The following is a 60,948-nucleotide window of genomic DNA, read 5'->3' as shown; positions in this document are numbered from 1 at the left end:
TGCTTCGCCAGCGTTTCATCACATCTTCCACTGCAATGTGACAGGAAATATTGTCAAATTCACATATTTGATAGGTCACATTTGCTACCAGTAGTCTAGGCATGGGGCCTTCTGGGGTGTGCTTTCTACCCATGGTGGCATATCTAATTGGGCAGATACAGTCATGGCCAAAAGTTTTGAGAATGACACAAATATTAATTTTTACAAAGTCTACTGCTTCATTTTTTCTAATGGCAATTTGCATATACTCCAGAATGTTATAAAGAGTGATCAGCTTAACAGCAATTACTTGCAAAGTCAATATTTGCCTAGAAAATGAACTTTAACCCCCAAAACACATTTCAACATCATTGCAGCCCTGCCTTAAAAGGACCAGCTAACATCGTTTCAGTGATTGCTCCATTAACACAGGTGTGGGTGTTGATGAGGACAGGGCTGGAGATCAATCTGTCAGGATTAAGTAAGAATGACACCACTGGACACTTTAAAAGGAGGCTGGTGCTTGGCATCATTGTTTCTCTTCTGTTAACCATGGTTATCTCTAAAGAAACACGTGCAGTCATCATTGCACTGCACAAAAATGGCCTAACAGGGAAGAGTATCGCAGCTAGAAAGATTGCACCTCAGTCAACAATCTATTGCATCATCAAGAACTTCAAGGAAAGAGGTTCCCTTGTTGCCAAAAAGGCTCCAGGGTGCCCAAGAAAGACCAGCAAGCGCCAGGACCGTCTCTTAAAAGTGTTTCAGCTGCGGGATCGGGCTACCAGCAATGCAGAGCTTGCTCAGGAATGGCAGCAGGCAGGTGTGAGTGCATCTGCACGCACTGTGAGGCGGAGACTCTTGGAGCAAGGCCTGGTCTCAAGGAGGGCAGCAAAGAAACCACTTCTCTCCAGGAAAAACATCATGGACAGACTGATATTCTGCAAGAGGTACAGGGAGTGGACTGCTGAGGACTGGGGTAAAGTCATTTTCTCTGATGAATCCCCTTTTCGATTGTTTGGGACATCTGGAAAACGGCTTATTCGGAGAAGACCAGGTGAGCGCTGCCACCAGTCTTGTCTCATGCCAACTGTCAAGCATCCTGAAACCATTCATGTGTGGGGTTGCTTCTCAGCCACGGGAATGGGCTCTCTCTCAGTCTTGCCTAAAAACACAGTCATGAATAAAGAATGGTACCAGAATGTCCTCCAAGAGCAACTTCTCCCAACCGTCCAAGAGCAGTTTGGCGATCAACAATGCCTTTTTCAACATGATGGAGCACCTTGCCATAAAGCAAAGGTGATAACTAAATGGCTCAGGGAACAAAACATAGAGATTTTGGGACCATGGCCTGGAAACTCCCCAGATCTTAATCCCATTGAGAACTTGTGGTCAATCATCAAGAGACGGGTGAACAAACAAAAACCTTCAAATTCAGACAAAATAAAAGCATTGATTTTGCAAGAATGGACTGCTATCAGTCAGGATTTGATCCAGAAGTTGATTGAGAGCATGCCAGGGAGAATTGCTGAGGTCCTTAAGAAGAAGGGTCAACACTGCAAATATTGACTTGCTGCATTAACTCATTCTAACTGTCAATATAACCTTTTGCTACTCATATAACTGCAATTATATTTCTGTATGTGATAAAAACATCTGACAAACACACATAAAAACCAGAGGCCAGCAGATCATGTGAAAATATAATCTTTGTGTCATTCTCAAAACTTTTGGCCATGACTGTACACAGGGTCTCTTTAGCTACACTTAATAATTGATTTGTCTATGAGGATGAGGAGCTTGTGGCCTAAACCCAAATTATGGCTGTGTGAATCCACGTGTCACATCCAAATCTAACGACCTCATGAGGCAAAAAGTACATGCACAGGAAGGGGGGGTGCTGATTCTATATTCCTTTTTTGTTGTGCGCTAAGGTTACTCATGTTTTGCCTTGTACTTACGAATTTTATGCTGCTCCTCACGTGGTCGGTCACCAAAGTCATGGTACATCTGGCGACAGATGCGCCTCCATGACGCCTCCTTTCTTGCCCGGTTTGAATAATTGGCATCGCGTTGGTCCCAGATTTCGGGACGCTCCTGCACCAGGACTAATAACATCTCCACATTTATGTAAGTGGACGCCATGCTGCTGCTGTACTCCGTGGAGGCGTACTTCCTGGATGTCTGGAGCGCTTTTTGAGCTCATTTGCATGTCTAGGCTTCCTGATGATGGATTGGCCCATTTCCTGTCACCAGCCAAAAGACCTGCGTATTGCTCGCAGGTCACACGTGTGGTCCGTGTGTAATCCGTATTTTTTGCGCACCCATAGACTTGCATTGGCGTACTACGGGTGTAGTACGCTGACAATCGCAGCATGCTGTGATTGGCACGGAGCATAGAATACGGATGAGAAATATACGGCTGATGCGAGGGACCCCATAGAGAATCATTTGTCCGTGTCTAATGCGTGCTTTTAGCGCCTCTCACTCGGCCGTATTCCTCGCCAGTGTGACCCCGGCCTGAGGCTATCTCTTGTTCCTCCTCCGAATCTGAGCTGAGGGTCACTTGTTTCTTGCTCCTACCCTCTGAGAGAGTACTAGCACGGGCAATAGCCTGTAGTTCCTCCCTAATGATGGTCCTTAGATGACACTGCGGCTCCCTGTCTGGTCTCCCTAATGCATTGTTTGCAGAGTTTTTTTGGGTGGGAGTCAGGGAGAGACTGAGCGCATAAAGCACATTCTTTGTGTTTTGATTTTTCTTTGCCTGGAAAGAGGGGGGAAACATGGCGAGAAAAGACGGGGGTGTCAACTTAATAGGTTGAGTATTTTTGCGCACTCACCCAGTGAAGCTTACGGTACCGGATCAGATGGCTGAGGTACATTCCTGGATCTTGCTTCTGCTGCATCACTCCTGCGAGCAGTATCCGTGGACCCCCTGCCGAAGCGGTCTTGGGAGGTGCCGGCCTGTCGAGTCCCGTTGGAGGATGCGCATCTCCTGAGGATGTCATCTTTCACCGCCTTTTTTTTCTTCCCTTCTTCACCCGACGCGGAAGCTCCTGTATTTCTGGGTCAGGCCTCGCGCCTGCGCAGTAGCGCATCGCCGCTGTACCTCTGCCGATCTGCCCTGGAAGTTCACCCATTACTTCTGGGGCCTGAGCGTCCACCCGTCGGCGCATGTGTGGGGTGTGAGCCCGGCTCTGAGTATCTGCCCGTGTCCCCAGGCGCCAGCAGCGCTATTCCCCGTGCGGCGGCTCCCCGATGCTCCTTGAACCGCTGCAGCTTGATGCTGCCATCCCGGAGCTCCATGCCTGCCGCCAGGGTGTTCCTGAGAGAGAGACCGGGCGGACCTTCCCGGACATCGCTCCAGCTCTTCTATCAGACGAGGGGGGAGCCGTCTAACAAACTCCCCCGATGCTGAATCTGGACCGCAGCCCCTGCCGTTCCTTCCGATACTGCACGGGTGGCGCGCGTTGGCCCCAGGTATGTGTTCCTGTAGGATTCTTCCTGAGGTTCCACTAGGAACAGGAAACCAAAACTGAGGAGAGGCAGACTGCCCCCTTTTATTTCTATGTAGGTTTCCTGTTACTATGGGGCAGATCCCGCTAACCTCCAGTGGGTGCTGTTGTGGCAAAGGGTAAAACATTACATTTTTTCCCACTAAAACTTAACTATACAATTTATATGGGGGGGTAATAGGAGAAAGTGGACCCATAAAAGTTATGCAGTTTTCCAAAGAATATAGCAGTACATGGCAGCTGCGAAGGAAGGCTACTTTTAGAATACAGATTGTTTGACTAGATTGTGTGCCCCATTAGACAAGCCCCTGTGGGTGCCAGAACCCCACCTCCCCCCAGTGGCCTCACTGTTTTAAGGATTTCATGGGGGTGGGGGGGGTCGTCGTATGGAGTCGAGTCCACAGGTGCATCACAGATTTTCATAACATTGGTATGTGGAAACATTAGTGGTAAAAATGTACTTGTTGGAAATTGATCAGGTACATAAGGGTTAATAGGCAAACCTGGACCCCACAATTTATTGCGGAGTTGCTCCTGAACGCAGTGATACCCCCACATGTTGCAAAAAACTGTTTGACCACACATCAGGTCTGCGAAGTCGCACTATTCAGATTTGGGAGCACAGATTTTAGTAGAATAGTTTGCAGGCCACATTTGCAGGGCTCCCAAGGTACCAGAACAGCAGGAAAACACCGTTATAGAAATTGCACCTCAGTGAATTCATCTACAGCTGCAGAGACTAGATTGTAACATCATGCTTTATTCTGAGAATGTCAAATCTGATAGTTTAGTGCCTATACAGTGGTGCCCAGCTTGTGCTTCTGGTGACATACACCCTGTAAATTGGTGTTACTGTAGTGGGAAGAGCCCAAGCATATGGCTGCTTACTGCAGTTTAGGTACAGTGGGGCATTTGGATTTGAGTGTGCAATTTCACTGGATTGCATTTCAGGGAGTGGGAGACATGGTGCTTTTCAAGTCTTTGCTCTACCAGTAACCCACCCCCCCCCCCCCCCCCCCCCCTGTATTTCCAGTGACAGGTGTTGGCCTGGAGTGGAAGCTGCTTGTGTAGGATAAGTTAGTTTTTATTGGTGACATATTTTTGTGATTGCTTCCAGTATAAAGCTGGGATCACTTCATGTTCTACACTGAGGCAGATCATAATGAGGCAGATGAAGGCATTTAGGCTGGAGTCACAGTAGCACATGGCATCCAATGGGATATGCTAGTGACACTTGGCTCCAGCTCTGCTTTAATCCCATCACATACAACAATTGGTGCACAGTAAACATAGTAATTTCTCCATCGGACTGCACTGGGACAGCCGAGTCCATTATGGTGTTTCACATTTGTCTGGGAGCTTCTGCAACAAAATGGTCATATTGCAAATCCACTAAGGTTGTTACCTGGTGAGTTTTTGGGAACTTTGATAGGTGTATTTTTTTTTGCCTTGTCAATAATTTGTATAAATAAATCCCATCCACTTTGCTTGAACCAGTACCAATTTTGCAACATAAAAACTGACATGTGGTATATATTTGAAATCTAGAATGTCAATTTCTCTTGCAGGTACACTGAGCTGCGATTGTGAGAAACACATTGTGTGTGGAGGGAGTTTTTAAAAACATGCAGCTTTTCCACACCTAAAGACTACGTTCCCATGACAAAAGGTGTGTAGACAGGGAGATCTCTGGTCTAGTGATGAGCAAGCGTGCCCACCACTCGAGCAAGCAGGGGTGCATGGGTATGCTTGCTACTCATGAGACCTGATACAATTCCAGTAGCCAACTTGGCTATGACATTACTGTGCATGGTGGGCAACCACCACATGTTTTGTGTATGTTAGACAGCCAAACATGTGGGGTGAGTATTCTAGCGTGTCCATGATCAATTGAGAACAGCGCATGCTTGCTCATCACTGCTCATGTCACCTATCCCACTCACCTTACTGAGCAGGACAAGCCCTTCACTGCAGCTTTTCCCTGGAACATGTGTAGTAAACAATAGGTTAAGAGCTCATTCATACTGCTGTAAGCTGCATATGGAGTCAGTTTTTCACCATGGACTGCTGTGCAGATGTTTGCTGCATATTACAGTGACTGATCAACATACTGCAGATTTTCCATGTGACACTGTAGTACAATCTGCAGCAGAAGTTTTGGTTAGAGGGCGACACCTCAATGATGAGTGTAAAGATTGCAGAAAGCTGACATTTCTGCATAAAGATCCCATTTTATAGAATCAGGACCTGAGCTATGCCATATTACAGATAAGTTGGACTGCTGTAGCACAATATAGGCAAGAAGGTAGTTTTATTAAAAAAGCAGGCAGGAAACATTAGAAAAATTTAGGATCTGGTGTTACACTTTAGTCATCTGTTTACAAACTAGTGTAGATATAAACTTCTGTAACAAAAAATTAAATATTTAAATACATTAAGAAAAAAGTCAATACAAAAAAAAAAAAATTGTAAGATATTCACATCTGTAACCATGTATGGTGCAAAGTTAAGACCTAATGAGGATGAGTGTGGTATAATTAGTGTTAAGGCATCCCAAAAATATAAAATACAAAATTTAGTCTTTTAGGGGGAGAAAAAAAAAAAAAAAAAAAAAAGTGAGGAAAGACATTATACCATATAAATAGGGAGTTCATTTAGTCCATCACTTCTGGTGAACACATCACATTAAGTACTCCTGCTTTTCTTCCTCTGGGTCATTGTTCATTTGTAAGGGCTTTTCTGCCTCCTCTTCCTCTGCTGGCTCATTGGTTTGATAGCTGCCCTTGTGTTTGTACAGGTAGAGTGCAGCCAGCGCCAGCACGATCAGCAGCGTCAGGACCACGGCACAAATTACTCCTAGAATGAAGACATATTGCAGCAGTGAGTTTAAAGAGCACTGCTTATTAAAAGCCAGGTGTCAGAACACAGTAGACGAGAAAAGGCAACTACCATAGTTCTTCTTTAAAGGGAATCTGTCACCCCATTTTTGGCCTATAAGATGCAGCCACCACCATCAGGGGCTTATCTACAGCATTCTGTAGATAAGCCCCCAATGTAATCTGAAAGAAAAAGTTAGATTATACTGTCTGGGGGGGGCGCGGTCCGGTGCCTCTAGAGATGACGTCCTCCTCCTTACTTCTGCCGCAGCTCCTGCGCAGGTGTACTTTATCTGCCCCGTTGAGCAGTAAAGTACTGAAGTGCGCAGGTGCTGGGAAAGGTCAGAGGTCTGGCACCTGCACACTGCAGTACTTTACTCTGCCCTCAACAGGGCAGAGCAGTGCACCTGCACAGGAGCCACGGCAGAAGGACGTCATCATCTCTAGAAGATGGGAGGGACCGGACTGCGACACCCATCGCACCACGACCTCCCAGTGAGTATAATATAACTTGTTTTTCTTCTTTCAGGTTACATCGGGGGCTTATCTACAGCATTACAGAATGCTGTAGATAAGCCAGATGGCAGTGGCTGCATCTTACAGGCTGAAAAATGGGGTGACAGAGTCCCTTTAATTTTTAGCTTGTCAGGCCACTTGGGACTTTGGTAAATCTAGTGCTTTAGAAATAGGACAGCGAGCTTCCAAGTGACACTTGTATTAGGTGAGGGCCATACTAACACATGCATGTTTTTGATCCAATTTACATTTTAAGGTTCCTTAAAGGGAATGTTAGATTTTAGTATGTTATCCAAGTGCAGCATGATAGTGACAGATGGCTGTAGTCAGGGTCTCCTACCATTTTGCATGCTGTAATTTTGATAATCACTTTTCTGCTGCAGATCTAGCAGTGTTGTGAATGCTGAGCACTAACCCCAACACTGATTAGCAGCCATTACACAGTAGGGGCACATTTATAAGGTTCTCAAGCAAAAGACTGTTTTTGGACACATTTAAATGTGGAACTTCCTTTTCTTTCAAGATCCATCATTTAAGATACATTTTGTTTGTGGGAAAATATGAATATAACTAGGTCCATCTCATTTAGTATTTGAAAACTAAGACCATTATATTACCTGCAATCACAGCTTTATCAGCCTTGTCAGTGTCAGCCGGAGAGCTTGTAGTATCATTTATAAATGGAAGAGTTTGTGCTAAAATAGAAAAGTTAGAAGACTAGGTTACCCAGAGGAAGCAGCAGTTACATTACAACTGAACAGTACACTGGGGAAGAAAGAGCAAGAATTATGTTTTCTGGAGTTATTACATACAGGAAAATGCAAGGGCAACTTTCAATCGGGTTTGTATTGTCAATACTCAAGCCAACCAAAAACAGAAGTCATATGTAATGACTAGTTTGAGGCTTCCAACATGTACAATAATTAGTATTGAGGTACAGATGGACCTGCCAATATCAACCACTTACAGGCAATCTGCATGTGTAAGAGGTCTCCAATTCTCCACGTTTGGCGACTTGCATAAATTCATGCAATTATGCCATTAACACCCCCCCCCCCCCCCCCAAGCAATCCCAGGGTTGCATCGCTTAGTCAGCATGGTGTCATTTTTGATAACTCAACAAGCAAATTAGTCCACTAGTGAAAAGCCGGATTACTTACCAGTAATGCTCTTTTAATGAGTCCACGACAGCACCCACTGGAGGTATCGGATCCGCCCCATTTGGAACAGGAAACCCTACAGGAAAGATAAAAGGGGGCGGTCCGCCTCTCCTCCTCAGTTTTGCATTTCAGAGTACCAGGAGGACCGCCAAGGATTAGGCAATGTCTTGTACTTATATCTTTACTTATCCAACTTTAGCAGATATACTTTTAACATTGATATTTGTAGCAGGGAGGGAAGTGAGCGGGTGCTGTCGTGGACTCATTAAAAGAGCATTACCGGTAAGTAATCCGGCTTTTTACCCTTCGCCACGACAGCACCCACTGGAGAGATTCCAGAGACCATCACCTGGGTGGGACCACCGTGCCAAGGACAGTCCTGCCAAAGCTTAGGTCAGAGGTAGACGAAAGATCAAGTCTATAGAAGGTAGACGGGGGATGACCAAATTGCCACCTTAAATATGGTTTCAATTGGAACGTCTCCCCTCTCCGCCCAGGAAGCCGCCATTGCTCTGGTGGAATGTGCTCTGATGTTTCCCAGAGGTTCTTCATTTTTTGCAGAGTAGGCTAAACGAATGGCATCCCTGATCCATCGGGAAATGGTGCTTTTTGTGACTCCATACCCTTTTTTACGGCCCTGAAAAGCAATGAAGAGAGCCCTACACTGCCTCCAGCTCTCGGGCCTTTCAATATACTTTAGGACAGTTCTTCTGACGTCCAAAGTGTGGAATTTCTGCTCTTCCGGAGTGGAGGGATCTTCAAAGAAGGTTGGGAGGAGTATCTCCTGAGACCTATGGTACCTTGTTGATACCTTAGGCAGGTATGAGGGGTCTGGCTTCAATATTAATCTATCCCGATATACCCGCAAAAAGGGTGGATCTATGGACAGGGCCTGGATATCACCCACTCTCCTAGCGGATGTCAGTGCTACCAAGAGGGCCGTCTTAAGTGATAAATATTTAAGGGCTATCGTATCTATCGGTTCAAAAGGTTGTTCTGTAAGGGCGTCTAACACCAAGTTTAGGTCCCATGTAGGGATTGTGGGTATGTGAACCGGAGTTATTCTTTCACATGCCGTAATGAATCGTGATATCCACTTATTCCCTGCTATATTATGGCCATACAGCGCCCCCAACGCAGACACCTGTACTTTCAGTGTGCTTACTGACAAGCCCAATTCCTTTCCCTTTTGTAGGAACTCTAAGATAGGGACTATCGGGACTTCTACTGTATGAAACTCTAGGAATTTCTTCCATATTCTTTTATAAATTTGGGTTGTGGACTGCTTCCTGCTCTGCAGGAGAGTAGTAATTAATGATTGCGAAAACCCTCTTGATCTTAATAGGTGCCTTTCAAGTTCCACGCCGTCAAGTGTAAGTTGTCCACTTGAGGGTGGAAGAAAGGGCCTTGGGAGAGTAGGTCGGGGTTTGGGGGGGAGAACCCAAGGGTCTGTCACTGACATAATTCGTAGCCACGAGAACCACGGTCTCTTGGGCCAGAATGGTGCTATCAGGATTACTCTCGCCTTTTCCTCTCTGATTTTCTGAATCACTTGTGGCAGGAGAATCAATGGAGGGAAGGCATATGCCAGCTTGAATCTCCATGGGGCCTGAAGGGCATCCAGTATGACTGGGTGATCTGCTGGAGACAGGGAAGCAAAGGTCTTTGTCTGTTCTCCCTTGTGTTGAAGAGGTCCACTTGAGGATGCCCCCATAGAGCCACTATGTTCTGGAAGATTTGGTGATTGAGGCACCACTCCCCTTGCCGAAGTGTGTGTCGGCTTAAGAAATCTGCTTCTTGATTGTCCTCTCCTCTGATATGAAGAGCTGAGAGGGACAACAAATTGCTTTCGGCTAAGTCTAAGATTTTTGCCGCAGAAGACAGAGTCTCTGATCGAGTACCTCCTTGTCTGTTTATGTAGGCCACTGTGGTGGTGTTGTCCGACAGGATCCTGACATGTTTGTTGGAGCTGTGGAAGGAAATAATGTAGAGCATAGTATACTGCTGTCAGTTCTTTTAAATTAGACGAGTATTCTCTTTCCTCTCTATTCCATCTTCCTTGACAAAAGCTATTCCCAATATGGGCTCCCCAGCCTTGGGGGCTAGCGTCGGTGGTCAGGATACTAGATAGTACTATGACCCATGGGACTCCTGAGGATAGATGGTCATCCTCTAACCACCATTCCAGAGAAGTCAAGACCTCCTGCGTTAGAGATCTTACTCTCGAGGTGACCACCATGTCGCCTCTCCTCCTGGAGGATCTGATGCTGGAGTGTGCGGACATGATAATGGGCCCACCGGAATCTAGCAACCCCAATAGCGACATTGCCCCTCTCAGAGACATGCGTGGTCTATCTATGGCTGCCTCTACTTTTTCTTTTGTTAGTGCAATCTTTACCTGCGGAAGTAGACATTTCTGGGTTATGGAGTTCAATTGGAACCCCAAAAACATCTGGAGGGATTGCAGAACGAGCCTGGACTTCTGTATATTGATGATCCAGCCTAGGTCCTGCAAAGACGAGATTGCATCAGCCACTCTTTCGGTACATTGGGTATCCGAGTTCCCGATTATTAGGAAGTAGTCTAAGTAAGGTACGATTACAGTATCTTTTTGACGAACATAGGCCATCCCCTCTGCCATCACCTTGGTGAAGATTCTTGGTGCTGTTGAGAGGCCGAAAGGCATGGCTGTGTATTGAAAATGACGGACCTTGCCATCGAATACCACTGCGACCCTTAGATATTTTTGGTATCTATTATGGATAGGAAGATGATAATAAGCATCCTTTAAGTCAATCCCCGCCATCACACAATTTGGAAAGAGAAGCTTTATGGTGGATCTGATTGATTCCATCTTAAACTTATAATTTTTAATAAACGTATTAAGCTTCCTTAAGTTAATAATTGTTCTAAATGTACCATCTGGTTTGGAAATTAAAAATAAGGGAGAGTAGAAGCCTCTACCTTCCTGTCCCTCTGGGACCTCTACTAAAACCCCTTTGCATAGTAGGCTCCGAATCTCTTCTTCGAGGGCCTTTTGTTGGGCCATAGAGTTAAGGCGGGTTAGGACAAAGAAATCATAAGGATTTTGAAGGAATTCTATTTTCATTCCTTCTTTAATACTCAAGATCCATGGGTTTGAGGATATTTGTTCCCATTTTGAATAAAAGAACTGTAATCTACCCCCTACAGGTGGGTCTGATTCTTTAATTTCTATTTTCCCTTCGGAACGTTGGACCCCTGAACATGGTACCCTTTTGTTTCTCTTCTTTTGTGGCCCATCTATTTGGTCTTTCCGTTTGCCTCCTTCTTCCAAACGGTCGCCTCTTAAAGGTTCTCCCTCACACGGGGTTGCACAGATCTTAGCCTTTGATTGCGCGTCCCCCTTCCAGCTCTTCATCCACAATGCCCTTCTGGCGTTGTTCACTAGAGCTGCTGATCTTGCTGCCAGCCATAGAGTCTGCCGACGCATCAGCCATAAAGGCAGCTGCCCCCCTTATCAATGGGATAGCGGCCCTTAATTTTTCTCTGGACACCTTTTGCTCGATTTGTTGATCCAGCTGGTCCAACCACACGAGCATGGATCTAGTGGTGCATGTGCTGGCTACCGCTGGCTTAAATATACCCGTGGTAGACTCCCAAGACCTCTTCAATGATGATTCCGCCTTGCGGTCTAACGGGTCTGCCAACAAGCCTGCGTCCTCTACTGGAATAGCCGATTGTCTCAAAGTAGACGATATAACGGCATCCACTTTTGGCACTTTGGTCCATTTTAATAGCTCCTCATCGCTGAAAGGATACTTTCTTTTTGAGGCTGATGGGAAAAAAGTGACCAAAGAAGTTTTCTCCCATTCCTCTTTATTAGGGCCTTAATTGCCGGTATTACCGGGAACGCTCTCCTTTTCTTTTCAGCCAATCCCGCAAACATTATGTCCTGTGCGGTTTGGGCACCCCTTGGTTCCTCACACCCCATAGTGCTTCTCACCGACTTGACTAGGTTGTCCACACTGTCTAGGGGGAAACATGACTGTCCCTCCATGTCTGATGATGAGGATGTTAGTGAGGAGTCAGAGATTAACCCCCCTCTTCTGACTCTGAGCTGAGGGTTAACTGCTTCTTGCTGCCAGTCTCTGAGGGAGTTTTGGCGCGGTTAATAGCCTGTATGTCCTCCCTGATTATGGCTCTAATGTCCTTTGTCGACAATGCGGTCCCTTGCTTGGTCTCTTTGGTGCACTGTTTACAGAGCTTCTTAGGGTAGGAGTCAGGGAGAGGTTCCGAGCATAGCGCACATTCTTTATGCTTGGATTTATCCTTTTTCTTGGTCTAGAAGGGGACACCAAGGCGGGGGGGGGGGGGGGGGTTAGTGGTAGGAGAGGTCAGCTTAGTAGGCAGAGTATATACTTTGCACACTCACCCAGTGAAGCCTTATATTACCGGATCAGATGGCCGAGACGTCCTAGGCCTTGATTCTCCTGCTTCATTCCTGCGGCCAGTGTTGCGGTCCCTGGTGGAGCTACCTCCTGCAGAATCCCCCGCTGGAGCGTGTGCTTCCGTTGGGGGGACGACATTGCTGCATCGCCGCTCAGCTGCGCCGCTGTTTAAATAACTTGCTCTTTTTTATCCTCTTCCTGCCGTCCCCCCGGAAGTTGCTCCTCCTCCCAGGGATCACCGCGCGCGTGCCCGACGCTCTCAGCCATCCTGCCCCGGAAGTTCAACCATTACTTCCGGGGGGGGGGGGGGGGGGGGGGTGTCCCTGCATCGCATAGTGGAGATGGGATTTCATAAAACCCCTCCACTATGCTGTAACATCTGGACGCTGTATTCAATCTGCAGCGTTTACTGACCGTGGAGACATAGCCTCAGGCTATGTGCACACGCTGCAGATTTGTATCTGCAGAACTACAGGTAAAATGACCTGCGGATTGGCCTGCGGTTTATCACCTCTATAATGGAGGAGATGGTAAACCGCAGCAGAATCCGCAGAAAAGTAGTGACATGTCATTTCTTTCTGCGGATTCAAAACCGCAGCTTTTCTGCAGATAAGATCCGCAGCATGTGCACAGCGGGTTGTAAATCACAGGAGACTGTGCGCCGGCCAGCTACCACACCGCTTCACCGCGTGGCCCCACTCTCCACGCGGTCCCCTCCTCCATGCACCGCCACCTCCATTCGAAAAGGAGACCTCCATACTCCCCTCTTTTTTTTTCTCTTCTGCGCCACTGGCGCTCTTACCGCTCCCGGCAGCGGTGCGTCCCGGCGCTCTCCTGGGTGAGACGGGGCGGCCCTCCCCGGACCCCGTCATCACCCTCCGCTCACCAGACGAGGGGGGAGCCGTCTAACGGAATCTCCCCCGACGCTGCCTCTGGACCGCAGCCCCTGCCGTTCCCAAGGAAACTGCACAGGCGGCATGCCTGGCCCAGGTATTCTTTCCTGAAGGATATCGTGGCTCCGTTTGGAACAGGAAACCAAAACTGAGGAAAGGCGGACCGCCCTTTTATCTTTCCTGTAGGGTTTCCTGTTCCAAATGGGGCGGATCCGATACCTCCAGTGGGTGCTGTCGTGGCGAAGGGTAAAATCACCTTTACATGCATGCATGTATGTACGTTCCCATGGGCAGAAACCAGCAGCACGTTGGATGCAGCACGTCGGCTTTTGAATGCCAGCGATTCCGCACGTGTTTGTTGAGCCATGCGGAATCACTGCGTCCTATAGATTGGACAGTGAGATTTATCTTAGAAACTGAGCATCCCCTTAAGATAGACATGCTGTGGTCTAGAAAGATGCACCACATGTCTGTTTACACAGGGAAGCCGGAGGCATCCCTGCATCGCATAGTGGAGATGGGATTTCATAAAACCCCTCTACTATGCTGTAACATCTGGACGCTGTATTCAATCTGCAGCGTTTACTGACCGTGGAGACATAGCCTCAGGCTATGTGCACACGCTGCAGATTTGTATCTGCAGAACTACAGGTAAAATGACCTGCGGATTGGCCTGCGGTTTATCACCTCTATAATGGAGGAGATGGTAAACCGCAGCAGAATCCGCAGAAAAGTAGTGACATGTCATTTCTTTCTGCGGATTCAAAACCGCAGCTTTTCTGCAGATAAGATCCGCAGCATGTGCACAGCGGGTTGTAAGTCACATAGGATAACATGCTACTGTACACAGTCTGCAGAACTGCTGCGTGTGCACATAGCCTCATAGCAAAAACCTGGTGACAGATTCCCTTTAAGTAGTGTTACCGGTTTCAGTCTTTGTTGACTTGTTAGCATTAATAATTCCAGTGCATAGAAAGTCACTATGTAGTACTGAGAAAAAAAAAAAAAAAAAAAAAAAAAAAAAAAAAATTACATTCAAGGACAATCTGGTCTGTAGCAATGGCTTCTCAAGTCAATAAATGTGCAGTTTTTATGAGCTTTGCATCGCTTTTATTTCTTTGAAACAAGTCTATTTACAGTAACTTACTTTCAGAAGTCACTGTGGATAGAAGCTCCATAATTAGCTGTACTAGTCTTCCTCCAACAGTTTTATGGAGTGATTAATCCTAAAAAGACAAAAACATTTAATATAAACCGCAAAATTCAAGATTGTTGTAAAAATCCAAACGTGAAACAAATAAAAGGGAGATTTGTGGATATATTCTGCACTTATGAATGAATAAAGAGGTCAGTCCAGAGATGGATGAAAGCATTTTTGATTTATTCTATGCGTTTTGAAGTTTGACACTTCTTCAGGAAACCACCATTAAAACCTCAGACTCCAGATATATCAGGTTCGCATCATCTGAATAGATGTTTAATTTTATCGGGCAAGACCCCATTTGCTTCACCAGTTTTCTATTAAAGTGAGAATGGGCAAATGCTGAAGTCACAGGTGGTGAATGGAGTTTATGGAGACTATTCAGGGACACATGCAGAGTTTACAGTGAGTGATTACAGATGTTCTGTCTCCTGGTATCCCTGCCTGGGGTCTAAAGGTCCATTTAGAAGACGCAATGCATACCAATCACCAACATGCAAGTTGATCAGAACCAATACTGGCATAATTACATATGTTGCCAAGTTTGTACTTCATTAAAAAGGTTAATGGGTGGGGGATCACAAAAAAAAAAAAAAAACAAACAAAAAAAAAAGAAACTGGGCCATATATTTGTTGATTTCCAGTTAGGAATTTGCTCAGATGTTATTAGCATAACTCACTAGTCATGACGACACGAGTGACTTGTAGATGACTAGAGTCAAATTTGTGCCCATGTAGTAGTGTTTGGCTGATGGTCAGGCGGACATCCATCACAATAAGCAGCCCTGCAGGTAGCCACTTGTATCAGTTATCTACGTAAACTTGTTTGTGAAGCCGATGAGACTGTAGCAATAATCAGTAGGGTGTACAACTGGTCATGAGGTGGTTACACATCAGTACTGGCCAGACCCATCAGTTTCCTAGGGCCTTTGTAAGGGTCCCGTCATACACAGCGATCTCGCTACCAAGATCGCTGATTTTGTGACACATCAGCGATCTCGCTGTGTGTGAAAGATCAGCGACCGACCCCCCCTGCCGGGTATCGCTGATCGTGCTCGATCGGCCTGGGTTGTTTTTTGATCGCTGGTCTGCCGCTGCCCAGCACGCATCGCTGTGTGTGGCTGCGAGAGACCATTGACGCTGGTTTCTAATGTAAACGTTGACTATCCAGGAGCAGAGCGGCTCCTAGATACCCGAAATTTACCTTGGAAACCAGCGTGTACGCCAGTTTCCAAGGTAAACAGCGGGTACCCAGGAGTCACGCGGATCCTGGATACCCGACGTTTACATTAGTAACCAGTGATCAGCATCGCTGGTCCTGACCACTGGGGCTGTCTATGACAGCTCACCAGCGATCAGCCTAACGATGTCCCAGCGATCCCATCATGTTGGATCGTTGGGACATCGTTTAGTGTAATGGGGGCCAAGCCTAGAGGCCCTTTTACATTTAGCTTTGCACCAGCAATCCAACCAGCGATCCGACCTGGTCAGGATCGCTGGTGCATCGCTAAATGATCGCTAGTGAGCTTTCATACAGAAAGATCTCACAGCGATGCAGCAGCGACGCAGCGCACGATACTTACCATTCACACACAGCGATCCTGCATCCTCCCGCCCGCCTCCACGCGTCGCAGGAAGTCTCAGCAGGAAGTCTCAGCAGGAAGTCTCAGCAGGAAGTCTCAGCAGGAAGTCTCAGCAGGAAGTCTCAGCAGGAAGTCTCAGCAGGAAGTCTCAGCAGGAAGTCTCAGCAGGAAGTCTCAGCAGGAAGTCTCAGCAGGAAGTCTCAGCAGGAAGTCTCAGCAGGAAGCGCCCGACGAGAAATGGAGCCGGACATTCTCGCGCGATCAGCGATGGACAGCGGGGGAGCCGGTCGTTGGCAAGTATCACACATAGCGATATCGCTAGCAATATCGCTATAACGTCACAAAACCAGTGACGTTTTAGCGATATTGCTAGCGATATCGCTTAGTGTAAAACCCCCTTAGGTCCATGAAGTTAAAGCTTTCCCAGCCAATTTGTTTCTTAAATCAGATCTGTCAGATTTCACAATACAAACTGCATACATTACAGAAGAAAATGACACCCCCGAAACTTAGTTTAAGCTTCTTGCACAATAAGACTTCTTGTTACAAAGAAGGGGAAAAAAAAAAAAAAAAAAAAAAACACCCTCATTTTCCTTTGACTGACATCTCACTTGCCCAGAGAAAGCACTGCCCAAATTGAACTGCTTACTCTACATGTGTGCTGACTGCAGGGGCACAGTCCTACCCGTCTATACAAGTGTAGCAAGCAGCTGTTCCAGAGGGACAAGACCATGTCCGTCCGCACTGACTCTGCATGACATGTTACTGTGAGAACTGCACCAAGCCATTTTCCAAGTGTGCACACAAGCCATAAACACTTCCCCCTGAAAAATTAAGCTAGTGATAACTTTACAGTTATCATTTTTAGATTGGCCAAGTTCCCTATATGACTTTGCAAGTAGTTTAACATCAGCTTTGAGGGAAGGGGTGGGGTGTTGTGACTAACTCCCCTAAATATATCCTGATATTTTACAAGTCCACAGACTTGTTTCTCATTTAAAAAAAAAAAAAAAAAAAAAAAAAAAAAGGTTGTAGCTAGGATCCAAGGGGGGGTGGCGTTGTTTGGGGTAAAGTTTTTCCTTGTGGAGAATGACAAGTCAAGCCTGACATGCCAGTGTGAGGAGACTTCTAGCTAGAACTCAATTCATAAGACCCTCTTTTAATATCAGGCTGGTAACCTTTCAAGACAGACAGGATTTGTCAAATTACACCAGGTTTAAGATCTATGAAACGCATCTCCTTTTCACAGTACAAGATGGCCAGATCAGACCATGCAGCTTAATACAAAAACCTTCATTTATAATTATGGCAGACCATACATAAGCACATTCTAGCTTTTGTGCCTCCAGCCACAACCCATTTCCTTTGAGAACACATGGAGATTTATCTGTGCGATTCCAACACAGTGCTTTGGATGCAGCGAAAACACAATGTCTAAAGCGCTGCCAATTCCTGATCATGGGAACGTAGCCTTACAGATTGTGAGAACGGCCATCAGTCCTCCTGTAACTAGGAATGGATCAGTTATCGCAGTCATCATGGCCTCAACAGGTAAGGGGCACAAGCTGGCAGACAGCCCCTTTAATCTATGCGTCCCATTTTACATGGAATATTGAAGTGCAGCTTGGCACTGAACTTCCAGTATAACTTGGATTGTATACCTATACAGTGGCATATAGTGGGGAAGTAGTGACGAGTTCTGTTCACCTTCATACAACCTAGTGGCTCATTGTAGGACAGTCAGGTGTAGTATTAAAACCATAGTAAGAAGCTTACACTTGTCCTCAGTGTCAGCAAAAGAATTCTAATATCTTAGTTAATTGAATGTTTATGTTAGGAAGATAGTACAAACCGTATAGCCATACTATCCAAAGCATTTCACCCCTATGTATATAGCACGTTCTTAGTCATGGCATGACCTTTAATATGAGAAATCCTTGAGGTGTTATCCAATTATGGGTGGATCATGAACAGCCTGATTTCACAAGGCAGCAAGAAAAAAACTCACATTCAATATCAGGAACACTTCCCTTGTCAAATGAAATATGGTTGTTTTGAAGCAGATACCAGTTTTACAGCATTGTTTGTATGGTATATTGCTTAGACAAAAGGAAAAATTATATTACCAAGTTATATAGACAGATTAATTTACAGCTCATGCTAAATCAAGTATCCAAAACCCCTCTAAAGTGGATACATGAAGCCCATCACCCCCAGAAATCAAACCACTTATAGGGGCATTAGCCCCTGTAGTCATACCAGCAGATTTCACCAGTTACTACATATGCAAGGCCATTTTAGATGGGGGTTCCAGGGAACTGTTTCAACCCCTCAATTACAATCCTCCATTTAAGTTAAGTGCTGTCAGACACTGCCCGAATTGAACCCTCTGCCCTGCACATGGACACTGCAGGATAAGCAGTGTCCATGGGCTCCCATCGTTTTCCTTCTACGGAAGCTTATATCACTGTAGCAGTCAGCAAATACCAACAAGAGGAAGAGAACGTGCCAGCTCTCACATTAACTTTTTAAAAGCACATTTTCCCACACAGGTGTATAAAGGTAGGCCAAAACTGATAGGTAGCCTGTGTCCAGCTGGATCTGATAAACACCAGCACTGGGTCTTGGCAGTAAAGGAGTGGCTGTGGACATCAGTTGGGGTCCAGTAGCTGATTGCAACAGTACAGAAGAGGATTAGATGCTCATGACAAAAGTCAATTAGTGTCAAGGGGTTAGTTGGATCAGACGAGATAAGAGGCTGGAGCCTTCTAAAGCTGGTTTCACATGCCCATGACACACTGACTGATCTAGAAGACCCAGCCCAACCAACAGGTCTCCTGACCCAAGATAACGGATTCAGTCATGTAGCTGCTCACACAGGTTGGGACACCAGGAGCTCCTCATTTTACAGATGTGTGAGACCACCATGACCAAGAACCTGCTATATAAATAGGTTCAAACTTCATGGGCTAGTATGGCTGCATGGGAACCAGCAATAAGGACTAAAAGTTACATTTAAAAGAGTCTAGGAGAGACCCAACAAGAAACATCAATACGTTCCACTCACAGGGTGAGATATATCCTGTTAACCGCAGACAGCAGCAGGACTCTCATCTGGCTATCTGTATATTACAAGTATTCTAGAGCCCTAATGGGTAGAAACGCATCAGGTGACTATTAAGCTTATGACTGAGCCTGCATGTATCACTCAAGGTAAAGGTACTGTCACACTTAGCGATCCCGACCAGCGATATGACGCGGTCAGGATCGCTGGTGCATCACTAAGTGGTCGCTAGTGAGCTGCCACACAGGCAGATCTCACCAGCGACATCGCTGGAGACGGGGGTCGCTACTTACCTGTCACACTAGGCGATCCTGCGTCTTCCCGCCCGGCTCAACAGGAAGCACCGCAGGAAGCTGACGACAAGAAGCGGTCCAGGACGTTCTCGCACGATCAGCGATAACCAGCGGTCGGAGGTAAGTATCAGACATCGCTAGCAATATCGCTATAACGTCACAAGTTATAGCGATATTGCTAGCGATATCGCTTAGTGTGACAGTACCTTAACCCTGATGTTTTGTCGCAGTGGTTGGCCATCTTCTATGGGAGAGATCAATCCTGTTTATTCCACATAATGGATTGACTTGATGATATTAATTGATACACTTCCTGTTTGTTGATTTAAAATGCCCCAGACTTCATTCTAATCAGCGTGCTTCTAATTGGGGTGTTTAGATAAAAGGGATAGCATCTGCTCCATTTTAGGTCATATATAATAGTGTTTACTTACCATCTGATGACAATTATACACACCCACTCCCTTGTTAATGAATATTACACATTTGACTAGCATCGAGATCTGAACATTTTATAAATATAATATATATAATATTTTTAGAAGATGGCCAACCACAACAAAAGACATCAGGGTTATCTTGAGTGATCCAAAAAGAATCTAAATTCCCATTTATGTGCAGGTGGTCCTGAAGTGCACACAGGGCCCTATACCAAATATAAGCCTTCTGCATTAACCTCTTAATGACCAGTTTAGTTGGTTTTTGCTCCCCTTCTTCCCAGAGCCATAACTTTAGTTTTTGAGCAATATGGCAATGTGAGGGCATGTTTTTAGCGGGACAAGTTGTACTTTTGAACACCACCATTGGTTTTATCAGATCATGTACTGGAAAAATGGGGAAAAAAATTCCAAGTGCTGTGAAATTGCAAAAAAGTGCAATCCCACACTTCATGGTCACTAAATGATAAGACTGACCTGCAACTATGATGCTCCAGGTCATTAAGAGGTCACAGACAAACATCCAAGCCAGAAGTGTTTCCAGCCAGCGTTGAACAGTAGTAGACTTTTAAGCAAAAAAAACCCTCAATATTTAATGAATCCAAAAGCATTACATGTATAGACAAAAGTTAAACCCTCATCCCCCCCCCAAAACCTACACATTTTGGCAGATGGCTTTTGTTTGTGAGGGGTTAACTTTGTCTGTACATGTAACATTTTTAGGATTCATTAAATATTGAGTTTTTTTTCCCCCTAAAAACCATCTACTACTGTTTCTTCAACATTTGCTGGAAACACTTCTTGCTTGGATACAGCTGTGCTTAGTCTGGACTACATCTGTGCTGAAGCGTCTTAAACGGCCATCACAATGGTGAGCTGAAATCAAACAAACATGTCTAGGTTTTTTCGGTAAAAAAAAAAAAAAGCTCAAAAATTTGTAAAAAAAATACCCATGCCATTTTCCTAGACCTGTAGCATCTCCATTTTTGTGGTCTGGGTATTGTGTGCAGAGCTGAAGTTTTTACTGATACTGTCTTTGATGTAGATTTGGTACATTCAATTGCAATGTAGAGGGGGGAAAAAAAAAAAAAAAAAAAAAAAAAAAAAAGATTCTGGGGTTTATCTTTCTCATTACTCCACTTAGTGATTTTTTTATATTCATAGATCAGGCGATTCTGAACACTGATACCAAGTGTGTATATTTGATTTATGGTTTTATTTTGAATGGGACTATTTGAACTTCTATTTTTTAAAAATATTTTTCTTTACTTTTTGCATACTTCAATAGTCTCCATGGGAGACTACAAGCTGCAGTACTCTGATCGCCACTGCTACACAGGCGATGATCTGAAATGTTCACTAGCTATAATTGCCAACCACAGGGAGGAACTCATAGCAATCTGGCAATGACAACCATAGAGGTCTGCTGCAGTCTTCTGGTTGTCATGCTGACCCATCAGTTACCTGCAATCATGTGATGAGGTCACTGACGGGCAGGATTAGTGATGTGCTTCCGGTAAGCACGAGTTAAATGCTGCTGTCAGATTGACGATAGCATTTAACTGGTTAACAGCCTTGGGTGTATCATGATTCCACCCAAGGCTGTTTCAGACACATGTCAGCTGTATAGATCAGCTGCCTTGTGCCCAGAAAGGTGTGGGCTCAACAGTGGAGCCAGCACCAAACAGGGAGAGTCCGACTTAGGTGTACTATTACACATAATGTCAGAAAGGGGTTACATTCTGACAACACAGAATGACTATTCAAACCAAGTGCAGGCTCTGTGCTTCATGTTTTGGCTGTCAAGGAGGGTGGGAACCTGCACATAGATGTTTAGCCACATCAGGGGTGCACTGAGTACCAGTATTTCTGTCTAAAACCCGAGTCACTACCATATAACACGGCCGAAAGCTATGCAATAAAAAAAAAATAAATAAATAAAAAAAAAAAAAAAAAAAAAGTCGGCCCAGTATTATTCTATGGGGCAGTTCAGATCTGTCATTATTCTCATGCAGATTCAGCATGAGAGAACAGTTGCAACATGCTGCGATTGGCAGCAAGACTCTGCTCACTTGCACCTAGATAAAAGTCTGGGTGCAAGTGAAACATTGCAATGCACTCAGATTTTACCCAAGTGCTGTGAGATTCCCACTCATGCCAGCAGAGGTGGAGAAATTACTTTCTTCGTCTTCACCTTAGCTTTGCTCCACTCCTGTCATGCGAGGGGATCAGATCACAGCATTATGGTTATGGTTCTGGCTGGCAGGAGTGGAGTGTCATTAGCATAATGCATGGGATGTTATGCGCTAGTGGGACCCCCGCCTAAGTCACTGTGCAGACAGTACCTTTACGAACAACTTCTATAGAGTGCAGCAGATGGCACATTTAGGCTAAGCTCACACGTAGCAGGGGGGGAGGAGGGAAAAAAAAAAAAAAAAAGTTAATGCCACTGCATTTTTGTACCAAGGGATTCAGAAATAGGCTGGTTTCACACTAGCGTTTGTGTACACAGCGTATGACTGCATACTTCTGTCCTTAAGATCCGCATGCGCACCTATATTTAACATTGGGGATGCAGGGACACGTTGTATGCGGATGCATCCCCAAACACAACATGTTGCATCCCCGTGCATTCGGTAGGCACGTCAAAACAACGCATGTCCCTGCGTACCCAGTGTTAAACATCAGTGCACATGCGTATCTTTAGGACAGAAGTATGCAGCCATATGCTGCATACACAAATGCTAGTGTGAAACCAGCCATAGTGCAGAAGTTTCTGCAAATACATTAAGTATCAGTTGTAAAAAAAACCCTGATGAAGAGCTGAAGTGGATGGGGGACACCAGGCTTTATTTGTAACTTATGGGGCTGAACACGATCGCTCTGTCTCTGAAGGATGCGCCATCACCACCCCCCTGTTGTGGAGCAGAGTACAAGACACAAAGCTGCACTACTGTACAGCAATACTATAAGGCGGCAGATTTCTATTTCCTAGAATGCAGGGTTCTAGGACTCTCCCCAGTGAATGGTGAGCACAGCGCTATGGCAATGGGCTCTGGGGAGCAGAGTAAGGATAACCACAGCTCATGGGACCCAGAGGCACACAGCCCACACAATACCTCACGTTACAGCAGCAGTGACTGAGCGACCAATCACATCACAGTTCTCACAAAAACAATAAGAAACCGACTTTGAAAGTAGCACTATGATTGGCTGCGCAGTCCCAGAGAGCCCCGTAGTATTTTGACCCACGCTGCCCTACGTAGAAATCTGAGGTTCTGCTGGGACTTGCAGTCGTCTTCATGTACATACACTGCCACAGTCACTCACGAGTCTATCACCTCCGAGCAGCCAGTCCCGCCGACCACCTAGTCAGGAGCAAGGGAAGGTGATGCGGAAGCTGCCCGCCACCACTCACCTGCAATGCCCGCGCACACAACTCCGGGCACCGAGCGGCTGCTTATAACAGGAGGTCGGAGGACAGGTGCAGAGCTGCGCTGTATCCCGCCACACCCAGCGCCGCCCAGTAACCCTTCATTGTCTGCACCTGTTCTCTGCCAGCCGGTACATGACATCACCCCTAGTGTCCCGCAGGCGAGTCGAGTCTGCACTTCGAAGGGGAGTGTGTAGTGGGCGTGTCAGAGGAGTGGCAGTCCCGGGAGCTGCAGCCGCTCATTGGCTGTGCAGCTCCGTGCTTTCATTGGCTGCCAGGTTGCACTTGGCCTGACGCTGATTGCTTCATCAGGGCAGCGGAGGCGCGCATTCAGGAGCGCGCTCAGTTCCTGAGGCAGGCTAGGTGGAAGGCGCGCATTCAGGACAGGAGCGCGCTATGGCTGTTCTGTGCGCACAGGACCTGTGATCTGATGAGGTCACAGGAGGGGAGGAGTCAGTGGTCACATGATCAGGGGCCTCAGCGTGTGCAGGACTCTGCTGTGCTGGTTGTCAGTGCTGGATGAGGGGAAGTTTATGTGTGGGGTCAGGAGGGGTTTACAGGGTGGATGTAGCAGAGCCGTGTGTGTACGAGGTGTACGGAGCGGAGCCGTGTGTGTACGAGGTGTACGGAGCAGAGCCGTGTGTGTACGAGGTGTACGGAGCGGAGCCCAGTGTGTGTACAAGGTGTACGGAGCGGAGCCGTGTGTACAAGGTGTACGGAGCGGAGCCGTGTGTGTATGAGGTGTACGGAGCGGAGCCGTGTGTACAAGGTGTACGGAGCGGAGCCGTGTGTACAAGGTGTACGGAGCGGAGCCGTGTGTGTATGAGGTGTACGGAGCGGAGCCGTGTGTACGAGGTGTACGGAGCGGAGCCCAGTGTGTACGAGGTGTACGGAGCGGAGCCCAGTGTGTACGAGGTGTACAGAGCGGAGCCCAGTGTGTACGAGGTGTACGGAGCGGAGCCGTGTGTGTACGAGGTGTACGGAGCGGAGCCGTGGGTGTACGGAGCGGAGCCGTGTGTGTACGAGGTGTACGGAGCGGAGCCCAGTGTGTACGGAGCGGAGCCGTGTGTGTACGAGGTGTACGGAGCGGAGCCCAGTGTGTACGAGGTGTACGGAGCGGAGCCCAGTGTGTACGAGGTGTACGGAGCGGAGCCGTGTGTGTACGAGGTGTACGGAGCGGAGCCGTGTGTGTACGAGGTGTACGGAGCGGAGCCCAGTGTGTACGAGGTGTACGGAGCGGAGCCGTGTGTGTAGAATCGTAGAGTTGGAAGGGACCTCCTGGGCCATCTGGTCCAACCCCCTGCTCAAAGCAGGATTCGCTAAATCATCCCAGTCAGATGCCTGTCCAGCCTCTGTTTGAAGACTTCCATTGAAGGAGAACTCACCACTTCTCGTGGCAGCCTGTTCCACTCATTGATCACTCTAACTGTCAAAAAGTTTTTTCTAATATCTAATCTGTGTCTCCTCCCATTCAGTTTCATCCCATTGCTTCTAGTCTTTCCTTGTGCAAATGAGAATAAAGTTGATCCTTCTACAATGTGACAGCCCTTTAGATATTTGTAGACAGCTATTAAGTCTCCTCTCAGTCTTCTCTTTTGCAAACTAAACATTCCCAAATCCTGCAACCTTTCCTCATAAGACAGGGTTTGCAGACCGGTCACCATTCTGGTCGCTCTTTTCTGAACTTGCTCCAGTTTGTTGATGTCTTTTTTAAAATGTGGTGCCCAAAACTGGACACAATATTCCAGATGAGGTCTGACCAAAGAGGAGTAGAGGGAAATAATGACTTCACGTGATCTAGACTGTATGCTTCTGTTAATACATCCTAGAATTGCATTTGCCTTTTTTGCTGCTGCATCACACTGTTGACTCATATTCAGTCTGTGATCTATTAGTATACCCAAGTCTTTTTCACATGTGCTGTCACTTAGCCCTATTCCTCCCATTCTATATATGCTTTTTTCATTTTTATTGCCCAGATGTAGTACTTTGCATTTCTCCCTGTTAAAAACCATTCTGTTAGTTGCTGCCCACTTCTCCAGTTTATTTAAATCTTTTTGAATCCTCTCTCTCTCTTCTCTAGTATTAGCTATCCCTCCTAGCTTTGTGTCATCAGCAAATTTGATCAGTTTACCCTCAATTCCTTCATCTAAATCATTGATAAAGATGTTGAACAATACAGGGCCCAGGACAGAGCCTTGTGGTACCCCACTTGAGACATTCCTCCAACTGGATGTGCAGCCATTTACGACCACTCTTTGGGTCCGATCACTAAGCCAGTTATAAATCCACCTAACAGTTGCCTTGTCCATTCCATACTTAGTCATTTTTTCAATAAGGATTGTATGAGAGACTTTGTCAAATGCTTTGCTGAAGTCAAGATATACTATATCTACAGCATTTCCTTGATCCACCCAATCAGTGATACCGTCATAGAAGGAAATTAAGTTAGTCTGACATGACTTATTAGTTACAAACCCATGCTGACTCTGTTTAATCACTTCATTCTTATCCAGGTATTGACATACATGTTGTTTAATAATTTGTTCAAAGATCTTTCCTGGTATAGAAGTCAGACTCACCGGCCTATAGTTGCCTGGGTCCACCTTCTTCCCCTTTTTGAAGATAGGAACAACATTTGCTCTTCTCCAGTCTTCTGGCACTTCTCCTGTTCTCCAAGAATTTTCAAAGATTATGGAGAGGGGTTCAAAAATTTCTTCTGCTATCTCCTTCAGTACTCTGGGGTGTAATTCATCTGGACCTGGAGACTTGAATTCATTTAGGTTAGCTAAGTGTTTCCCCACTATCTTTCTGTTTATAGATATCCTGGATTCTTCTATTCCCTTAATAGGACAGTGAATAACAGTTGATGTTACATTTCCTTTCTGAGAGAAAACAGATGCAAAATAGGAATTTAAAAGTTCAGCCTTCTCAACATCCTGTCTTACCATGTCATCATTTTCATCCTGTAAAAATCCTATAGCATCTTTGACTTTTCTTTTACTTTTGACATATCCCCAAAATCCTTTATTATTGCTTTTGACATCTCTTGCAAGCCTCAATTCATTTTCAGCTTTAGATAATCTGATTTGTGCCCTGCAGGTTCTGCAGACAGCATTATATTCTTCTTTAGATATGCCTCCCTCTTTCCATTTTATAAACATTTTTTTCTTCCTTTTTAGCATGTGCTTAAGTTCTGTGTTCATCCATCCTGGCTTCCTTAAATGCTTCCTATTCTTCCCTCTTTTCGGAATTGTTAACAACTGTGCTTTGAGAATTTCATTTTTCAAGATTTCCCATCCTTCCTGGACATTTTTGTCTTTAAGGATATCCAGCCATTGGATCCCTCCAATTCTCTTTCTGAATCCCTTAAAATCTGCCTTTCTGAAATCTAACCTTGATGTCTGAGTCTTCACAGGTCTTCCGCCTCTAGTTATCCAAAATTCTAAAATAGCATGGTCGCTACCTCCTAGGGTCCCAGCCACTTTTACCTCCTCAACCATTTCCTCCCTGTTTATAAGGATTAGATCCAAGGTAGCAGTTCCCCTTGTTTTCTCCCTTACCTTTTGGAAGATAAAGTTGTCAGCAAGAGAGGATAAGAATCTCCTTGACCTGTTAGTTTTGCCTGAGAGAGATTCCCAACAAATGTCTGGATAGTTGAAATCTCCCATGACAACTATGTCATATTTTTTCGAGAACTTGGCCATTTGATGCATAAAGAGTTCATCCATATCTTCAGCTTGCACAGGCGGCCTGTAGTAAATGCCTACAATGGTGTCCTTTCCATTGTTCTGTCCTTGTATTCTTACCCAAACAGTTTCCACAGAACTCACAGTCTCTGAAGCTTCAATCTCTGTGCAGATATACGCGTTTCTAACATACAATGCGACACCTCCTCCTCGTTTATCAAGTCTGTTTCTTGCAAATAAGTTGTATCCTTCTAGTCTTGTATTCCAATCATGTGTATTGTCCCACCAAGATTCAGTGATTCCAATGACATCATATTTCTTTTCCTGTGTTAATAGTTCCAATTCTCCTTGTTTGTTGCCCATGCTTTGTGCATTAGTATAGAAACACTTTAGTTTGTGATTGGTTTCTCTTTCTCCAATATTTTTATTAATTAGATTCTTTCGTCTTTGTTCTTCCTTTCCACTTCTAATAGCAGAGTTCTCAATAGCATTTGTCAGGTGTATGGCTTTTTCTGGTCTTTTGCTTCCCTTCCCATGTTGTTCTAGTTTAAAGCTCTCCTTACAAGAGTAGCAAGGCGACTTCCAAATACATGCTTTCCAGTCTTCGTAAGGTGCACCCCATCTCTAGCAAGTAGTCCATCGTATAAGTAGTTCACTCCGTGATCCAGAAATCCAAATCCTTGCTGACGGCACCATCGACGTAGCCAGTTGTTCACCTGCAGAATCTTATTCCACTTATGGCCATCCACTGGGAGGATGGAAGAGAAGACCACCTGCGCTCCCAGTTCTTTCACTTTCTTGCCTAAGTCTTCAAAGTCTCTGCAGATGGTTTCCAGGTCGTTTCTTGCGGTGTCATTTGTCCCCACATGTAGTAGCAGGAATGGGTAGTCATCTGTAGGTCTGAAGAGTCCTGATATCCTGTCAGACACATCTTTAATTTTTGCACCTGGAAGACAGCACATTTCTCTTGAAGTTATATCCGGTCTGCAGATAGCGGCCTCTGTTCCTCTCAACAGGGAATCCCCCATGACCACCACTCTCCGTTTCTTCTTCACAACATTTTTCTTTCTCCATCCAGGAGGACTCTGAAGGCGTACAAGGTTGCTGTTTGTTGGCAAAGTCTTATCCTGATGTATTTCTTCATCGTTTTCCTGCGTGAGAGCCTGGTACTGGTTTCTGAGCAGTATGGGTGCTGACTGCTTCCTGATCCTCCTGCTTCTCTGGGTCACATGTCTCCATTCCTCTGTTTCTTCAGGTGCACTTCGAATTTCTTCTCTTTCTGTAACATGAAGAGATAATTCTGCTCTGTCCAAGAACTCTTCACCTTCCTTAATGATCTTCAACGTAGCTAACCTCTCTTTGAGATTTTGCAACTTTTCCTCCAACAGGGACACAAGCTTGCATTTGTGGCATGTGAAGTTTGGCTTTTCCACTGGTAAATCTGTGAACATGTAGCAAGAAATGCAGCTCACCAAATGGCTCCTGGCCTCTTCCATCTTGAGATTTTTCCGATTTCCTCTTTTCCGATTTCCTCTTTGTACGAGGTGTACGGAGCGGAGCCCAGTGTGTACGAGGTGTATGGAGCGGAGCCCAGTGTGTACGAGGTGTACGGAGCGGAGCCCAGTGTGTACGAGGTGTACGGAGCGGAGCCCAGTGTGTACGAGGTGTACGGAGCGGAGCCCAGTGTGTACGAGGTGTACGGAGCGGAGCCGTGTGTGTACGAGGTGTACGGAGCGGAGCCCAGTGTGTACGAGGTGTACGGAGCGGAGCCGTGTGTGTACGAGGTGTACGGAGCGGAGCCGTGTGTGTACGAGGTGTACGGAGCGGAGCCGTGTGTGTACGAGGTGTACGGAGGGGAGCCCAGTGTGTACGAGGTGTACGGAGCGGAGCCGTGTGTGTACGAGGTGTACGGAGCGGAGCCCAGTGTGTACGAGGTGTACGGAGCGGAGCCCAGTGTGTACGAGGTGTACGGAGCGGAGCCCAGTGTGTACGAGGTGTACGGAGCGGAGCCGTGTGTGTACGAGGTGTACGGAGCGGAGCCCAGTGTGTACGAGGTGTACGGAGCGGAGCCCAGTGTGTACGAGGTGTACGGAGCGGAGCCCAGTGTGTACGAGGTGTACGGAGCGGAGCCCAGTGTGTACGAGGTGTACGGAGCGGAGCCGTGTGTGTACGAGGTGTACGGAGCGGAGCCGTGTGTGTACGAGGTGTACGGAGCTGAGCCCAGTGTGTACGAGGTGTACGGAGCGGAGCCGTGTGTGTACGAGGTGTATGAAGCGGAGCCGTGTGTGTACGAGGTGTACGGAGCGGAGCCCAGTGTGTACGAGGTGTACGGAGCGGAGCCCAGTGTGTACGAGGTGTACGGAGCGGAGCCCAGTGTGTACGAGGTGTACGGAGCGGAGCCCAGTGTGTACGAGGTGTACGGAGCGGAGCCCAGTGTGTACGAGGTGTACGGAGCGGAGCCCAGTGTGTACGAGGTGTACGGAGCGGAGCCCAGTGTGTACGAGGTGTACGGAGCGGAGCCGTGTGTGTACGAGGTGTACGGAGCGGAGCCCAGTGTGTACGAGGTGTACGGAGCGGAGCCCAGTGTGTACGAGGTGTACGGAGCGGAGCCCAGTGTTTACGAGGTGTACGGAGCAGAGCCCAGTGTGTACGGAGCGGTGCTGCGTGAGTACGAGGTGTACGGAGTGGAGCCGCGCATGTACGAGGTGTACGGAGCGGAGCTGTGTGTGTATGAGGTGTACGGAGCAGAGCCGCGTGTGTACGAGGTGTACGAAGCGGAGCCCAGTGTGTACGAGGTGTACGGAGCAGTGCTGCGCGAGTACGAGGTGTACGGAGCGGAGCCGCACGTGTACGAGGTGTACGGAGCGGAGCTGTGTGTGTATGAGGTATGAGGTGTACGGAGCGTAGCCACATGTGTACGAGGTGTATGGAGCGGAGCCCAGTGTGTACGAGGTGTACGGAGCAGAGCCCAGTGTGTACAAAGTGTACGGAGCGGAGCCCAGTGTGTACGAGGTGTACGGAGCGGTGCTGCGTGAGTACGAGGTGTACGGAGCGGAGCCGCACATGTACGAGGTGTACGGAGCGGAGCTGTGTGTGTATGAGGTGTACGGAGCAGAGCCGCGTGTGTACAAGGTGTACGGAGCGGAGCCCAGTTTGTACGAGGTGTACGGAGCAGTGCTGCGCGAGTACGAGGTGTACGGAGTGGAGCCGCACGTGTACGAGGTGTACGGAGCGGAGCTGTGTGTGTATGAGGTGTACGGAGCGTAGCCGCATGTGTACGAGGTGTATGGAGCGGAGCCCAGTGTGTACGAGGTGTACGGAGCAGAGCCCAGTGTGTACAAAGTGTACGGAGCCCAGTGTGTACGAGGTGTACGGAGCGGAGCCCAGTGAGTACGAGGTGTACGGAGCAGAGCCGCGCATGTACGAGGTGTACGGAGCAGAGCTGTGTGTGTATGAGGTGTACAGAGCAGAGCCGCGTGTGTACGAGGTGTATGGAGCAGAGCCCAGTGTGTACGAGGTGTACGGAGCAGTGCTGCGCGAGTACGAGGTGTACGGAGCGGAGCCGCACGTGTACGAGGTGTACGGAGCGGAGCTGTGTGTGTATGAGGTGTACGGAGCGTAGCCGCATTGGTACGAGGTGTATGGAGCGGAGCCCAGTGTGTATGAGGTGTACGGAGCGGAGCCGCACGTGTACAAGGTGTACGGAGCGGAGCTGTGTGTGTATGAGGTGTACGGAGCGTAGCCACGTGTGTACGAGGTGTATGGAGCGGAGCCCAGTGTGTATGATGTGTACGGAGCGGTGCTGCGTGAGTACGAGGTGTACGGAGCGGAGCCGCGCATGTACGAGGTGTACGGAGCGGAGCCGTGTGTGTATGAGGTGTACGGAGCAGAGCCGCGTGTGTACGAGGTGTACGGAGCGGAGCCCAGTGTGTACGAGGTGTACGGAGCAGTGCTGCGCGAGTACGAGGTGTACGGAGCGGAGCCGCACGTGTACGAGGTGTACGGAGCGGAGCTGTGTGTGTATGAGGTGTACGGAGCGTAGCCGCATGTGTACGAGGTGTATGGAGCGGAGCTCAGTGTGTACGAGGTGTACGGAGCGGAGCCACACGTGTACAAGGTGTACGGAGCGGAGCTGTGTGTGTATGAGGTGTACGGAGTGTAGCTGCGTGTGTACGAGGTGTATGGAGCGGAGCCCAGTGTGTACGAGGTGTACGGAGCGGAGCCGCGCATGTACGAGGTGTACGGAGCGGAGCTGTGTGTGCATGAGGTGTACGGAGCAGAGCCGCGCGAGTACGAGGTGTATGGAGCGGAGCCCAGTGTGTACGAGGTGTACGGAGCAGTGCTGCGCGAGTACGAGGTGTACGGAGCGGAGCCGCACGTGTACGAGGTGTACGGAGCGGAGCTGTGTGTATGAGGTGTACGGAGCATAGCCGCATGTGTACGAGGTGTATGGAGCGGAGCCCAGTGTGTACGAGGTGTACGGAGCGGAACCGCATGTGTACAAGGTGTACGGAGCGGAGCTGTGTGTATGAGGTGTACGGAGCGTAGCCGTGTGTACGAGGTGTATGGAGCGGAGCCCAGTGTGTACGAGGTGTACGGAGCGGTGCCGCGCATGTACGAGGTGTACGGAGCGGAGCCGCGCGTGTACGAGGTGTAGGGAGCGTAGCCGCGCGTGTACGAGGTGTAGGGAGCGTAGCCGCGCATGTACGAGGTGTGCGGAGCGTAGCCGCGCGTGTACGAGGTGTACGGAGCGTAGCTGCGTGAGGTGTATGGAGCGGAGCCCAGTGTGTACGAGGTGTACGGAGCGGAGCCGCACGTGTACAAGGTGTACGGAGCGGAGCTGTGTGTGTATGAGGTGTACGGAGAGTAGCCGTGTGTACGAGGTGTATGGAGCGGAGCCCAGTGTGTACGAGGTGTACGGAGCGGTGCCGCGCATGTACGAGGTGTACGGAGTGGAGCCGCGCGTGTACGAGGTGTAGGGAGCGTAGCCGCGTGTGTACGAGGTGTACGGAGCGTAGTCGCACGTGTACGAGGTGTATGGAGCGGAGCCGCACGTGTACGAGGTGTACGGAGCTGTGCTGCGCGAGTACGAGGTGTACGGAGCGTAGCCGCGCGTGTACGAAGTTTACGGAGTGTAGCCGCGCATGTACGAGGTGTACAGAGCATAGCCACGTGTGTTGGAGGTGTATGGAGCGGAGCCACGTGTGTACGAGGTGTACGAGCGGTGCTGCGCGAGTACGAGGTGTATGGAGCGTAGCCGCGCGTGTACGAGGTGTATGGAGTGGAGCCGCGCGTGTACGAGGTGTAAAGAGCGGAGCCGCATGTGTACGAAGTGTAAAGAGCGGAGCTGCGCGTGTACAAGGTGTAAAGAGCGGAGCCTCGCGTGTACAAGGTGTACGGATAGGGGCCGCGCGTGTACGAGGTGTACAGAGCTTTGTGTACAAGATGTACAGATCAGAGTTGTGTGTATGAGGTGTCTGGAGTGGAGTACAGCAAGTATGGTGCAGAGCCACGTGTACGGAGCAGAGCCGCGTGAGCAGCACTTGTACGGATATTGGCTTTTCTGTTGATCGTGCTAAGGCCGGTTTCACATTTGCGCTTTATAGCGCAGCGACGGCCTGCGCACGGCCGCTGCTAAGCCCCGCTCCCTGCCCGCCCCTTCTGGTCATCGCCTCCTACTAGTGCACATGGACGCTTGCGATCTGCGCACCCTATCTTTAGCATAAGGTGCGCAGATCGTACGCTGGCCGTGCGCTGGCAGGATTTTGCCATGCGCTGCGCACTTTTGAAGGTGCGCCCGTGTGCGCCGAACGCAGCATGTGGCGATGACCGGAAGGGGTGGGCAGGGAGCTGGCAGGGGGCGGGGCTTAGTGGTGGCCGTGCGCAGGCCGTCGCTGCGCTATAAAGCGCAAATGTGAAACTGGCCTAATGTGGTTGGAGATCCTTCTCCTGAATTCCTGGATTGTTTTTCTGCTGTGTAAATAACTCTTTTTGTCCTTTATTCTATCTCTGAGATTGAATTTCCAATTGTCATGGAGATTCGTAAATTCTTTAATACTGCGCAGGTATTTGCAAAATTGGCAAGATTTGCAGGGCTAAGAGCCCATTTTTAATTTATTAGGCCAATTAACCTGTGCTTGTGGTGTCCTTATTCATGTAAGATGGCTCTGCACCAGTTGCTCATGTAAGTTGGGACCTCTCTGATAGGACACTGATGGATATGAGACAATTATATCTTTCAAATCATTATCTGTCTGCAACATCGGCCAGTACCTGCGCGGTATATTTATAGCTTCTGGGGTTTGGTCATCATAGGTCCCTATGGATCTAATGATAGAATTTTCCCTCTTTAGGGGAACTTTCTTTGTTGATTTTGCTTTATTAAATGCCTTATATAAAACTTTTTTTGGGTAACCTCTAGCTGTAAATCTGTCACAGAGATTATGGCACTCTCTACCAAAACTTTCAAAATTTCATTCTCTGAACCATTTGGCGAGCCCTCGATTACTGTCACATCTGTGTTGCTGCTTTTAGCTTGGGTGGGGGGGGGTGACAGCTGTTTCAGTGGAGAAAACTGTTTGTAACCGTTGCTTTCCTGAGAATATCCATGCGGATAGAGCCATCATGAATACCGATCGTCAAATCTATCAAATTGATGCATTTGTTTCCAGTTGCATGTGCAAAGAACTTGCCAATTTTATTCATACTCAAACCTGTAACAAGGTCAGAAAATAACTGGACGTCGTCATCCCAAAGGATAAGTACATCATCGATGTACCAACCCCCCCCCCCAAAAAAAAATGTGACTAGTGTAAAAAAGTAATTATTAATTATTCACCAATTTTATCTTCCCACCACCCTAAAATTAAATTTGCAGAAGTCAGTGCGCAAGAAGTACCCTTGGCGGTGCCTTTCACATAGTGGTAAAAGACACAGGCAAAGATAAAATAATTGTGTTCCAAAATGAACCTTAAAAGTGATATTACCAAATCATAATGTGAACTGAATTGTTTGGCTTTAGTGGAAAGGAATTGAGCAACCGCTGTGATGCCAAGTTCATGACCAATATTAGAATATAAGCCCTCAACATCGAGGCTCGTGAGAATAGTGGATGAAGAGACGATGATGTCACATAATTTTAATACCATATCCTTTGTGTGCTTGATATAAGAGGGTAATGCAGGGACAAATGGTGACAAAATCCCATCCACGTTATCTGCTTATGCCTTCTGTCAATTAATCATTACCGGAGACGATCGGTCTCCCTGGAGCAGGCTGGACCCTCTTGTGCACTTTCGGTAGCACATAAAATGTGTCATCTCAGTGCGGGTTTGACTCGCACACGTGGGGTTAATGTTTGGAACCGGTGCTGATGACTGGCATTTCTGGGGATAAAGGTTATGATCCTGATGCAGGCTTACCTTCACACCTGGGGCTATGATTGTGGCCTCTCCCTGGTTCTGGGGAGGCTTCTTATAGCTTCAGGACGCTCCCATCCCTGTCAGTTATACTCTTGCCCTTGGCATTGTGTGATGACCCCTGAGTGTGTTTGTGCTGTGTTCTGGTTACTTGAGTCTCTGTGTATGACTCGGTCTGTCAGTGGCGTATCTAGGGGGGGGCAGCCGGGGCAGTTGCCCCGGGCGCAGCCAGCAGGGGGGCGCAGTCGGGCCGCCTAATGCAGCGGTCCGCAGTGTCCTCCCTGGCGGCTGCGTTCTGCCGCCCCCCGCCTGAGAGTCGGCGGTTCTCTGTGTCAGCTGTCAAGCTGACAGCCGGCGCAGAGAAGGAGGCCGTGCCGGCTCCCAGGGAGCAATTGTACTGGCGTCTATACAGATGCCTGTACAATTGAAGCTCTGACCGCCGGGCCAGAGCGACGTCAGCAGCGTGATCATGTCATGTGATCACGCTGCTGACGTCACTCCCCGGCGCCCAAAGCAAACGCTGGTGGTAAGTGTGCTCCACTGTGGAGCTGAAGAACCACCGAAGATGGGAGATGGGGGGGATTTGTAGAGGGGATGGCGGTTAATGTGTAGGGGTATTTAGAGTGGGGATGGGGGTTAATGAGTGGGGATGCCATGGGGTTAATGTGTGGGGGTATTTAGAGTGGGGATGGGGGTTAATGAGTGGGGATGCCATGGGGTTAATGTGTGGGGGGATTTGGAGTGGAGATGGGAGTTATTTAATGTGATGGGGGTTAATGAGTGGGGATTGGGTTAATGTGTGCGGGGGTTAATGAGTGGGGATTGGGTTAATGTGTGTGGGGGTTAATGAATGGGGATGGGGGTTAATGTGTGGGGGTATTTGGAGTGCAGATGGTTATTTAATGTGTGGGGGGATTTGGAGTGGTGATGGGGTTAATGAGTGGGGATTGGGTTAATGTGTGCGGGGGTTAATGAATGGGGATGGGGGCTAATGTATGGGGGCGTTAATGAGTGGGGTTGGGGTTAATGTGTGGGGGTATTTGGAGTGCTGATGGGGGTTAATGAGTGGGGATTGGGTTAATGTGTGGGGGGATTTGGAATGGGGATGGGGGTACTTAATGTATGTGGGGGATTGGGGATGGGGGAATTTAATGTGTGGGGAGACTTGAGGACACAAAATAAAGAGTATGTATGAGGAAACAGTATGGGGGATTGGTGCAGACAGTATGGGGAGCGAATGGGTTAATGTAAGTGGACACAGTATGGGGAGTCGGGGATATGTGTGAGCAGACAGTATAGAGAGTGAGGGGGTAAATATATGAGGAGACAGTATGGTGAACAGGTGGGATGCTAGAGGGGACAGTATGAGGAGGGAGGGGAATAGTGTGAGGTGACAGTATATTGCAGATATTTTTATTTAGGGACATTATAATGACACTTCTATCTTTAAGGGCGTCGTGTGGAGATTTGCTGCAGAAGACCGGAGAAGATGGACGTCTACAGAGACGAGATGTGGATGAGAAAACTCATCATGGGGTCTAGAAGAAAAGGAGACTGACTGCAGAGACGACGTCATCTATAAGGTACCTGGATGTAAATATTATTTGTGCTACTGACTAATTCTCATGTTTTTATTTGTTAGGAACATTAAAGGGGTTGTCCAAGTTTGTACGGAGTCTGCAGTCATTCTATGTGACTGCAGACTTCTGAATTCTCACAGTGCTCACTGCATGCTGTTAGGATTCTCTCATGCCGGTAATTTACATACATACGGTCACATGCTGACTAGACATGTGTGGCCTCACTCAATGAAAGTGAACGGAGCGAGGCCGGGCACGTCTAGTTGGAATGTGGCCAGAAGTATATAAATCACATACTTGTGCTGACATGACTGTACATCGGCAAGGGAGAATCCTAAATGTGTGCAGTGCATTCGTTGTGAGAATTCAGAAGCGCAATGTCAGGATTCACCGCTGCAGGTTCCAGTAGTCATCACATGGACACTTCACTCATGTGCGATTTTCATACTTGACAACGAGCTTCTCTTCCTGCTTCTCTCAGTTTTTTACTGAACATTGAGAGCATTAGGAGGAGCAGCTCGTGGGTACATGGCTAAGTGTGCAAGTCGCATATGTACTTGGGGGGGGGGGCGCCGAACCGAATTCTTGCCCCGGGTGCCAGAGAGCCTAGATACGCCTCTGCGGTCTGTTCCCTGGATATCGCTTTGGATTCTGCCTGGTACCTTCTATGTCTGTTTGGTTTTGATCTCTGCTTGGCCCTGATTATCCGCTCTGTCTCATCCCTGGTACTGTACTGTGATCCTGTGTATGACCTTTGGCTTTGTCTGACCTCCCGTCTGTTTGTCCCTCCTGTACTCCGTTTGCCCGTACTGTTGTGACCTCCGTTTTGCCTGACTCTGAGTTGTACTGTCATATCTGAAAGCTAAGCCACGCCCCCTTGCAGTCACATGACCATAGGTCCCGTGCAAGCTTGTTCATTGTCAGTGTCCGCAGGGCCCGTGCCTCCTTACTTTCCAGCGCTAACTGGACCCTGACACTATTAGCTTGTAGCACGCATTGTCACCTCTGCTTCCCTGCTCCCCAGGTAACTCTTAGCACTGCTTCTGTACTCAGGACACGCGCACTGGCTCTATGAGCAAGTGTAGTGCGGTGTCTCTGACATTATAACTGACCATTTCAGTGTTTTTTTTTTTTCTGAAGAAAAAAAAAAAAAAAAAGTGTGTGTTATCCTCATGGATCCCATACAAGCCTTCGCTGATCAGGTCAAGCACCTGACCCAAATATTCCATAAGCTCAATGTGGAACAACACACGATGACCCAGCAACAGTTGGTGGTTACTGTGCAGGGGGTTGTCGATGCAGGGGCTTCTGGTTCTGGGGGTAGGGATGTGTCATTAGCGTCCCCCGAATCTCCGGTCAAATTACCAGACCTTTTCTCAGGGGATAAAAAGGAGTTCAGGTCTTTCAGAGAAGGATGCAAGCTTTTTTTTTCTCTAAGGCCCCGCTCCTCCGGGGATGAGTTCCAGAGCGGCTGCAGGATGCCTTGGCGTTACATCCCCCACCTAACTCTCTCGAGGACGCCATGACCCAGGCCGTCCGGATGGACCGCAGGCTGCGGGCCAGAGGGGTGATGCAGGTGGATACTCCATTATTCCCCAGTGGAAAAGAGACTGCCCCTGAGCCCATGGATGTAGGCGCCCTCTCCCTGAAGGATACGGAGAGGAAACGCCGAAAGGACATGCAGTTATGCTTTTACTGCGGTAAAACGGGACATTGGAAAAGGGAGTGCCCGAATTGCCCGTCTTCAAACCCGGTCGGCGGGAAACGACTAGGTCTGGGTAGTCAACGGGGAGGCTGCTCAGACCCTCAGGTACCATTTTCCTCGTTTTCTAAAGTAGTACTGCCTGTGGAACTGTTTGTGGATAGTAGTTCTTTTTCCTCTACAGCCTTCGTGGACTGCGGATCATCTATTAATCTTATTGACTCCCAATTGGTCACACACTGCAAGATAGGGACAGTTAGGCTCAAGGTTCCGATCAAGGTGATGGCCATTGACTCATCTCCCCTCACTAAGGAGGGAATTCGCTTTATGTCTGATGTGTTTTCGCTCAGAGTGGGCGCTATTCATGTGGAAAACATAAGTTGTTTTGTGCTGGACAATCTACCTGCAGGGTTGGTGTTGGGCATGCCCTGGTTACAACACCATAACCCAGTTATTAACTGGAAAACGGGGGAGATTGTACAATGGGGGTTTAATGATTTTGAGTTGTATGATAAATCCGCACTGCTGGTTGAACCTGTTAAATCTGTGTCTGTATCATCTGTCGAGCTGGAAGGTATTCCGGAATGCCTGAAGGACTTCGAAGATGTATTCTCCGAAAGCGAGGCCGAGACGTTACCGCCACATAGACCCTTTGACTGCGCTATTGAGCTGGTCCCGGGGGCTAAATTACCCAAAGCCCGTCTGTTTAATTTGTCCGGTCCTGAGCGCTTGGCTATGAAAGAGTACATTACTGAAAGTCTGCGCAAAGGACGCATACGTCCTTCAGTCTCACCTGTGGCGGCAGGTTTCTTTTTTGTAAAGAAAAAAGATGGCGGGTTACGTCCCTGTCTCGACTTCCGGGAGCTTAATCAAATTACTGTACGGAATACGTACCCCCTTCCGTTGATTCCCGATTTATGTAACCAACTATCAGGGGCAAAGTGGTTTTCTAAACTGGACCTTCGGGGGGCATATAATTTGATAAGGGTCCGTGAGGGGGATGAATGGAAAACCGTGTTCCTCACGACCGAGGGACTATTTGAAAATTTAGTCATGCCGTTTGGTCTTACCAACGCCCCTGCCATATTTCAGAATTTCATCAACGTGATATTCTCGGATCTCATTGGTCGTTTTGTCGTTATCTACTTAGATGATATTTTGATATATTCCCCCGACAAGTATTCTCATTTGGAGAAAATCATTTGTATGCCAAATTGGAAAAATGTGTATTCTGTGTACAAGAGTTGTCCTTTTTGGGGTTAATTGTATCCGGTGAGGGTTTTCGCATGGACCCCAAGAAGATGCAGGCCATTGCGGATTGGGTGCAACCCCGAGATCTTAAGGGTCTTCAGCGCTTCTTGGGGTTCGCCAATTATTACCGCAAATTTATCCGGGGGTTTTCGCAAGTGGTCAAACCTCTCACGGATCTAACATGCAAAGGTGCGGATGTGAGAAATTGGTCCTCGCTCGCAAAAGAGGCCTTTGCGACGCTGAAAAAATGTTTTATGTCTGCTCCTGTGTTAGTGCAGCCAGATCCGTCCAAACCATTCGTCGTGGAAGTGGACGCCTCTGAGGTGGGGGTGGGGGCGGTGTTGTCCCAAGGGCCTGCCACTCTAACCAACCTCAGGCCATGTGCTTTCTTTTCCAAGAAGTTCTCTGCTGCGGAAAGAAATTACGACGTAGGCAATAGAAAGCTTCTTGCGGTCAAATTGGCATTTGAAGAATGGAGGCACTTTTTGGAGGGGGCCAGTCACCCGGTTACGGTGATCACGGATCACAAAAATTTGTCGTACATTGAATCTGCTAAAAGACTAACGCCCAGACAAGCCCGTTGGTCACTTTATTTTTCCCGTTTTCAGTTTACGATTACATTTCGTCCAGGGTCTAAGAATGTCAAGGCTGACGTCTTATCACGCAGTTTCCAGCCGGTGTCGCCCCCTGAGCCACCGTCCTCCATTCTTCACCCTGGGGTTGTGATAGCAGAGGTCTCATCTGAATTGGAACGGGAGATTCAGGGGGCCCAGTCGCAGGCCTCGGCGGCCAAGCCAGAGGGGAAGTTGTTTGTCCCAGAGCAACTTCGCCTGAAACTCTTGCAGGAGTTCCATGAATCCAAGCTGAGTGCTCACCCTGGTATTTCAGCCACACGTCTGGCGGTGGCTAGGATCTTTTGGTGGTCTACCCTTGGTTCGGACATAAAAAAATTCATTGCTGGTTGTGGGGTCTGCGCTCGTTCTAAAAGCTCTCATAGCCGGCCGGCAGGGGAGCTGATACCCTTGGCAGTGCCCCAGAGGCCATGGACTAACTTGTCCATGGATTTTGTTACCAATCTCCCTCCATCTAAGGGTAATACAGTGGTATGGGTAGTGGTGGACAGGTTTTCTAAGCAGGCTCATTTCGTACCCCTGTCCGCACTACCGTCAGCTGAGACTTTGTCCAGGTTGTTTGTGCAGCATGTGATCCGGTTGCATGGGGTACCCCTGAATGTGGTGTCTGATCGTGGTGTGCAGTTTGTGGCTAAGTTTTGGCGTGCTTTCTGCAAAAAATTAGGTATGTCTCTGTCCTTTTCGTCTGCATACCATCCTGAGAGCAATGGGCAGACGGAGCGCACTAACCAGTCCCTGGAACAGATCCTCAGGTGCCTAACCTCTGCTAGACAGAGTGACTGGTGCGATGCACTGCCGTTGGCTGAATTTGCCTTCAATAGTCGGGTGAGTCAATCCACTGGTAGGTCCCCTTTCTTGATTAACTATGGGTTCAGCCCTCATTTTGGTGAGTTTTCTCGTCTGGATTTGGGGTGCCCCGGGGCTGAGGACTCTGTTCAGCGGTTAAAAGATACATGGGCAGAAGTCCAGCGGCGTATATCCAGGTCTCAAGGCAGGTATAAGTTTTTCGCGGACAGGAAACGAACACCTGGTCCCACGTTTCAGGTTGGAGAGAAAGTTTGGCTCTCCACGCGAAACATTAAGTTAAAGATTCCATCAGCAAAGTTAGAACCCAAATTAATTGGCCCGTACAAGATTGTGGAAAAAATCAATCCAGTGGCGTATAGGCTGTGCCTTCCACCCTCTTTCAAGATCCCTAACGTCTTCCACAAATCTCTACTGAAACCTTTTGAAGCAGTCCGGGGAGACTCAGAGTCTGCTGCTTCTCCTGTTTTGGTCAAGGGGCAGGTGGAGTACGAGGTTGGTCATATCGTAGATTCCAGGTTGGTACGGCGGTCGGTACAGTACCTGGTTCATTGGAAGGGGTATGGACCGGAGGACAGGTCCTGGGTACCGGCCCGGTTGATGCATGCTGATCGCCTGCTACGGGTTTTCCATGCTAATTACCCGGGCAAGCCTGGGGGTCCAGAGGCCCCCCGTTGAGAGGGGGGTACTGTCATGATCTCAGTGCGGGTTTGACTCGCACACGTGGGGTTAATGTTTGGAACCAGTGCTGATGACTGGCATTTCTGGGGTTAAAGGTTGTGATCCTGATGCAGGCTTACCTGCACACCTGGGGCTATGATTGTGGCCTCTCCCTCTCCCTCTCCCAAGTGTAGTGCGGTGTCTCTGACAAAATGTGGCTTTAGTGGGATGAGGGTTACACAGAAATTTGAATTCATCTTCCGAGATCAAATTATCCTTGAGTGCTCTCTTAAGTAAATTATGCGATAGCTCTCAGTGGGGTCACTTTTTAGCACCTCATATATTTTTGTATCTTTTAGCGGTTTTTATTTTTAGGTCCTGTGATTTTTAAGGTTTTTCATTTCAGTGAAGAAACTGGATGAGATGTGGTTGTTGACATCACAGCGAAGGTCCTAAAAGTTTGCACTTCGAAGGTCCCCAATTATGGTGAGTTCACACACTGCGGTTTTTTCATGCTGCAAATTGCGTGTTCAAGAGCCGCACTAAAATCCACCTGTGCCTTTGAGTGCGGAATTGACTGAAATTCCATCCCTACATAGCAGTGAAAAATTGTGCACGCTGTTGGTTTGCAAAACCTCACAGCATCGCTCAATTCCGCTATGCAGCTCGTCCGGTGTGAGTGAATGGGCTTCTCTTAACCCCATTAACTTACATAGCACTCTACGGCAGAATTTCATGTGAAACCTACATCTGAAATTCTGCAACCAATCTGCAATCTGCAGCATGTGAACACTTCTTAAGCGGGTATTCACCTCGTACACGCACATCTCCGCTCCGTACACCTCGTACACGCACATCTCCGCTATGTACACCTCGTACACGCACAGCTGCACTCCGTACACCTCGTGCACACACGGCTACACCTCGTACACACACAGCTCCGCTACATCCACACTGCAGACCCCTCCTGGCCCACACATAAACTTCCCCTCATCCAGCATCATGACAACCAGCACAGCAGAGTCCTGCAGACATTGAGGCCCCTGATCATGTGACCCCTGACTCCTCCCCTCCTGTGATCTCATCACAGGTCCTGTGTGCACAGAGTAGCCATCGCGCGCGCCTTCGCTGCTCTGATGAACCAATCAGCGTCAGGCCAATTGCAACCAAACAGCCAATCAAAGCACGGAGCTGCACAGCCAATGAGCGGCTGCAGCTCCCAGAGATTGCCACTCCCCTGACACGCCCACTACACAAGTCACCTTCGAAGTGCAAACTCACGTCCCCCAGGGAGCTGCACTGAGCCCGATGCACCTAGGAAACACTGACGTATATAGAGATAATAAACCTACATATACTGTATACACGGAGCTAGGCTGTGTTCACACGTTGCTTGGTTGTTGCTCTCTTGGCAGGCAGGACCACCATATACTTTTTCAGTTGTATTTAATTTTTTTTAAAACACATATGGAACATTTATTAGGACGGGCATACTTTACACAGGTCTTAATAAAACGCTCTCTGGTGTAAAATGTATCGAAAAAACATGGGAAGAGTCTTGAGGAGATCATTTGCATATTCCTAGTGCCTTCTGGGATAAGTGAAGAGTCTCCGCGAGCTCAACGATCACTGGGTTTTGGCCGTTGCAGCTGAAAAGAGGAAATCGGAGAAACCGCGCGCCTGTCGGCGCGCGAATTTTGGCTCATCTTTCATCTTTTTAAGAAATCTCAAGATGGAAGAGGCCAGGAGCCATTTGGTGAGCTGCATTTCTTGCTACATGTTCACAGATTTACCAGTGGAAAAGCCAAACTTCACATGCCACAAATGCAAGCTTGTGACCCTGTTGGAGGAAAAGTTGCAAAATCTCGAAGAGAGGTTAGCTACGTTGAAGATCATTAAGGAAGGTGAAGAGTTCTTGGACAGAGCAGAATTATCTCTTCATGTTACAGAAAGAGAAGAAATTCGAAGTGCACCTGAAGAAACAGAGGAATGGAGACATGTGACCCAGAGAAGCAGGAGGATCAGGAGGCAGTCAGCACCCATACTGCTCAGAAACCAGTACCAGGCTCTCACGCAGGAAAACGATGAAGAAATACATCAGGATAAGACTTTGCCAACAAACAGCAACCTTGTACGCCCTCAGAGTCCTCCTGGATGGAGAAAGAAAAATGTTGTGAAGAAGAAACGGAGAGTGGTGGTCATGGGGGATTCCCTGTTGAGAGGAACAGAGGCCGCTATCTGCAGACCGGATATAACTTCAAGAGAAATGTGCTGTCTTCCAGGTGCAAAAATTAAAGATGTGTCTGACAGGATATCCGGACTCTTCAGACCTACAGATGACTACCCATTCCTGCTACTACATGTGGGGACAAATGACACCGCAAGAAACGACCTGGAAACCATCTGCAGAGACTTTGAAGACTTAGGCAAGAAAGTGAAAGAACTGGGAGCGCAGGTGGTCTTCTCTTCCATCCTCCCAGTGGATGGCCATGGAACAAGGAGGTGGAATAAGATTCTGCAGGTGAACAACTGGCTACGTCGATGGTGCCGTCAGCAACGATTTGGATTTCTGGATCACGGAGTGAACTACTTATACGATGGACTACTTGCTAGAGATGGGGTGCACCTTACGAAGACTGGAAAGCAGGTATTTGGAAGTCGCCTTGCTACACTTGTAAGGAGAGCTTTAAACTAGAACAACATGGGAAGGGAAGCAAAAGACCAGAAAAAGCCATACACCTGACAAATGCTACTGAGAACTCTGCTATTAGAAGTGGAAAGGAAGAACAAAGACGAAAGAATCTAATTAAAAAAAATATTGGAGAAAGAGAAACCAATCACAAACTGAAATGTTTCTATACTAATGCACAAAGCATGGGCAACAAACAAGGAGAATTGGAACTACTAACACAGGAAAAGAAATATGATGTCATTGGAATCACTGAAACTTGGTGGGACAATACACATGATTGGAATACAAGACTAGAAGGATACAACTTATTTGCAAGAAACAGACTTGATAAACGAGGAGGGGGTGTCGCATTGTATGTTAGAAATGCGTATATCTGCACAGAGATTGAAGCTTCAGAGACTGGGAGTTCTGTGGAAACTGTTTGGGTAAGAATACAAGGACAGAACAATGGAAAGGACACCATTGTAGGCATTTACTACAGGCCGCCTGTGCAAGCTGAAGATATGGATGAACTCTTTATGCATCAAATGGCCAAGTTCTCCAAAAAATATGACATAGTTGTCATGGGAGATTTCAACTATCCAGACATTTGTTGGGAATCTCTCTCAGGCAAAACTAACAGGTCAAGGAAATTCTTATCCTCTCTTGCTGACAACTTTATCTTCCAAAAGGTAAAGGAGAAAACAAGGGGAACTGCTACCTTGGATCTAATCCTTATAAACAGGGAGGAAATGGTTGAGGAGGTAAAAGTGGCTGGGACCCTAGGAGGTAGCGACCATGCTATTTTAGAATTTTGGATAACTAGAGGCGGAAGACCTGTGAAGACTCAGACGTCAAGGTTAGATTTCAGAAAGGCAGATTTTAAGGGATTCAGAAAGAGAATTGGAGGGATCCAATGGCTGGATATCCTTAAAGACAAAAATGTCCAGGAAGGATGGGAAATCTTGAAAAATGAAATTCTCAAAGCACAATTGTTAACAATTCCAAAAAGAGGGAAGAATAGGAAGCATTTAAGGAAACCAGGATGGATGAACACAGAACTTAAGCACATGCTAAAAAGGAAGCAAAAAATGTTTATAAAATGGAAAGAAGGAGGCATATCTAAAGAAGAATATAATGCTGTCTGCAGAACCTGCAAGGCACAAATCAGATTAGCTAAAGCTGAAAATGAATTGAGGCTTGCAAGAGATGTCAAAAGCAATAATAAAGGATTTTGGGGATATGTCAAAAGTAAAAGAAAAGTCAAAGATGCTATAGGATTTTTACAGGATGAAAATGATGAAATGGTAAGACAGGATGTTGAGAAGGCTGAACTTTTAAATTCCTATTTTGCATCTGTTTTCTCTCAGAAAGGAAATGTAACATCAACTGTTATTCACTGTCCTATTAAGGGAATAGAAGAATCCAGGATATCTATAAACAGAAAGATAGTGAGGAAACACTTAGCTAACCTAAATGTATTCAAGTCTCCAGGTCCAGATGAATTACACCCCAGAGTACTGAAGGAGATAGCAGAAGAAATTTTTGAACCCCTCTCCATAATCTTTGAAAATTCTTGGAGAACAGGAGAAGTGCCAGAAGACTGGAGAAGAGCAAATGTTGTTCCTATCTTCAAAAAGGGGAAGAAGGTGGACCCAGGCAACTATAGGCCGGTGAGTCTGACTTCTATACCAGGAAAGATCTTTGAACAAATTATTAAACAACATGTATGTCAATATCTGGATAAGAATGAATTGATTAAACAGAGTCAGCATGGGTTTGTAACTAATAAGTCATGTCAGACTAATTTAATTTCCTTCTACGATGGTATTACTGATTGGGTGGATCAAGGAAATGCTGTAGATATAGTATATCTTGACTTCAGCAAAGCATTTGACAAAGTCTCTCATACAATCCTTATTGAAAAAATGACTAAGTATGGAATGGACAAGGCAACTGTTAGGTGGATTCATAACTGGCTTAGTGATCGGACCCAAAGAGTGGTCGTAAATGGCTGCACATCCAGTTGGAAGAATGTCTCAAGTGGGGTACCACAGGGCTCTGTCCTGGGCCCTGTATTGTTCAACATCTTTATCAACGATTTAGATGAAGGAATTGAGGGTAAACTGATTAAATTTGCTGATGACACAAAGCTAGGAGGGATAGCTAATACTAGAGAAGAGAGAGAGAGGATTCAAAAAGATTTAAATAAACTGGAGAAGTGGGCAGCAACTAACAGAATGGTTTTTAACAGGGAGAAATGCAAAGTACTACATCTGGGCAATAAAAATGAAAAAAGCATATATAGAATGGGAGGAATAGGGCTAAGTGACAGCACATGTGAAAAAGACTTGGGTATACTAATAGATCACAGACTGAATATGAGTCAACAGTGTGATGCAGCAGCAAAAAAGGCAAATGCAATTCTAGGATGTATTAACAGAAGCATACAGTCTAGATCACGTGAAGTAATTATTTCCCTCTACTCCTCTTTGGTCAGACCTCATCTGGAATATTGTGTCCAATTTTGGGCACCACATTTTAAAAAAGACATCAACAAACTGGAGCAAGTTCAGAAAAGAGCGACCAGAATGGTGACCGGTCTGCAAACCCTGTCTTATGAGGAAAGGTTGCAGGATTTGGGAATGTTTAGTTTGCAAAAGAGAAGACTGAGAGGAGACTTAATAGCTGTCTACAAATATCTAAAGGGCTGTCACATTGTAGAAGGATCAACTTTATTCTCATTTGCACAAGGAAAGACTAGAAGCAATGGGATGAAGCTGAATGGGAGGAGACACAGATTAGATATTAGAAAAAACTTTTTGACAGTTAGAGTGATCAATGAGTGGAACAGGCTGCCACGAGAAGTGGTGAGTTCTCCTTCAATGGAAGTCTTCAAACAGAGGCTGGACAGACATCTAACTGGGATGATTTAGCGAATCCTGCTTTGAGCAGGGGGTTGGACCAGATGGCCCAGGAGGTCCCTTCCAACTCTACGATTCTATGATTCTATGATTCTATGATTCTATGACATCTGAATAAGCCCTCGTTCCCACTTGCGGATAAAATCGGCAAGTGCAATGCGATAAAAAATTGCTTAGCATTCACAGCAGTGTTATTCAGTCAGTGCTCATCTGCAAGTTTTTCCTCAGATGAAATCGTTCTGAGAAAAAAATTGCAGCATGATGTGAGTGGCCGCGTATATCTGACGAGATTCACCAATGCAGGTCAATGTGGGCGAGAAAAAAAATCGCACAGCACAGGAAGCATGTGTGTACCGTCCGATTTTTATGCACTCATGTCCTAGAAAACCTGACGTTTCATCAGCCGAGTACAGTAAATTACCTGTGTGACCCGTCAGAATAAATTGAATAGATATATAGATAGAATAGATAGAAAGATGTCAGTCACATATCTAATTAGTGCAGTGCGTGTGTAGTTTAATGTATTTGGCTAATAATTCAATATCTTAAAGAAAAAAATGGTGGCGTCACTCGAAATTTAACCGGCAGAGGGAAAGACAACAGCTCTGGGCAGATGTTTCTAGCCTGGAAGGGGGTAATAAACATGGAGATATCAACTCACAACTGTATAGTTAGCCTTTACTGGTTATTAAAATGTGGGATCCCTCAAAAAAAATGTGGGTAGCCCCCAATAATTAGTAACCGGCAAAGGTTAGGCAGACAGCTGCTGCTGATATTAATAGGCTAGGAAGGAGCCGTGGATATTGGCCCCCTCCCAGACTAAAAATATCAGCTTTCAGAAAAGTAGCATCCATAAGATTTGCCAATTCTGGCACTTAGCCTCCACTCTTTCCACTTGCGCTGGTGCGGTGGCAAGTGGAGTAATAGTATTGGGGTTGTTTGTATTGGCAGCTGACATAAAGTCCAGGGATTACTAATGGAGAGGCGTCTATAAGACACCCACTTTACTAACCCCATAGTCAAATTGTAAATAACCCCACCTGAATAAAGTCCTTTATTTGAAATAAGCACCCCTCTTTTACTAATTTATTTTAAAATATCAAGAATAAAATAGCAGTGATACCTGTCTGATGAGAAGATAATTCATCGATGCCCATGTCCCCTGTAAAAGACGAAAAGTAACCACCATGTTCCTCACCTGTCCGACAAGAAGATAATCCATTTGTTCCGCGACGAGTCTAGCTCTGCTACATCTAGATGCCATGCTGAACGTTGGCATGAGGGTTCAGCCGGGCATCCAGCAGAGACACTGAGTTGTGTGTGATAGTGCAGCATCAGTGTCTCGCGGTGATTAGGGTGAGCTGAGATCAGGGCCAATGAACTAGGTTCACCTCACTGACATCACCGCTAGCGTGAGAAAATTCTAACCCCTGGTCTTGATGTCAGCTGCTAATACAAAGCTGACATCAACTCCAATATTATTACCCCACTTGCAACTGCACTAAATCAACAGAATTTGCATCTTTATTGATGTACAATTTTTGGGGTGGCTGAGAGCTGATGTTTTTAGTCTGGGAGGGGTTAAATATCCATGGTCCCTTCCTAGCCTATTAATATCAGCCAGCAGCTGTCTGCCTAGCCTTTACTGGTCATAGGGGGCTCCATGTAATATTTTTTGGAGTCTCCCATTTTAATAACCAGTAAAGGCTAAGTATACAGCTGAGAGCTCATATTAATAGCCTGGGAAGCTCCATGTATATTATCCACTTCCCAGCCTATAAACATCTGCCCCAGCTGTCAGCATTCCCTGATAAGGCTAGGGCTTTTTTAGTGCATTTTTCCACAAGGGTGAGCTGTGGACTTCTTTTGTAAGGGCGGGAGTCTTGTGGGCCTAGAGTTGATCAGTGCTGAATAGGGCACAATAGGACCAGGTCCAGATTCCCTTTCCAACCCATACCAGAAGGTGAACCGCTGGTTGGACATCTGGCTAAAGAATATAGTCTTGAACAAGATGTCAGTGAGACCGTTCCATTCATATATTTTCTTGTACTAGCTTGGCCCGTGCAAAATTTTCACATTGGTCGTCGTCGGGGGCGCAGGCAATTTCAGAAAAAGCAACCTGGTCAAATGTAAATGTATATCATGAGCTGATGAACACAGACAGGTATTTACAGTGGGGCAAAAAAGTATTTAGTCAGTCAGCAATAGTGCAAGTTCCACCACTTAAAAAGATGAGAGGCGTCTGTAATTTACATCATAGGTAGACCTCAACTATGGGAGACAAACTGAGAAAAAAAAAATCCAGAAAATCACATTGTCTGTTTTTTTTTCATTTTATTTGCATATTATGGTGGAAAATAAGTATTTGGTCAGAAACAAAATTTCATCTCAATACTTTGTGATATATCCTTTGTTGGCAATGACAGAGGTCAAACGTTTTCTGTAAGTCTTCACAAGGTTGCCACACACTGTTGTTGGTATGTTGGCCCATTCCTCCATGCAGATCTCCTCTAGAGCAGTGATGTTTTTGGCTTTTCGCTTGGCAACACGGACTTTCAACTCCCTCCAAAGGTTTTCTATAGGGTTGAGATCTGGAGACTGGCTAGGCCACTCCAGGACCTTGAAATGCTTCTTACGAATCCACTCCTTCGTTGCCCTGGCGGTGTGCTTTGGATCATTGTCATGTTGAAAGACCCAGCCACGTTTCATCTTCAATGCCCTTGCTGATGGAAGGAGGTTTGCACTCAAAATCTCACGATACATGGCCCCATTCATTCTTTCATGTACCCGGATCAGTCGTCCTGGCCCCTTTGCAGAGAAACAGCCCCAAAGCATGATGTTTCCACCACCATGCTTTACAGTAGGTATGGTATTTGATGGATGCAACTCAGTATTCTTTTTCCTCCAAACACGACAAGTTGTGTTTCTACCAAACAGTTCCAGTTTGGTTTCATCAGACCATAGGACATTCTCCCAAAACTCCTCTGGATCATCCAAATGCTCTCTAGCAAACTTCAGACGGGCCCGGACATGTACAGGCTTAAGCAGTGGGACACGTCTGGCACTGCAGGATCTGAGTCCATGGTGGCGTAGTGTGTTACTTATGGTAGGCCTTGTTACATTGGTCCCAGCTCTCTGCAGTTCATTCACTAGGTCCCCACCACGTGGTTCTGGGATTTTTCCTCACCGTTCTTGTGATCATTCTGACCCCACGGGGTGGGATTTTGCGTGGAGCACCAGATCGAGGGAGATTATCAGTGGTCTTGTATGTCTTCCATTTTCTAATTATTGCTCCCACAGTTGATTTCTTCACTCCAAGCTGGTTGGCTATTGCAGATTCAGTCTTCCCAGCCTGGTGCAGGGCTACAATTTTGTTTCTGGTGTCCTTTGACAGCTCTTTGGTCTTCACCATAGTGGAGTTTGGAGTCAGATTGTTTGAGGGTGTGCACAGGTGTCTTTTTATACTGATAACAAGTTTAAACAGGTGCCATTACTACAGGTAATGAGTGGAGGAAAGAGGAGACTCTTAAAGAAGAAGATACAGGTCTGTGAGAGCCAGAAATCTTGATTGCTTGTTTCTGACCAAATACTTATTTTCCACCATAATATGCAAATAAAATGAAAAAAAAACAGACAATGTGATTTTCTGGATTTTTTTTTCTCAGTTTGTCTCCCATAGTTGAGGTCTACCTATGATGTAAATTACAGACGCCTCTCATCTTTTTAAGTGGTGGAACTTGCACTATTGCTGACTGATTAAATACTTTTTTCCCCACTGTATATATGTAAATTGGTAATACAATAAATTGTTTTGATAAGTAGAAGCCAAAAAATGTTTTCCGGTTGAGGTGCCACCTGCAGGTCATTGTGTCTTTCTGCAGGTTTATGAAAATGAATGTTTAAACTATTTAGTGATAAAATCGTGAATGTGTGGTTTGTTTGGCTGTTTTCTTGCTGAAGGGGGCAAGTTTACCTTTCAAATGGTGTATCGTGTGTGTGTGGGGCAAAATAATCAGCGAAAAAGCAGTGCATGTATACAAATGTGTTAGTAGTGTGCTTTGGGTGCCACCTGCAGGCCATTTTTCCTTACTGCAGGTTTATGAAAATGAATGTTTCAACTGTATTTTGTAATCAAATCGTGGATATGTGGTTTGTTTGGCTGTTTTCTTGGTGAAGGAGGCCAGTTTACCTTTCAAATGGTGATCATTTGTGTGTGTGGGTGCAGTATGAACGGAGATACAAAGGAATCACCTAAAAACAGTGTTTAGAAATAATAGAATAGATTCTCCATACAGAAAGTATTTAGAGGCATTGAAAAGGATTTGTACATTTTTTGCTGTGGCCCATGGCAATACAGCATGCACCTCTTAACGAATTTGTCACATTTTCTCCAGCGCACTCGTCTTTAAGGCTAATTTCACACTTGCTTTTATTTGCAGCGCGTTTTTCCCGCAAAAAAACGCATTGAAAAAATGCATACAAAAGCATACAACTGCTGCGTTTTTTTCAAGCATTTTTATGAGCATGCATGAAAATAACGCAGCGTTTTTATGCGTTTGTATGCGTTTTTAGTGCGTTTTTACCGCGTTTGCGTTTTTTCCAAACATTAGGTGGCCCCTCACACTAACCCAAACCATGACTTTACTAACCCTGACCCTGACCCTAACCCTAACCCTGACCCTAACCCTTAACCAAACCATACTTAACCCTAACCCAAACCCTAAACCCTAACTAACCCTAACCCTGACCCTAACCCTGACCCTAACCCTAACCCTGACCCTAACCCTTAACCAAACCATACTTAACCCTAACCCAAACCCTAAACCCTAACTAACCCTAACCCTGACCCTAAACCTAACCCTAACCCTGACCCTAACCCTAACCCTGACCCTAACCCTGACCCTAACCCTTAACCAAACCATACTTAACCCTAACCCAAACCCTAAACCCTAACTAACCCTGACCCTGACCCTAACCCTAACCCTGACCCTAACCCTAACCCTGACCCTAACCCTTAACCAAACCATACTTAACCCTGACCCTAACCCTGACCCTAACCCTGACCCTAACCCTGACCCTAACCCTTAACCAAACCATACTTAACCCTAACCCAAACCCTAAACCCTAACTAACCCTGACCCTAACCCTAACCCTGACCCTAACCCTAACACTGATCCTAACCCTTAACCAAACCATACTTAACCCTAACCCAAACCCTAAACCCTAACTAACCCTGACCCTGACCCTAACCCTGACCCTGACCCTAACCCTGACCCTAACCCTAACCCTGACCCTTAACCAAACCATACTTAACCCTAACCCAAACCCTAAACCCTAACTATCCCTGACCCTGACCCTAACCCTAAACCCCCTTAACTAACCCTAACTCTAACCCAAACCCCTAAATTCCATGGTTAACAAAAAAAACGCATGTGCAAAAAAACGCATACATAAGCATGCCAATGCGCACATATGCGCACCCATAGACTTATAATGGGTGTCTTGCTGTAAAAAAACGCATTGCGCGCGCATGCGTTTTTTTGAGGAAAGTCGGACGCCCAAAAAATGCAACAGGATGCATTTTGTGCGCCCGAGCGCATACCGCAAAGAAACGCATGCGCGGAAAAACGCGTACAAACGCATGTGTATGCGCACATAAGCGCATCCCATGCGAAGTATAGGAAAAAAAAACGCATGCGCTATTTAGAGCTAAAATACCGCGAAAAAAAACGCAAGTGTGAAACCAGCCTAACACTGGCATATACTGTAATATGCCAGTCTTGATATATCGGGGCCAAGGAGGGCAGTTTCCACTTTAAAGAAAGTGGATCCCAAACACTCTTGCGTACCAGTGCACATTGAAAGTGAGAGGACAGGGAGAGCATACCACGCATGCGTCAGATTTGACAACCGGAGCATGCTCCGTGAAACCAGCCCCTGAAACAGACATAATTGATAACGGACTGTTGTAAGGTGGTAAAAGTACCTGTTAGGAACGGAGGAACGCACTAAATAAATAAATAATAAAGTGCGTTCGCCGCTCGGGGTCCACCGTGCAGAAGGTGTTAACACTGCTGCTAGATAATGGCAAACACTAAATATAGCGGTATTATCGCACTTGGCTTAGACGTCACCCAATGTGCGCAGAGCGTACTCTGTTAAGTTCACAGAGACGCCTAAGGCATTAACATAAATACTGAGCCAGTTGGACTCACAGGTCTCAGAGAAGTGCACGCACGGTATGTGGTCACAGGAGCTGGGCCCTAGGCAGAGGGTCAGAGTCCGTCTAGAACTACTGTGCGTGCAGCGTTGTAACTGCGGACACCGAAAGGAGCTGCAGACTGCAGCGCGGCGACAAACACTGCCGCTAATCAACAATGCCCGGTAGCAGGCGCACTGTCGGACGCTAGCACTGTGGAGGATGCTGTTGTGGCTTGTAGCTTGCCACTGGCAGGCGCAGACTCTAAAGCCAAGTTCCTATACACACTCGTAATATGAGAGGAAGGGGATCTTAATGAGTCATTCGCAGGTTCATGCATCCATCGTCATTCACACAGTAGCAACTAGAGACTATACTCTATAGACTATACTATACTAGCGCATGGCCGAGCGGCCATGCGGACCTTTTATAGCCGTGCGCTTCCGGGACCTTCCAGATCTCTGAGATGGACCAATGAGATCAGGAGAAGGACCTGAGCATGTGTTTCCCGATCTCCAATGGGAGATCGTCTCGTGAGCATGCCCAGTAGCGCGATGAGAGGACTTAGCCTCTGGAGCGTTTTGCTGCAAAGCAGCCTGCATTGCTATTGCTGACCCAAAGGTGGCAGCCACAGCTAGACCCACAGAGCAGGTCTGGGCAGAGCGTATGGGAAGCCAGGATTGCTGAGCAATCTCCTCTGCGGTTGATAGACAATGAGAGACCGCAGAATGTGAGGCTCTGGATTCCTGCAGAGCCGCCGCAGGAACCCGATGCCTAACAGTACCTGTGGGGAGTAACAGCAGAGCTAGCCTTCTGATAACATCCTGTTTCAGGGTGATAAAAGAACCAGTCGGGAGTAACCGCAACCCCCTGATGATATCCAAGTTCACATGACCGTATAAAATATCATTCAAGTTTCACCCAGACACTTGGACAATGTTTTTCTTATCTCACATTCATGTGCAATCTGTTTTTTTTTTTTAAATTAATTCATTAATTAATTGATTGATCATTTACAAGACCATATTCAGTTTCCTATGTTACAGAATTGCAATGTATAGATAAAAAATGGATGCTATATAATGTTGCTTCTTATGGCATCCATGGGCTTGGATGAGTGAGTTTCAACTGGCACATGGAAGAAACTTCCAATTTTTGTTCACATGCAGATTTGGTCAGTGAAAAAAATCTGCACTGCCCCATTAAATAACATTGGTCCGTATGCTGTCACGGACAGCACTCGGATCAAATTATACTCATTTGAACCCTTTGTGCACCCTTTTTTCTGGAGTAAAAATGGTTCCAATGCCACATTCACATGTTCAGCATTTGGTTGGTATTTTTCATCAGTATGTGTAAGTCCAAACCAGAAATGGGTGAAAAATACAGAAATGGTGATGTGTTTCTATAAAACTTCTGTTTGTCACACTCCTGGTTTTCACTTACAAATGCTGATGTAAAATACTGATCAAATACTGAATGTGTGAGCGTGCTCTTATGAGGACTTTTATGTTTACTACTTATTAAATTCCTCATTTTTTGAGGACGTGCCTGCCTGAGCTGCTCTCAGGAAAATAACAATCTGCCTGATTCAGGGCTCCCTATAGCCCATCCGCCCTCACTGGGTACCGAGATACCTTAGAAGGGACCTGGATGATAACCCCTGTTGGTCCTGAGTCCACCCGGTGCCTCGGGATGAGGAACCCACTCGCGGCCTAGCTGCAGGCCTGAAGCCTGCCCGGGTCACATCGCGGCTGCTGCGGTGCTGAAGGTGGGGAGGCCCCCTTCCTGTGACCGGAGACTGAAGGTGGGAGAAAATCGGCCGCTTACCTTCTGCTGTCATCTGGCGATCGCGCGGGGAGGATCTCTCTCCTGGACGCCAGGCACGCCGAGGGAGACCGCGGAGCTTGCTACGGCCTATACATCCGGCGGAGCCGCGGCCTGGAGTGGGCGGACAACCCGCGGCGTGATCGGTGATAGATCCGGAGGTGACACCGGGAATGCGGTGAGGAGGAGGCTAGCTGCGTGCTGAGCCCTGGAGGTGGGTGACTGGCTGGGGCTGCGGGAACACCCGGGACCACTCCATATTGCAGGAGGACAGCAGGAGCCATATTGTGGCACACTAGTGAGACCCTCTGAGTAGCAGAGTGCCTGAAAAGATTGCGGGAGCCCTGCTGTATCCCGACCCTGGCTATCAGAGGGTTATACAGTATGTTCTACCCAGTCCCCAATTGAAGAAGAGTTCATATAATCTCCAGTGATACCCTATCTTTAGGTATAAAGGCTTGGGACTCCACCTGCTGGCTTCTTGATGCAATTGCACATACTTAAAAAGAAGGAAGAGAGAATATTTTCTTCTCTTTTACCTATTCTCTTTAGTCTATTTTCCTATTTTGGACTGTTACTCTGACCAACAGGCTCATACGCCCCCTTACTCCTGTAAAATAAAAGGGGTATTGCAGCAGAACTGCATCAGAGGCACACTCTGTTCTATAAAATTTACCCCATGTCTTGCTAAAATCTAACACGGAGGGCATGGACGATCCTGGTGGACCATAATTATGGAACACTAGACCTGTCACCACGGGCACAACTATGCACCCACCTATATAAGTAATTGTCATGCGATAACTTTCAGAACGCAGGAGGTCTCTGATCAATGCGTCCCAAAAAATCTGCTACATCAGAAAGCAATACTCGTCCGATCACACAACTGATGACTCAACGTACAAACCCAGCTAATCGCACTATGTCAGCGTCACAATTAACCTCATTGAACACCGGGAGCTCCCTCCAGAGGTCACAACAAACTAACTTGACTACTTCAACAAACATGATTCCAATGACAATGGAGGACCTCCTGGCTACCATTCACAAAACTTTCAGAGCTGAGTTATCTTCTGCTGTAAGCAATTTCACGCAGCAAATCCAGGATATTGCTCAAAGAGCCAATGATTTGGAAAGAAGAATGGATGATACAGCAAATGCCACTGAACATAATAGAGAGCAACTACAGGAACAAGATGCTAGACTCGAGTTCCTAGAGCTAAAATGTGAGGACTTGGAAAAACGATCTCGCCGAGGCAATATCGGAATTAAAGGACTACCGGAAAGTAGCTCCAATCTAATGGAGGTTGCCTCAAATCTCTTCTGCACCCTCCTGCCCCAAGCAGACCCTAATTCTTTAAAAATAACCAGGATCCACAGGGCCTTGGGAGGTCCCAAATCTGATGCCTCACCTAGGGATGTTGTCCTTAAAATGCACCATGAAGAATCCAGAGACTTGATTCTATCCGCTGCTCGAAAACTGAGCAACTTACCAGGTGTCCCAGATACCGTATCTGTTTCCTGATATTTGCCCAGCAACTCTAGTAAGGAGAAAATCCATGAAAGATATAACTCTAGCCTTAATAAAAGCAAAGATTAAAATACAGGTGGGGATTCCCACATGCTTTAATTTTCTCCTACGGCAACTCCACCTATTCTCCAAGAAATTACGAGGAAGGGAGGAAAGCACTGGAGAAAGCAGGCATCCCGATTTCTGATTCGGGAGCCCTACCACAGAGACAGAGACCGCGCAGAGAGTGGATGGATGTTCGCCATGCTAGACTCAGTAAATCACAGCACAACAAATAGTCTAATTCTTGAGTCCACTATTGACAAATGTGCTGGAATATTCTCAAAGAGCGGCCAAAATGCCGAGATATCGTTCTGATAGCATTACTATTTGATGCTTTTTATAACAATTTATGAATAATATTGTTTCCTTTTCCCATTAGTGGAGTGTTGTGCCCCTGGAGTAAATATGCCACTCCATTTTGGGCTGTTACTGCCTATGGTTCCACTGATACTGGGCCGGCGCACTATAGCCCACAAACTGGTCATTGGTTATGACCATTTCTCTTGTTGTTGTATTTTTTGTTACCCTTCCTTCTCTCCTTTTCCTAAAAGAGTGTTGATGAAATGTAAAAATATTTTTGGATTTGTGATTAAGATGAAAATGCTTGTTCCGGGTCGTAGTTTAATTAGAAATTTCATTAGAATCTCTCTATGCATACCTAATGTATAAGGTATTATCGCACAATGTTAGGGGGTTCAACTCCCCGATAAAAAGAAAACGCGCCTTTATTGATTACCAGAAACATTCCCCTGATGTGCTATTCCTACAGGAAACTCATTTCTCTAATAACTCATCTCCCAAATTTTTTCATAAGCTTTACTCGAGATTTTTTCTTGCTACCCATGATAAAAAAACGAGAGGTGTCGCTATATTGCTACATAATTCCTTCCCATTCATACGGGAGGGTTTGGTCGTGGGCACAGAGGGTAAATATATAATCCTTTGGGGCACGGTCCAGGAGAGGAGAATCTGTCTTGTGAATTGTTATGCACCCCCGACATTTCAAAGGAAAACAATTAAATCTATTGCAAGATCTTTAAGGTCCATATCCTATGATACTATCATATGGGGGGGCAATTTTAACCTGACTATAAACCCAACCCTTGATAGCTCTAATAAGGGGAGGCCTGACATGTCAAGGAGGGAAAAAACTATCTTTGATGGTATCTTGCAAGCTCATCATCTGGTTGATACATGGAGAGAATCTCATGGACAATCCAGAGGTTATACCTATTTTTCTAGAGCTTTCCATTCATACTCCAGGATTGACTGGATTCTAACTAATTCAGAAAACATACCGTCATTGATGTATTCCAGACATGTCCCCTCCTCTTGGTCCGACCATGAGAGTGTACTCTCTGTATTTAAATTAAGCGTGGAAACTGCATGTCTGTATACATGGAGACTGAATCAATCTTTGCTTTCTGATCCTCAAACACGAATAATGGTCGAACATGAGCTCAATGCCTTCTTCCTTTCTAATATCACCCCTGACACCTCTATGGGTAATGTTTGGATGGCTCATAAAAAATATATCACTGGTGTACTCATTAGGATAGCCTCCCAAAAAAAGAGGAATCGTCTTAAGGAGCAATTGACTCTCGAGAATGAACTTTATAAATTAGAAGCTGCCAATCAATCACACCCCTCTTTATACTTAACTAAGCAAATCTATTACTTAAAATTTCAGCTAAACACTTTGCTAACGACTCGTACGGAAAGAGCAATCAGGTGGACGTAAGCGACATTTTATGGGTTCTCTAATAAAATGGACCGAATGCTTGCTCGAAAATTAAAACAGAAAGAGCGATTAAACTCTATTTTCTCTATAAAAGATGAACAATCCCAAACTACTTTTAACCCGAACAAAATTTACAAAATATTCCAAACTTATTATCAAAAACTATACACTGATAGCACGAATTTTTCATTGCCCAAATTGGATGATTTTCTAGCTAATGTACCACTACCTTCTGTGACGGCCGTCTGCGAATCTGGGCTGCAGTAGGAACAGCACCCCGAGTAACCCCGAGACCCTTAACCCCTATACAGGGATCTGGAATTGTAGCAAGGCCCAGGGGGTAGCTGTCTGGTGGAGCAGTGGACCAGAGCAGGACGGCCACCAGGGGGTTAAAACTAAAACCCGTAATTGTGGTCAGGAGGCAGGAGTCGGAGGGCAGCAGAGGTGCAAAATCAGCAGGCAGAAGAAGAGTCAAAAGTCCAGGCCAAGGTCAGTAAAACCAGAAGGGCAGCAAGGTACAGAATCAGCAGGCAGCAGAAGGGTCAGGAATCCAAGTGAAGGTCAGCGTGAAAAAATCAGAAGAGAGGCAGAGGTACAAAAACAGCAGGCAATAGAATGGTCAGAAATCCAGGCTGAGGTCAGAGTTAACTATAGCAATTCACACAGTAGCACGCAGGGGAACCAAGAATATATCAGGCGGCTTGCAAGACCAGTCCCAAGGTATTTGAGGGATCAGGTCATCCCTCACAGGTTCCCGGTCTGATGAAATAATTAGGACTGCCCCCAGGACCAGGCCATATGGTGATGCAGTAAGCCCTACATGACTGACGGAGGGGCGGAGCCTGCGCCCACCAGGTGCCTGCGCAGGAGCCTCTTCTCTGTCACCACCCTCACTCAGGGGTGACCCACGGTGCCTCCCAGTGGCCGAGGCAGAAACAGCCGTCCCCGAGTCAGATGGCGACACGACGGTCCGGCGCCTCCTAGTGGCCGAGACCGGAACAGCAGGCCCCGAGTCTGGCGGCGACGTGTCAGTCCGGCACCTCCTAGTGGCTGAAACCGGAACAGCAGGCCCCCGAGTCTGGCGGCGACGTGCCAGTCCGGCCCCTCCTAGTGGCAAAGACGGAACAGCAGGCCCCGAATCTGACAGCGACGTGACACCTTCCTTAACTCCGGCTTACGCTGATACATTACATTCCCCTATCACTGAAGAGGAAATCACATCTACTATAAACCATCTTAAAACTGGGAAGGCTTTGGGCCCCGATGGGTTGACCGCATTATATTATAAAAAATTTTCAAATATTTTATTAAAACATATACAAAAGTACTGCAATAATATGCTAACAGGCCAAACAATGCTGCTGGAATTCTATACGGCGCATATCACTGTCATCCCAAAACAAGGGAGAGACCCATTGCTTACAAAAAATTACAGGCCAATATCCCTTCTGAACGTGGATCTTAAGATTTTCTCCATAATAGCCAATAGAATTAATAAATGCCTACCTAGTCTTATTCACGACGATCAGGTTGGATTCATCCCAACCAGACAAGCCCCGGATAATATTCGTAAAAGCCTAAACCTTATACATAACGCCAACAAACGTAAAACCCCCTTAACCCTGCTAGCTTTAGATATAGAGAAAGCTTTTGACACCGTTACTTGGTCATATATATTTAATATCTTGCACAAAATGGGGGTTTCACAACAATTAATCGACTCACTTAAACGTCTATACAATACTCCGGTTGCCTATTTAAAATTACCCTTGACCACTCCAGAACCAATAATTATCGGCAGAGGACCCAGGCAAGGGTGCCCCCTATCTCCAGCCCTATTCGCTCTAGTGATGGAACCACTAGCGCAGAAGATCCGTTTACACCCCGATATCACAGGCCAAACTATAGGTAGACATGAATACAAGGTCAGTCTGTTTGCCGACGACCTACTTCTGACCATGACAAATCCCCATATATCCCTGCCGAATCTCTTAAATACACTTAATTCTTTTGAGGAAATCTCAGGCTTAAAGGTCAATATCGATAAATCAGAGATTATGTTTCTGAACACTCCTCCTGCCGAACAAACTTCCATAGTAGAGAACTTTCACTTCCGACATGCAAAGCATTACATTACATATCTAGGAATTAACCTTACTTTATCTAAGTCCACGCTATTTAAATATAATTACGCCCCCCCTCCTCCAAAAACTAACGCAATCTTTGTCAAAATGGTCATCCCCATCTCTTTCCTTTTTGGGAAGGGTGCACTCGGTTAAAATGGTTACCTTGCATCAAGTTCTATATCTGTTCCGATCCTTGCCTATTTCAATACCCCTAATGACATTCAAAATGATACACTCGCATATACTACGTTTTGTCTGGAACAATAAAAAGCCCCGTATTTCCCAGCAAATTCTGTTTAGACACAAAAGACAGGGAGGAGTCTCGCCACCAAACTTTACTCTTTATTATAGGGCGGCTCAGATCGCCCAGCTGGCAGGGGTAAATGCGCAACAACACACACCTATCTGGCCGCAAATAGAAAAACTCTCAAATAGCACCTTACTCCTTAGAGAGCCTAATTTGGGCCACGGGACCTTTACCGAAAGATTTGGCTTCGCCATGTACCTTTCACTCCCTACGAATCTGGAGAGCGAATAGGTTCCAATTTGCATTGCAATCTCATCCCTCTCCTCTCCTGAACTTGTTTAATAATCCCATGTTCCCACCAGGAGTTACATCCCGAAACCACATATGGTGGCAGCAGAATAAGCTAACTAGGCTACAAAATTTAACTACCCACTTCAAACTAATGTCAAAACAAGAGTTCATCGCAAAATATCAAGTCCCAAGGTCTGAGACTTTCCGACTTGAACAAATATTTCATTTCCTGC

The 60,948-nt window shown here is 46.7% G+C and overlaps 1 protein-coding gene across 1 annotated transcript; it reads right to left on the bottom strand.

The window, feature by feature from the left end:
* Positions 1–5,788: 5,788 nt before the first annotated feature.
* SMAGP (small cell adhesion glycoprotein) lies at positions 5,789–23,496 on the bottom strand. The gene is made up of 4 exons (XM_073576732.1): positions 23,366–23,496; positions 14,517–14,595; positions 7,504–7,581; positions 5,789–6,350 (listed from the first exon to the last, which is right to left on the bottom strand). The coding sequence occupies exons 2-4, from the start codon at positions 14,545–14,547 to the stop codon at positions 6,175–6,177; spliced, it is 285 nt and encodes a 94-aa protein (XP_073432833.1). The 5' UTR covers positions 14,548–14,595; positions 23,366–23,496; the 3' UTR covers positions 5,789–6,174.
* Between the last annotated feature and the right edge of the window lie 37,452 nt (positions 23,497–60,948).

Source organism: Dendrobates tinctorius, unplaced genomic scaffold, assembly GCF_039654945.1.
Source record: "Dendrobates tinctorius isolate UK_male_01 unplaced genomic scaffold, ASM3965494v1 ptg000051l, whole genome shotgun sequence".
In the NCBI taxonomy this organism is placed as follows: Eukaryota; Metazoa; Chordata; class Amphibia; order Anura; family Dendrobatidae; genus Dendrobates; species Dendrobates tinctorius.
This window is presented reverse-complemented; position numbering and strand designations above follow the sequence as displayed.

What these genes read in the sequence shown, in the direction of transcription:
- SMAGP (XM_073576732.1), bottom strand. Translation starts at nt 14,547, where the DNA reads ATGGAGCTTCTATCCACAGTGACTTCTGAAA. An exon ending in ATCCACAGTGACTTCTGAAA is followed by an intron (nt 7,582 to 14,516) that starts GTAAGTTACTGT and finishes TTTCTATTTTAG; the next exon opens with CACAAACTCTTCCATTTATA. An exon ending in TGATAAAGCTGTGATTGCAG is followed by an intron (nt 6,351 to 7,503) that starts GTAATATAATGG and finishes TCTTCATTCTAG; the next exon opens with GAGTAATTTGTGCCGTGGTC.